A 72089-nucleotide genomic window follows, 5' to 3' on the forward strand; every position below is an offset into this window, starting at 1 on the left:
TCCACATGAGTTTCATCTTTCCTGGCCCTGTGGTTCTTGAGAAGAAGATTTTTAAAAGATGCTATAATTTTTCACCAATTCTTTATTATCTCCCCTTGAAAGAGGGTGTGGCCCTTCATTTCAACAAACTTGAATCCCCCTTCACCCAAGGATACTTTGTGGCAAGTTTGGTGGAAATTGGCCCCGTGGTTCGTGAGAAGAAGTCGTAAATGTCAAAAGTTTACAGACAGACAGATGGACAGACAGACGGACGCCGGACAAAAAGTGATCAGAAAAGCTCACTTGAGCCTCTGGCTCAGGTGAGCTAAAAAAGATGATAAACGTTTTCTAGAGATTCTGGTCAGAAATGTAAAAATGTAAATGTAAAATGTGTTATTTTATTTATTCATTTATTTACATATGTATTTATTTATTTATTTAGATAATTTGAATAATACTGAATCTAAACTACGAAGGGATGCTTACCAATTAAACAAGACTAATCGTGGCTTTGCTTTTCTTAAGAGGGAATTCTAAAGTTTTATTCTTCATTATATAAAGATCTTTTCTGGCCCAGTGGTTCTCGAGATTTTAACTGACACTAACAGAGAATGGAGGCGCACAGGACGAGGACAACCCCCCGCTCTGAGAAAAAGCCATTTCTCAATCTCTGAAAGTTCATGAAAAGTTATATTTTTCAAAAAATGTATTGTCAATTCATCTTTTACACGTTTGCTTCCTTTATCTTTGGTGAATGACTTACTGATAAATGATTTATTTTTCACTAACGTTTTTAAGGTATGTGAAAAGGAATAAAAGAGCTCACACGATTCGAACTCTCCCCTAGATCAAGACTGCACGCATTAACCACTACGCAACGGTCTTCTTGTTATTTATGTGTTACATAAACGATTGTTTGTTCAAATTTTACTTATTTATTCATTGATTTTTTTTTGGTATCTTTCCATCCATATTTGTCTCTTGCACTTTTTTATTTACTTTTTGTTGAAGATGACATTACTGATAACTTAAATTGTAATTTTAGAAAAACGCAACTTTTCCGTAAACTTTGAAAATTGAGAAATATATTGTCGCAGGGCGGGGGATTGTCCTCGCCTTGTACGCCCTCATCCTTTTCACCATTCTTAATTACCTCCCCTTTCAAGAGGCCACGGCTTTTCATTTGAACATTCTTAAATCCTCTCACCCAGGGATAATTTATGGCAAGTTTGGTCGAAATAAGTCTAGTGCTTCTTGAGAGGTTGAGAATGTGAAGTTTACATGTGACAGATGACACACCACAGACAGTGGACATCAGGCACTCTTAGCTCAGAAAAGCTCAATTTAGCCTTTGACTCCGGCTAAAATGATACAATTACATCAACAATGGATTTCATATCACTGCTGGTTACTAAACAGCCTTTTGAGCAAGCTGCAAAATATAATAAAACAAAATTTCCAACTACATGTATTTTTATTTTTTCAATAAGCTAATTGTAAGCTGACAAAATGAAGTGAATAATTAAAATACAGCAAAACACTGCTAGAACACAAGTTTTTATGTGCTTTCGGAACTCTTCTGATAGAATGCAATACATATTAAATGTATACCAGTATATATGTGAAATGACTTTAAAATACTAAATTTGAATGAAAAAGCAAATTGATATAAACCACCCAATTACTCCATATGCATTCACATTAAGTTAAATAAGGCATTAATGTCATGATCTTTAAATTTAAATACTTTTCTGCATGGAATACTGTACTAGGACATTCTAACTATATACCATGCCTTCTTATAGTCCTTTCTACATGTGAGACACATTATCAACCATAAAAATCCAGTACTCTCATCATTTTTTTGCTATATCTATTGAAACATCTAGATCAAAATAAATTTTATCTCTCTGTAGCATACTACATATGTTACTATAATAGCATTTCTTTGAAATTCTCTTCATGCATGATTTTTAACAAAAAAATATTTTGGGAGTTCAAAATGTAGAAAAACAACATATATACAACATGTATGCTGGCATTAAAATACACAAAGAAAAAGATCCGTAAATGTAAATGCAAAATTAAATCATACAAATAAAAAAAATTCAAGACTCGACATTACTAAATCCATGTGAAATGTGTATACATAATTTATTCACCTTCCTTTTGTAGGTTAAATAAGATGTGTAAAGATAATAAAGCTCTTCTGATTAATTTGCAGCGATAAAAATTTGAAACATTTACATATGACTTTCTAATGTACATTTCAATTTCAACTCCTCAACAAGATTCTCATAAAATTTTAAGAGTTACATAAAAATAATTTACAACATATGCTTATCTACAACATGCACTGTTCTAATTTAAAGTATATACACATGCAATTACAGAAAATGTTAGCTACCTAACATAATTCAAATTTTAAATTTCACTTTCCATACTTAAACACAGTGGCTATGTGCAGAATTCCAATCATAAGCATTTCACAAATCCCTTCATTCCTCATACATTGAAATATACTGTGCAATTCGTAGCAATTATTCATGTTAAATATTTTCATTATCATAGATTTGGACTTTTTCACCTTTTTATTTTGTTTTGACTGATAAATTGAGCAATATATAAATATTAAATATATATATATATATATATATATATATATATATATATATATATATATATATATATATATATATATATATATATATATATATATATATTGGAATTCTTCTGAACATTTTACATTTTAATGTACTTTCTCAATAAACTTTCCTGTGACAAAAGTAGAGAAAAAAGATTCAGTTGCTAAATACAATATGAATGTTTAAAATACTTGAAAGCAAATACAAAACCTTTTTAAAAACATATAGCTAAGTCAATCCTGGATATAAAATGTAAAACACACCCATTACCTAAATGTATTTTTTTCACCAAACACCCATCCTTTATATCATTAGTTTACATGTAATTGCATACCAAATGCTCACATTTTGCAAAGTGAAAATTCTACATATATATTTAACTCTTAATCAAAATGCAACTTCTGTTTTCAAACAACATTTTCTCAAATAACATTTTCAAAGAGCCCAGGATTTTACTTCCAGTTTTTGCTCCCTTTCAAAAAAAAAAAAACTTCCCAATTCAGTTAAAATATGATGGATACAAATCAAAATTTATCTTTTGAAACTGTTCAATCATTCCTTAAAAAACCTAGCAAACAAGAGAGTTCATTTAGTCCAACTGCACTCAAACTTAATAAATAATACATGGCATATTTTCAACAAAGCATAATAACTTCTTTTTTTATGTGTGAATATAATTTTCTTTCAAATCATGTGAATAAAATTTCAAAATGAGTTCAAACAAAAGTAGAATCAAATACAATCAATTTCTCCTGTGATAAACATCTTTAGTTTCAGATTCAACAAATGCAGTCTACAGATGGCTTGAATCCTCTGCACAAAATATCCAATTTCCTGTTTTTTAGAATAGCAGGTCTCTCCATGGTAATGCTATTACATGTATTTCATTGTTATGACTTTTATTGAATTTGTTTAAGCTTCTTCAAGTCTATGCACAAATGTTACAGCATCTGAGTTTAGAGTGCACAAAAAGATGTTGATCAAAAATAGGATGACAACATCCAAGATAAAAAATAATCCATATTCATCTGCCTATCTTTGCCAATTGCAACAAACTTTTACAGTGTTTAGTCCTCGTCTTCATCGCTTTCTTCTTCAGCTTGCTCTAACCATGTCAGCCACTGGTTCACCTAAAAATACATCACTTTACTCAGTAGCTACATATCATAAAAGGAAAATTTATAAAGCAAGCGCTCTTTAAGATGACATACAAATAAATTCCCTGTAGTCAATATTCATTGTTTATGATGCTGAAAGTCACAGAGAGTGTCTTTACCTGGAACAAAACCTTCCCCTTTCCTGGATACAGATCATTAACTTCCTTACCTGGAACAAAGCCTTCCCCTTTCCTGGATACTGGTCATTAACTTCCTTACCTGGAACAAAGCCTTCCCCTTTCCTGGATATTGGTCATTAACTTCCTTACCTGGAACAAAGCCTTCCCCTTTCCTGGATATTGGTCATTAACTTCCTTACCTGGAACAAAGCTTTCCCTTTTCCTGGATATTGGTCATTAACTTCCTTACCTGGAACAAAGCCTTCCCCTTTCCTGGATATTGGTCATTAACTTCCTTACCTGGAACAAAGCTTTCCCCTTTCCTGGATATTGGTCATTAATTTCCTTACCTGGAACAAAGCCTTCCCCTTTCCTGGATATTGGTCATTAACTTCCTTACCTGGAACAAAGCCTTCCCCTTTCCTGGATACTGTTCATTAACTTCCTTACCTGGAACAAAGCCTTCCCCTTTCCTGGATATTGGTCATTAACTTCCTTACCTGGAACAAAGCTTTCCCTTTTCCTGGATATTGGTCATTAACTTCCTTACCTGGAACAAAGCCTTCCCCTTTCCTGGATATTGGTCATTAACTTCCTTACCTGGAACAAAGCTTTCCCCTTTCCTGGATATTGGTCATTAATTTCCTTACCTGGAACAAAGCCTTCCCCTTTCCTGGATATTGGTCATTAACTTCCTTACCTGGAACAAAGCCTTCCCCTTTCCTGGATACTGTTCATTAACTTCCTTACCTGGAACAAAGCCTTCCCCTTTCCTGGATACTGGTCATTAACTTCCTTACCTGGAACAAAGCCTTCCCCTTTCCTGGATACTGGTCATTAATTTCCTTACCTGGAACAAAGCCTTCCCCTTTCCTGGATACTGGTCATTAACTTCCTCTTTCCATTTCAGAAAAGCTTCCTCTTCAACAACTTCCATGTCATATAAATTCATGAAGAAACGTAACAGCATACCTGTTTCATAACCAAATAAAAGTTGACATAAACACTGAACAAGGTTTATTTAATATCAATACGAATGGTCAACATTGACTTTGGATAGCCTTAGTTCAATATCTGTAATTACATTTTTACTAAATTTTCCAAACTTCTTGGGTAGAAAATGTGTAAGTAGTTCATTCTTTAAGAAATATATAAAACTATTTGATTTACAGTATGTATATACATGTTTATTCTTCATTTCATTGCATTTCATAATTATTTGGGTTACCTTTTGGAAATTCATGAGAGTAACAAAAGACTTGAGCTGCATAAAGAGCAGCAATTTGCAGATCAACATGTTCATGTAGAAACATCTGCAAAACTCCCTAAAATAGATAAAATATTTGACATGTATTCATTTTTCAGATGACAAAAACTTTTAAACAGGAAGAACAAATTTTCGACATTTCTTGAAATTGGGATTTTCCATTACCTTCATTTTCTCCAAATTCTGTTTTTCTTTGTCTATCAGTGTCTTTTCTGGGGCTACTGTGATATCTACATCATCCCCAAGAGTTGAATCTTGAGTTACATATTTCATCAAACTACAATATTAAAAAAAATATTACATGTACCTGTCGTATGCTTCTTTATTTTTGTTGTTTTTTAATTTTTTAGTTTTGAATATTCAGAATACATTGTGTCCATAAATTCAGTGCCTGCACAGAAGTTTACATAGACCATCTTGCATGATATACTGTTTATTAATTAAGTTATACCTTGTAGTAAGAATATTCAGAAATCCTGACGTGTACTGGAGATCAGTGTTGACATGCTCCTTGATCCACTTGAACAAAGCCGTGGCACTAGGTTCTGTCTGCATTTCCTTCCACAGCTCTGACTGAACTCGCAGAAGGGGGAACAAGAAACTCAGCCCCCTGTCTTCCAAGATTTCCATCATGCGCTCTTTTCTCTGATCAATTTCTAAACAAATGCATGGCATTCTTGTATTTTGTATATGAATTCAAGAGTTTATACTGTATAACATTAAAAATTTCTACACATGTATTGTGAATTATATAAAATTTTGTAGTAAATAACAAACATTATTCCTTCGATTAAAAAAGCTAGATGTTCAGATTCCAATATAAAGATTTTCAAATAACTGTTGATTTCTTGCATGTCATATTACCTGGCAACATTTTCAGTAAGTCCAGTTTACTCTCATTAAATAGGTTAGCGAGCCAGTCTTTGCCCTTGATTTTGTGCATCTGTTGGAGTGAGATCAGGAATAAAGGATAGTAAGCTCCATTCTCCAGGGGTTCCGCCAGCTCATTCAAGGTCACTACCTGACCTGTGATACTCATGGCAGCAAATGTAGAGACATATGACCTTATCAAGGGGAATTCAGCCTCCATATCACCCATCTGTTCAAAAACTGACTGAAGTGCCTGTTAAAAGATGATAGTGACCATGAAAATCTTATCTTTGACTTTTATATTTAGAATGACCTTGACTTTTTAAGAGTTCTTCACATTTTCCAGAATTCTCTGCCTAACATATGAAAACATGTTCAAGAAATAATATACATTTAAATCTCCTTAACCAATATTTTTCGAAATAGAACATCTTTCACTAACCTCCATGGTTTGGTCTGAAGTGATGAGATTGTCAGCTTTCATTGCTGAGATCAATGTCATCATCTTCTCCCTGTCATCATCTGTCTTCTCCACTGTCATCTTCATCATCTTCATCAACAACTCTGGTATGTATCTACAATTACAAAAATATTTCAGCTCTATGTAAAAAAAAAAAAAAAATTGACAATATTGCACAGTGTATGTAATTTTGGTTACTCTGTTTCGTTACACAGTAAGTTGCTCCCTTAATTCTGACTTACTTTTTGGGAGCATACATGTCCTTGAAAGCTGTCAATGCTTCATTGGTTTCACCATTCGCCAAGTAATCAGTCAGTAAATTCTCCTGCAATGGAAAGCAAGTACATTTACTGTATTTTAACCAAACCTCCTAGCTAAACATCTTTTAAACCAAAGTATAATTTATACAATGTATTTACATGTATGTAATTCTATAGCCAAAAGACACTGATACAAGTTGAAATATACCACAATCTTCTGTGCTTCATCCTTGCTAGGCGTAAATTTTTTGTTGGATTTGGGCTTCTCTTTACTTTCCACCTGTTTAATAGTTATCTGTGGCTGAAAGACACAAAATTTTAACCATGACAATTTTGTGTTTAAACAGCACTTTGAACAAATCTACAAAAATTCTTTGCGAAACACAATCTTCCTGGTAGTGGAAATTTTTAAGGTAGCATTTTTCAGTTTTTTTTTTTTTTTGGGGGGGTGGGGGGGGGGGGTGTCTCATTTTCAAATGTCAGCATTTATAATTTCTATGCATCTGATTCACAATTATCTTCCTCATAAGATGGTAATGAATCATTATATATTATTTAAGCTTATGGTGATCTGGAATTGATTGCCAAATCAATCCACATTTAATTCCCAACCAGAACAACACATATTGTGCTCAGGATCAGACAGAAAGCCTCGACTAAAGGGGAAAATTGTCTCTTGTTTTACAATCTTTCATAGTAAGTTTTGGAAGAAAAACTACATAAATCCTGATTGTTGATCTCAAGAACACTAAATAACATGCACAGTATAGATGCAGAAATTAAGATTACCTGTTTGTTGAGTAGAGGCTTTGGTGGATCCGGAGCTGCAGTCATTCTCATAGAACCTACTGGTGGTGCTGTGGGATGTGTTGACCTTGGCAAATTACTTGGCGAGTTAGGCTTAAAAACATTAAAGTTTTTGGCTGGTCTCAGGCTGATTTCTTCATTAGGAGGTACTATGACAACAGCTGTTCCATTCATTGCACCCGGAGGAGCAGTCTGTGACTGCTGCTGTTGTGCTAATTTGACAAACCTTGGTGGCAGATCTCTAGGTGCATTATCTGAAAGAGCAACTTTAATTAAACAAAGAAACAATCAGTATCTTACTTCACATAACCCCCTTTTTGTGATAAAAAAAAAAGTCGGACAAGTGTGCAAGAATCAAATGTATAGAGTACAAAAATTGTGCATATTTCTACTTTCCTATTCTTTTTTAAAACACTATTTTATCTTTGTGTTACCAACACAAGTGCTTGGATCAAGTTTATTTCACACTTACTATCTTTTTTCAAAGTTCCTGAATCAGAAGACTTACTGTGTGGTGGCTGAAACTGTTGCTGATTTTGTGGGGAGTGTCGCCCCATGGTGGGGCTTCCCCCATTCTGTCTCCTCTGCATCCCCGGGTCCCTTTGTTGATTATTGAATTTATTGAATCCCTGTCCCTGCTGCTGCATCATTCTCTGTTTACCTCCCAGGTAACCTGGCATGTCATTAATCACACCGGGTCCTGTCCCTATTGAACCTAAAATCAAATTAACAGGAATTCAAATCCATTCACAAGTCAAAATATAATAACATTAATAACAAATAAAAACAAAAATTTGAACATTGGGATAATACTTTATATTTGAATTATTCCAGCCTTTTTTCCTCCAACTTTTGCTCAATATATTTTCTAGTCAACTATGCTAATCATGTGCTTACACTTGAAAAGTCATTCATTAATAGTCAAATACAGATTTAATTTCCTGACTCCTACCCATCATCATGCCTGGACCTGACATTCCAAATAAATCCCCCATGTTTCCCTGCTGTCCAGACATCCAGCCCTGCATATTCCCATTCATCTGCCTCCCTCCATACATCCGATTCTGTTGTGGCATCGGATAATATTCACCCTCCTCCTTTTTATATAAAAAAATGACCTTCATTGACAAGTTCACAATATTTTTCTCAAAATGACTGCATACATGTACTTATTCATGTGTACTGCATCATAAAATTGATATTAAAATACATGTAATAAGTAAGTTTCACACATAAATTATATTATATCTGCAATAATTGTAATGTTATATATCAAACTGTGCTTACATCAGCGGCTTCTTTTCGTATTTCTGTAATTGTCCTAGGTCCATTTTCTCTGTTGATATGGCGCGGTTTCCACTGAAATGATCAGAGAGTTGGATTTATATTTTTTATTTACTTTACTTTCACATTCTTTACAAATATATTACTATAAGCAAATGGCTGTCAACAATTTATAGAGAAGAATTTCTCACATTATTGTTTCTGAGTTCTTGTACATCCTGAAGCATGAATCGAATTCTGGAAGGCAGTTCTTCTCTGTTAGCGAATGACCTCATTCGTGCAAAATATTGATCCATCCAGGACTAAAAACAAGAATCAAAGTCCAATGTCTGATTGTATGAAATCAAAATACTTTCAACATTTGCTATAAATTCTTAGCATTTTATTTATTTTGACGACAGAAGTATGAATTTGTGCTATTCAAATATCTTAATTACTGTAAAACAGAAAAAAAAATTGCACATGTATTCTTTGAAAATTTAAAAAGAAAACAGCTCTGAAGAGGTAATTCTCAGGTTGCTTATTGTTGTTTTAGATTTCTTTTTTACCTTAGCCTTGTTGGTGTCAAGACGTCGTCCGACGGTGCGCATTAGGTAACACAGACACTCGAGGTCTTCAGCCATGTCTTCCATAGCGATGTTCTTCTTCTTCTCCAGAAGCTGTTTAATGCATTTATGTAGAATACCTTCATGAAGCATTTCCAGTTTCCCAAGTTCTCCTGTAACATATTAACATTAAAACAATGAATTTTTTCTGTCTTAAGGGGTCTTTTAAAATTGACAGTAAAATTTGGATTCATTTAAAGACACATTAAACAAGGAATTCATGTCTTACCAATGAATTTGATATTGCCAAGCATTTTCTGCTTGGCAATATGATACTGTTCTGCTTCATCTGGTGTAAGGGGGCTGTCTCGGCGATCAAAAACTGTAAAAATATAACAAATAAAAAAATTACTTTATGCTAATTAACAACTTCCAAAGCCTTAATAATGGTAGAACATTATCATTTTTTTATAATATACTTTAAAATAACTTTTAATGCTCCTTATCATTAGTATACTGTACATAAAAATAAGTTCTTAAATTCTTTAAATATCTAAAAAAAAAAAAAAAAAAAAAAGTCATCATTTCTAGTCTTATTAATTTAAACACTGCAAAATTCTTTTGAAAAAACTCTTAAATTATCTTGTGTTTATACAAGTAGATAAAAATGTACCATCAGTGGCCTTGGATCTGTTCTCAAATTCATCCTGGCACTTGTTTAAAAGAAGTCGTCTGAAGGTCTAGAAAATAGAAAAAAAAAATCAATAAATGAAATTTAATGCAACCACAGATGTTATGTTGCTAATTTAGTACAACACAAAGTAAAGAAATGTTCAAAAGTTCAACTTACTGTGATGTTAGATGAGGGTTGTTCAAAATTTGGAGCGTCTTCACATAGTTGATGGCATAACTGTGCGTACATAGAACTATACTTGGGTTCATCAAGAGCTTTTTCAAAAATCTTAAAACAAAAACAGCATTCAAGAATAAGCTACCGGTAAATCGTGTTGTCATAATAAGAGAAAAAGTATCATCATATAAATAGCTCTTTTTTATGTTCTAATGACTTTTGCAACTTACCAATAAAATAATTCCTCTAAGGATAACTTGGGACTCAATTCCTACATTGAGAAGTTCTAAACTGAGTTTGTCAAATTTTTCCGGTGTAAGTTTATTAAGTATTCTGAAAATAGAAAATAGATTGTTATAATTTTAAGTATAAAAACCTGTGTATGGAATAGTTACTATGGTTATAATAAATTAAGCTGTAGTAAAATATCAAAATCCTCCACTCACAAAACTTAGAAGCCTTTTAAAACCTTATATGTATACAAACCCCCTGACTCGTCGAAAGGTAAAATCTGTGCGTTCATCATGGCTAGGACCATCTCTCCTAAGTGTGCTGGGAGGAACCCATCGAGAAGCTGAAAGTGCCTGAGCACTTGAGCCAGAAAATTGGGGTGGTTTTTCGTCCCTGAATAGAGGAATTTACAATAAATAACTGTCATTAGTTGATTTACTTCTACTTTTTTACCCGTGTCTCATACTGTAACATGAAATACAGTTTCATCAGATAATGTGTTGTGAAATCCATCAATACATGTCAACATTTAAGTAGAAACAGTCTTGCAATATCTTGTAATCCTGTATTCTGAAAACATTTTTGATGGCAATTAATTTTCATGACTGTGGAATCATTATGATCATGGTTCATGATGAGAAATATTTGCAACTAAGGGAAGGTCACAGAATTCATGAATTGGAAATAAAAGTTGGCTTTTAGTACATGTATTACACATTTTTGTTGCCAAAATCATTCAGAGGTTTCATTATCATACCAAGTATGAATGAAAATGAATTCTTGTTTTTAGACACCACTATCATAGGCTTTTTAAAAAAAATATGTTCAGGAATATAAATTCTTGTCAACAATTTTTTTTTTGTGGCAACCCCAAACTGATACATACCTTCCTCCGGTGTGTGGAGAAGCACCACCCACTTTTGTCTGTCCGTCCAGAATGTTGCTGGTTTTCTAACAGTACTCGGTCCGACACAAATAGGACAAAATAAATAGAAAAAAGAGGGGATGCCTCTTTTCACCACTCTATCTACAATCCAATCAAATCATACAGTAAATATACATGTACATAAATACAACATGTACATAGCAATGTGTGCCTTTGGAACAAGAATGGAAAAGACTTTCAGTTCAAAGTATCTGTCACTGCCATCAATGTATAGCCACTTAGGGCAAATTACAACAGCATTACTTGACAACAAAGCCACCAACCCCTTTTCATTGTTCCAGGTTTCAAAATTCTTTTCTGACAAAGTAACACAGAGATACAAAATACATTCAAAACTTGTAACCAGTATCTCATAGTGGATTGGACCAATAAAAATTTCAAGTAAAGAAAATGTGAATGTAATTCCAGCAGATTTCAACATATCAATGGTATTGCAGATCTATATTGATGCTCAACATACCAACTGTATACACAAATATATTAAAAAAGAAAAAAATCTTGCTTCAGCAGAGGAATAACGTTTAACACAATAAAAAGAAGCTCTATTTGAGGTCATATGACTTAATTACGAGAGTTCTATTTGAAAGTCACTTGGGTGTCTTATTAGGGACAAACCCTTTTTAACATGTTTGAAGTCATGAATCTTAAAACTGACATAATTTTCTAAATTAACCTACTTATTTATTGTCTTATTATATCTAATCTTAGATTTCCAAAAAAAAAAGCTGTCTATTTGCTTATGGTTAACAAGAAAAAAATGGATTCTATGAAGTAATATATTCATTGCCAGATTAACCATTGTAAGTCCCATAATGTATTCACCTACATTTTATTTTATCAACCCCAATGTTTCTACCAAAAAAAAAAAAAAAAAAAAAAAAAAAAAAAAAAAGGAAAGGATGACTCAGACTACACATTCTAAATATTTGTAATGTTTCAAGTTCTTTGAGTATGATATTCAATGTGGAGTTTCAATACTTCAGAAAATTGATTACAGTAACCCCTTTTTTGTAAGGATAAAAATGATAAACCTCTACAGAATTATCATTTTAATATAAAACCTACCCAGCTGCTATTGTTTTCTCTTAGTGCAAGCACATCCCCTGTTTAAATAAACAAGTTTACATCCGGAATATAAGGCATTGCACTGTGATGTCATGTATTATGTAAATCGACTTTTTTTCTTTGTTTGTGGATTCCTTTGTTTCGATAATCAACTACTCTGGACTTCCAATGTGTTCCACTGTTTACCCACTTTACATTTGAGACGTATTCAATAAAAAGTCATATAATTGTATAGAAATTCGTTGTTTTCAAAAAGTATGTTTTCTACAAACAAGTACGACATTAGGCACCAAGGATCTCGTGCGTCTCCCCACGTTTTTCACGCTTGGAACTCGTGCTCTTTGTTGTACGAGGATAAAAATTGACAAATTCAAAAAATAATTCAAATGGAGAAAGTTCAAATAATTATACTTACACTCTTTTGTCACTTTCTTCCTGTAATGGTGTGTTTACTTGTTAACTGCCTAACTTCTTAAAATATTCAAGTCGAATGAAAAACATGCGGGGGAATTGTGGGTAATGTATGAGTAATGCATATATTTTTTTTTCCCTGAACCCTGAAACATTTTTAAAAAAAATATCTACGGTATTACAGTAAATAAAATCGACAAATTAAAGACGATGTCATTGTTTTAATAAATATTTGACATTAAAACAAATAAATGATTTTTTTCATTCGATTACGTATGCCAAGGTAGAGAACCTCATACATGCTTCAAAGATAGACAACTCGTTCAATGAGTTGGCTCTCCCAACATCTCTGGTAACGATAAAAAATAAAAATAAATAAATAATAATAATAACAATAAATATGTAAAATAAAAAAAGTGTCAAATTATCTCAAGTATTATGGAATAAAAAGATATGTCTTCTTGGTAACATAACACTTTATTTCCAGTACATGTATACATGGTATAAAACATATATAAAAAATCTATTTCAAAATATTATCAATGACAAATTCTTTAAAGCATATTTTGATAGAAATTAAATCATTTTGTCTAAAGTAAACCCTTTATCCTCTTTAATCAGTTTTCAATTTTTATCTCGAAGCTTTAGGATTAATGGCCTCGGTAAATCAAAGTACTGAAAGTACTGAAAGCCGGACTTTAATATGCTCGAGTATATTGTCTAATCCTAAATTAGTACATATTTGAAAATCTTTCTGACCATTGATATTTAACAGGTAGAGTTTGTATGATTATGATTTAACAATAACCCATCTAACAATAATTAAAATTAACGGTCCAGAACCCAACGTTAAGACCCCAGGATAGGACTTGGTGATATTACCTTTCTAAACATTAAGCTCACAATGGTTATGCATGGTGACAGTGCACTTTGAGTGGTTTTGCTGATTCATACAGGCACATATATAGTATCGGAGGAGCTAGGGGTGTCACCATTTTTCAAACATAAACTTTTACAATGGACAATGTACATTGGAAGGTTGATTGACTCTTCGCAATCAAATTTAAATTGGAACCTTCAACTCACTCTTCGTAATATATACCAGGTATTTGTCACGAACGACGAACAGATTTACTAAAAGCAAAATGGGTGGTCTAAATTTAATTAGATTGTACCCATCATTTTATTGTAGCATATTAAAATTACGGTAATTTGGTAAATTCGAAATGTGAAAGTAAGTTATAGCCCACCCCTACTCCTCTTAAAGAAATTGAAGTTCAAAATGGGTAGAAAAAACTTATCAAAATTGTATATTTCGTTTATCAGACCTATGCTTGAATATGCTTCAGTTGTTTGGGATGGCTGCTCTAAACGAGATTCTGAAAAGCTTGAAAAAGTACAATTAACCGCCGCTAGATTTGTAACAGGACTTCCGATTTTTGTGTCTAGAGAAGCACTATATTCTGAAACTGGTTGGGAAACTTTAAAAAGCAGGCGATATATTGCAAAAATGACAACTATGTTCAAAATTCACACGGGAAGAGTACCTGAGTATTTGCATGATATTGTCCCCAATAAGCGTGAGCATGTATCTCTATACAATACCCGTAATAAACAAGATTATATTGTTCCAAGGTGTAGATTAGAATTATTTAGAAACTCTTTCGTACCTGATGCTGCAAAACAATGGAATTTACTAAAAACAGAGGTTAGAGAAGCCATCTCAATCAAAACATTCCGAAAAAACTTGATAACAAAAATTAAAAATCCACCATCATACTTCTCTTTTGGTAAGCGATACACCAATATCATTCATACTAAGCTAAGACATTCCTGTATTCTAAATTATGATCTTTATAAACGAAACATTATAAATAGTCCCTTATGTTTATGTGGAAAAAATGAAGATGTGTACCATTTCTTTTTTGCATGCAAAAATTATTCTAATGCAAGAAGTACTCTTTTTAATCGCTTGTTCACTCTTGAATTGGTTACTATTGATATAAATCTATTATTATGTGGTGATGTTAATTTGCCTTTACAGATAAATAACAGTATTTTTGCTGCTGTTCATAAATTTATTGACGAAACATGTAGATTTTCTAGTTGATATGCTATTTAATTGCTTTTTCACTTGTATTAATTGTATTATTTTCTTCTATTTTGCATGACAAATTGTTATATATAAGGAGAGGAACTTTGTAAGTTGTAAAGAACTTGTTTCCAATCCTTTTGATGTACTCAATAAAATATGTTCAAAACAAAACAACTCACTCTTCGTAATATATACCAGGTATTTGTCACGAACGACGAACAGATTTACTAAAAGCAAAATGGGTGGTCTAAATTTAATTAGATTGTACCCATCATTTTATTGTAGCATATTAAAATTACGGTAATTTGGTAAATTCGAAATGTGAAAGTAAGTTATAGCCCACCCCTACTCCTTCTCCAACGGAATAGGATTCTCGGGTTTGAACAATTTTCCTTTTTTTCTCCTTTAAAAACGATACTACATGCCTGTATTAATCAGAAAAAAATATTCTTTTTTTTTTTTTGATCCTCTAGAAAACCAGCTGCACGAAAATTATAATTATCTAATTTTTAAGACATGAATATGAGTCTAGTTCTAGTTCCAAGTTCGGCTAAAATGATCATTGCCTGAGAAAATCATGATATATTCAGGTCTTTATGGCTCGTACATAGATGGCTCTTCATTCTGAACAGGAAGTTTTGAAGCAAAGACTAACCAACTTTTTCTGAAAAATTATGTGTTGTACTTAGATAAAGAGTAATGAACATTTTTATATGTTGTATTTTTTAAATTATATATTAACATAAACGATTTTTATTTCCCAGCACCCTTGAGAGTTTGTATGTGTTTTTAGACAATTTTTTTTTGGAATGCGCGCACACGCTCAATATACTGTAAAGCGCTTTGGGAGCACATACGAGATGAATCCAAGGTGAGAAGTCTTGAACAAAATTTTCACATTTAAAACATACCATTGACTTTTCACTAAAAATTTAATCTGAATTTGTAAGCATAAAAATTTTCGACGCTAAATTGATTGTTCAATGGGTATAAATAATTAATATATTATACATAAACATATTCACATGAAATTTCTATCTTAAAGTTTAAATTTTTATTTATTTATATTCCATGCTTCACAGAATATAAATCTTTAACCCAGTCATCTAAATTAAAACTTTTAAATTAAAATATTAACCAAATGGAATTGCTTTGTTTATTTCATATTATGAAAGAAAAAAAATAGTTTTGAACTTCATTTAAATCACCTTTATACAAAATCTTAGTCGCCCGCGTGGCGCAGTGGTTAGAGCGTCTGCTCTAGAGTCGCGAAGTAAGGAGTTGATCCTTACGTCGCGGGTTCGAATCCCACTGTGGGACGTGGAGACCGGTCCTTCGCATGAGACCGTATAAACCGAGGTCCCGCAGTAGATGCTGGCATAAAAAAGATCCCTCACTGCTCAATGGTCGTAAGTGCCGAGTATGGGACAAAATTTGCAGCTCTCCTCCGGCAAGTGGTGGCGTCTCCATATGAGTGAAAAATTCTGGAGAGGGACGTTAAACAACATACAAACAAACAAACACAAGATCTTAACCACCATAAGGAATTTTGTTCGAAATTATTTATTAGAAAGGAGAAAGTTATTTTAATTGCATTCAGGGTTATCGAAGTAATACCGTATTTTCAAACCCTTTTCTTTAAACGCATTCAAATTTTAACTTTTTTTATTTGAGTAGTAATATATTGAAAACATTTCAGCATTACCAGTTTTACGGCGTAGAATTTGTCCGTCAAATTCTAATTCTGGGCCAACCGTGAGTTTTCCTCTTATTGTTGAACCCAGATTCATAAAACCTCCAATAAGCCAACACGCGTTATAGTTTTAGTACTTTTATATAGAATCAGCATGGAATATACTTTTACATGAGTTTGGGATGTATCAGCACCGAAGGTCTGATTCCAACTGACTATAAATTTTCACAACAAAACATACATACTGAACAAAGAAAGAGTAAAATAAAGGATTAACAAAAAGTATTAAGAAATCAAGTATTAAACAATTATTGAGCGAATGATGACATTTTAGCGGCATGTATATAATAGAATTAAAGTAGATGAAAGATTAAGTGTCAATAAATATAAACAGAAGTCAATTAAGGGATTAGGTGTCCATCTCTGATTGTATCTCGGGTGGGATTACGGCTGTGCGGAATTTATAGAATTTAACAATTTTAATTCTACTAATAACATATGGCTAGTTAAGGGAATACATAAGTCATTTGTTTTATTTAATGTCACTAATTTAAACATTTAAGGTCATTAATTTAAACATTTAAGAAAACAATTAATTTTTTACAAAAAACATTTGTCTGTCAATTGCCAAACTTTTTTAAAAAGAATGTTGGTTTGCTGATTTTTCTTTGGATAGATTTGAATTAGAATTTAATTTAAAAAAAATTAAATTCATATTGGTTTAATAATTTATGCAATTCATAGTTAAAGTAATGCACATATTTTTAGAGATATTCTTTAAGTTTCAAACAAACAGTACTTTTATTGCCGACTAGATACACCATGTACAATTGTTAGACGACTTAATTCAGGCATAACGCACATTAATTCGTCAAACTCCAATTTACTTATCTATTTATTTGCTGAAAGACAAGCCTGAGAATATAACCACTCAGACACATAACATCGACGAAAACGATATGAAATTCTTAATTCAATATAGGCAACCTGTCGAAAAGCCCGCTCTAATTGAAAATAGTTCGCATACAATATGCAATTCAGTAGCGTATGTGCACAAATTGTTATATCACGAACACCCTAATAAAGTAAATATCTAATTCCTCTTTCAATTTAATTCTCAAACAAAAATATTGATCAATTTCCGTAGATTGAGATGATAAAAATATTTGTGTAAGTATCGTCTTTCAATGTGACTATTTTGTTTATCGGAAGCGTCTGTTTTGACGCTGTTAGGCTTTTTGTTTACTTTTCTGAACCTGTGCTATTTATAGTAAGGCAGTCGGTCACGATGCCTACAGCCAGGACTTTGCTTTCAGCAAAGCCCGGCTAAAAATGTACCTTGACCTTACACTGAAATAAAAAGGTGAAGGGTGTGGTCATTGCATTTTTATCCAAGCACTCTGTAATAAAAGCCAATTGTGGGGGGAAAAATAGCCTGTATTTCAGGAAAGGAAATTTGCAGAGAATTTTAAAACCTTGACCTTTTATTTATTTACAATTTTTATAACCATGTATAACATCACTGTAAATTCTTACCTGAAAAGTACTATAGCCTTGCTCATATGGTATAATCAAACAGAGATTCAAAACCGAGACTAAATATCTGAAATATCATTGACCTTTGAACAAAAGTATTTTGTCTATGACAATGCTAATAGAGGGTATAACTGACAGATACAGCATTGTAACAATTGATTAAAGGGGCAAAATATGAAAACTCTTGCAAAACAATTTTGGACAACATGAAAAAACACAGATACAACACTAACAAACAAATGGTTCACTGTTTAAGATGTGTAGATCAGATCCCATTTTGGGGGGGGGGGAGGGGGGAGGGGATATTTTTTTTTCTATTTCTCACTCTGACAGTAAGTAAACATGGGTCTGGTAAGGAAGCCGAATACACAGTCATTTGTTGTGTATCTATAATCTCTTAATATGTCCTGTAATCATTTCAACAGACGACATTTTTACATCTACTGCAGCCATGGATATCATCAACATCTGTAATCACAATAGATTGAATCCTCTACAGCATGTAGTGCTATTTCTGACAACAATCTTTTAAGGATAGTTATAATGGAAAGATAACTCAGAATTTAAAAAGTTTTGCTGATTTATTTCTTGCAACAAAACTGCATATATATATATTTAAAAAAATGCATTTTTAAATACATGTACATGCATCAGTTTTAAAGCATTTTATGTGTCATTGTTTGTACATAATACTGTGAACAGTTGTAGCAAAAGAATGATTGTACAAACTATTTAGACTAAGTGTAAAATAGCAACAAGATAATAAATCTTATTTACCAAATACATGTAATCATTTTAAGGGAGTCTTATTTAATGATATTCTTATTGTCTTTGATTTAATTGTTCTTTATCATTAATTTTCTTTAACATTAGATGCCTCACATCAGGTATTCCGAGGGCCTTTTGCACCTTTAGGTTATTGAGTAATAACAGTTGTACAAGACTGCAAATAGCTGATGTTGACCAATAAAATGTAATACACTGAAAATAAAACAAAAAAGGAAATAGATAGTTTATCATAGTGACATTTGTTATATACAGTCATTTTCTATATGTAAATACATGTACACACAAAAAAATTATGCCAAGTGGACCTATAGATGTTACTTTTGAACTACACTGTAAACATAAATAAAAATTTAGTGCAATCTTACTTATTAACTTATTTATAGCACAATCATGAATTAGTTCATTTGGAGAGAAGCTTCTATATGCATTTTTTAATTGTATATTAGCAAGCTGCAGTGTTTTCCCTTTATTTCAAAGTAAAGGGTTAGAGATCAATTGTAACAGGCTTTGGGTTGAAGTTTAATGACAAATCCCTGTGGGCTTTATGACAATTAAATTTTGATTTTTTAAATTTCAAAGCAGTATTTTTATCAATTGAAGTTGTCAATTTGGCCAGTAGCTGGTTCTCATAGGAAGTTGCACGAAAGGCACTAAAATATGATTACCTCTAAACTAAATACATTTTAAGTAAATAATACATAACCTCAAGCATTGCAAAGTTTATGTAACATATAGCTCAATTACCTAATGATTTAACAAGAGGTCCATGGGTCACAAAACTCACCTGAGTCAATATGACCTTGTTCTTCATCAGTAGATTTTCCCCCCAATATAATCCTATGTACCATTTTGATCACATATTGTGGTCCAACCCTACTCTTGAAGTCATGATTTGAATAAACTTGAATCTACAATACTTGGGGATGCTTCTTTATAAATATAACTATTCATGGCTGTGCTAAGAAGATGTTTAAAGATTGCCATTAAATTTTCACTCATACTTAATTATCTCCCCTTGAAAGAGAGTATGGTCCTTCATTTGAATAAACCTGAATTCCCTTCACCTTAGAATGCTTTTGGCAAGTTTGGTTGAAACTGACTCAGTGGTTCTGAAGAAGATGAAAATGTGAAAAGTTTACAGCAATGATGCCAACAGACAATAGACAAATTTTGATCAGAATAGCTCACTTGAGCCTTGGCTCAGTTGACCTAAAAAAAAAATCAAAAAGTTGTGAGGAAAACAAAACAATATATAACTCTGATGCAAAAATTTTGTGAGGTGACATCCAGTACCTATCAATTTCATCTTCTACAGCATTTACCCCACAAAGACTGCATAATCTGTCTGAAAAAAATGTCACCTTTATATCTTCCAGTTCCTACTCTGATAGACCAAATGCCACACCTAGTTTGAGATAAAGATGGGTAGAAATGTTTTCTGACTCAGATAATCTAAAGAAATAGGTTCTACCTATGATCCTGTTACTGTTTTCTCTCCTTAAAAAGGATCAATCCTTCTTTTAAACAAATTTGATATCTCTTCTACATGTATCAGAAGGCATTTTTGCAAACTTGTAAATGCCCAGTGAGGTTTCAAGAGGAAGGCAAGAAAAGAAAATTATAATAGATAAACTACACTCTAGGCTGGACAAACTTTGACCAGAAAAGCGAACAAAAATCTCAATATTATCAGTGATTATCAGTGACATAGACCTTAGATCAAATCAGTAAAATATATCTGTATGATAAAATACTGAAAATCTAGGAAATAAACATGATATGCACTTACTGAGGGCATTAGGATGCTAATTGAGAATATCGCTACTGAATAAAACATCATCATTCCTGTCAGTATTTTGGCTAAGTTTCCTCTCTTCATTTTCCTAAGTTCATAAAGGTTTATCTGCAATTGTATAAGATAAATAAAATTCAAACTTGGAAATAAATGTGAAAGGCAGTGTTTCTGAAAACACAAAAGATTTTTTAAACAATTTTTTACACAAAAGGTGTAAAATTTGATAGAATTACACATAGAAGGAGACCTATAATCTTTGCTATCAAGGGTAAAAAACCACTCCACTCAAGTGAAAATGGTGACTTGGCTAAAGTGAAGATAGAAACCTATAGGAACAGGCAAAAAATGCCTTCTTGAATTGATTCAATCGACTACAAGGAAATTCAATTCTTTTTGTTAAAAAATATTTAATATGTACTTACTACACCAATGGCTAGATTTGTTGACAGAAGAATGACTGGTAAAATGTAGAATGGGTCTGGCTGAAAAAGACTGGTGAACCACAGCACTCCTTCATTCTGCATATCTATGGCTACATATTTAGATGCTGAAATTTGAAATGAAATTGAAGGAATTACAGGGTGAGTGCAGGTAATATTTAATGAGTTGGCATTTATGAATAATATCAAATAAATAATTTATCATACACAGTGTAAATCATATTATAATTAATAAAGATTGAGACTTAAACACTTTAAATATACAGTTGAACTTTGGTATCTTGAACACTGATATCTTGAATACCATGGATATGTCGAAGTGATTTTGAAGTCACAACCCCTTATTCTTTAAGTATTTTACACTGGATATCTCAAATCCTCAGATATCTGGAAGTTTTTTCTCAGTCCCATCGAGTTCGAGATAACAATATTTGACTGTATATTCTCCCACTTTCTTGCAAGTTGGATTCCTCATCTTAACTCCCCCCCCTTTTCCACTTCTGGTATTTGGGTTAAAATAGCTTCATCTTTTTAATTCAAAAAATCTAATTAGTATTAATACATGTATTGTATATTATAATTAAAATAAAGTTTACTTACCTTCAGTTTTACTTGCCCAATAAAATGAGCCAGATAAATGCCTCAAAGCAAAGGAAACAGACAACCAAAGAGGAAGCTGGGTTAACAAAGAAGCAAATCCTTTCATTGGGTGACAGTTCTCTTTTATGTAATGTTCTCTTACAATCTTCTTTTTCTACCATAAAAAGTGAAGAAAAAAACTAACATTAAGAAAAATGTGCTAATTTCCTGTCATACAAAATAAATTACAACTTCATTAATGTACTAGTATCTGAAAGCTATCAATATTTGAAGGAGTCATTTCTCTCTTCTTTAAGCTAGACAAGTATGTAAATAAAATTTCATCAGCTATGAATATTTATTAAGTCTCCAGTTCTTTTAAAAGACTCTCACTAGTATTTGCTGAAAAATCTCTCAATTTAACTGTGTAATATTTTTTTATTCACTTACATTGACATGAAATACCATTTTCGCCTCCTCTTGGGTCCATCCTTTTCTTACAGCTTCAATGTGCACCTCTCTCTCTAACTCTGGAAGTATCTTTAGCATTTTCTCATTCATTAAAACAAGTTTAGCATTAACTTTCCTGCCATGTACCGAGAGTGGAAATACTAGAAGTGTCTTTAAACCAACAGTAACCACACAAATTGTAGTCCACCATGGCAATCCAGTTAAATCATGACAGTACATTAATGACTTCATTGCTGAGTTCACAAACAGTGTTTCTGGCCCAAAATATTCTTTTACCAGGTTTGACATGGAATCTCGAATAGACTGTGAAGATATTGATCGATTAATATTTGTTTCATAATTCTGGGACCATGGAAGTTTTCTTCTGCAGTCCTGAGGAATGACACAAAGCTTTACTGGATATGTAATATTGGAGGATGCAGCATGGAATGATCTGAGACATGGTGATCTGACCAATCCCTTCACTCTTGTACACACACTTAACGGACTCAAGAGAGGATGCATTCTTCTCCCACCTAAAATACATGCAAGTACGAATATCAGACAATGACAGACATATCGGCCCAACAAAACATTGGCCCACAGACATTTAGGCCCAATAACACTCCAGCCAAGATGACTTGGCCCAAGATTTATGACCTCGGCCCAAGATTAAAAACTGATTGGCAAATCAGAACATATTAGGAAATACATTTACAATGTGCAACGTTGATAAAACTTTGAATTAAAAAATTAAATGAATTAATGATTAAGCCAGTAAGGTATTCATCAACCATATGAATACATTTTCCTTAAGTGAATTGAAGAGAACAAAGGAAGGAGAATTAAAGTGCTGACTGGTAAACAAACATGACTGAGTGGTGCATCATTTGGTTTTTCAAGCATCCTTGGTGACATTGAGGGGTTCTTACAAGTAGGCTTATGAGACACTCTCAACCCATTTCAGATGTTAACATTATATTTGTTTGTGATGGTCAGAAAGTTTGAATGCTGATGGCCAGATAGCTCAGTTGGTTAAGAGCACCTAACTGGTGATTCAGGGGGCCTAATTTGAATCTTGGTCTGGTCCATTGCATTTTCCTTCATTCCTGTTACATTTGGTGTTGTACCATGCCCTGGAAGTGACAAGTGAAAGACCTGCCAGGAAAGAGCCTTGCTTAATGTGTCTTATGGGGAGAAGACCTTTAAGGAGGTAGGAATGAGGCAGTAAGACGGGTTCAGTCGCTGGTGGCCAGATAACTCAGTTGGTAGAGCACCTGTCTGGAAATTCAGGGGGCCCGGGTTAGAATCCCGGTCTGGTAAGTCACATTTTTCTCCTCTCCTGTCATATGTTTATTACTCTCAGACCATACAATGGTACATGTACACATGAGATACATGAACAATAACATACATATTTACTATGAATTTTCACCTGCCTATGGTGTTTATGTCTCCCAAAATTATTCGATACTCAAGAGCATGCTCTGAGTACGATCAATTTTTAAACCAAGGCAGGCTACTGACCGATAAGTTGATGTTACAGGGATTTAAACCTCTTTTAAAGTAAGCATTTTGTAAATTCTACGGTCGTTATAATGACCTTGTTAGCAAAAATAACCCATCACTGGATCTTATTTTGGCTGACATTTTCGTACCAATTGTTAGTCTAACTTTGACTACAGAACATCTGTCTGATCTGTCTTAAATCTTGGACCGAGGTGTCAGGTGATGGGCCGAGACGTCCATGCAGGGCTAGTTTACACACGTCAAATGTGTTAATAAAGAAGTGTTACACTAGAACACGACTTTGTACAAATTATAACGATGTTGACTTTAAAACTATTAAAGTTTTACCCTCAGACACAATTATTTTTCAACTTGTTTCTTTTCATACATCATGTACACTGAGAGTGTCCAAACATCAACTTCTCCCACATGGCAAGAGGTAAACATGGACCGATGGCACTAATATCAGGAAAATTTCAAAAATCTTACTTTCTGATAATGAGAGAAGTGAATTTACATTTTAGTAAATTTCAAACTTATTTATTCCAAAATTATATATACATGATATTATACAACTTAAAAATGTAATTAATGAAGAGTACATAGATATAAAATGATGAGTGGATTTTATTTTAATTTAAAAAAAATGACATAGATCTATTTTCTAAAATTAGATATTTTCCTTGAATCACAATTTAAAAAATAATATTACCATCATTAAAAATTAAACTGATATGGAGAAAATCGTAAACTAATTTAAAGGAAAGAGGGCTGACTAATTATCAAACATGTTGTTGGGAGAGGCGTTGATCGTTTATTAGTATGAGCATTGACACCACGAACAATGGCGGAGTAAGACCAAACTGACCAGGAGAAGAGGACTTTTATAACTGACCTTTGATTCAAGAAGGGTACATTATTTATCTGAATCTGCGGTTTTTAGTTTTTTAAAGTTGTAAAATCAAGGCTAAATCACTTTTTTAAATATCCGAAGAGTGAAACCTGTATTTCGGTGACATTTCCGGCCCACATAATAGGCATATTCTGAACGATTCGACTTCGTCCTGAGACTGTTCTCCCCTCAAACATTGGCCCGATTGTGAGCAGAGTTTCCTCAATGTGTAGTATAATTTTGACACATATAAATTCAGTATATTCACCTGGTTTTATTTTGCAATGAAACTTTTAACGAAGAACAATATTTTTAAAAGTTAATTTCTTAATCCTTGTCCTTTGTGAATGTGTGTTTCTTCAAACATGCAAGTAATATTTCAGTTATGCAGTGATTTTCCTTTCCTTCATAAGGGAAGAATTCCAGGGTCTAAAATTAGCTGCAGATCTGTAGCTCACTGGTCTGAAAAAATTGGGATGGACGACCGGAGAGCTACAGTGCCACCCATTGAGAAAATTGTTACTTAATGCACACAAAAAAGTGAGCTGTTTCACAATTTATTTCTTCTTATATTTCCGCAGCTAGGTAGAATGTTCTATCATTAAAATGATATTGTCCTATGGACCTGGTTTAACGATAGAATTCATTCCATGTTATTGTATTGGCAATGTAGCAAAATAAACACTGGCGATAACTTGAACTCTGTGCATTTTCTACGAACAATCCAGAGAGTTCCGAATGTCTACATGCCCTTTAAATTTGAAGCGAGGAAAAATATTGAGAAAATGAGTTGAATTTTATATAATATATAATATGGATTATTTTTTAGGTTAAAAGGCATATGCAATCTCAAGAAAGGTTTGTTATGATTAATTTGTAGTTATTTTCAGTGGAACTCCATTTATATTCTTCAAAATCAATTCGGAGCGGATCCGCTCTGATTTGCTACATTGCAGGTATATGGGACGTATTCTAACTGTGGTGAGGGTTTGTCTCAAGACACAGTTAGACTATTCTAACTATTTCAATGCCATCTCAAAATATTACTGTGTGTTTCTAACGCATTCTTAAAATATTTCCACTACAAAACATTCCCCAAAACTGTTATTAATAGCCCTCCTGGTCCTGAAATTGAGACCATCGAAAATTTCGCCGATTTATCGCCAAACCCCCTAACTCCATCACTACCCTTACTCCGCTTTAGGGAAACTCCGCTCTGTTTGTAAACAAATGCGTTTCTGATGTCATTTTTTTTATGTGCTGAAAATCTACAATCAAATGCCAAGAAATTTTTAGTCATCTTCAAGAATGCGTCAAAAATAAATAATATTTATACATAATGTATTGTATCTATCATATTTTAAGTGAAATCAGTAAGTACTTTTTCCTTTATGAGCTATTCCATCGATACCTCCGACATGTGCGTCAATATGCTCATTTTTACATGTCAGTCATATTCATGAAGGTTTTTGCCAAAGGATTAATATGACATACCATATTGAATACGGCTAAAAATATTTTATTTTTCATTTCAACTTGCACGTTGGAGATAATGTAGCCTGACGTTATTACTTGTAATTTACGTTACCATTATTTTTTCTGTTGTTGATACTTTTCCTTAAATACAATTAAATACTATTTTAAATCTTCTAAACTAGTTTTCTATGTTTACAAGTTTAAGATGAAGGGAGAAAAAAGTAAACTGGAAAAAAATTTCTAATTAATACGTTGACATACTGTAGATGGCCCTGGTGACGGAGTTAGGGTTCTTTGGTCGTAATGTACATGGATGTGATACACATTTTATTTATAGTAGTTTTGTATAAGCCCAATAACTTAATTTTTTAAAATAGTTCTGGAAACAATGTTTAAGTTCATTACTAAGTGTAGCAAACAAGAAACAAATCAAAAAATAATTTAGTGAGTAACCTGGTGTGTTTTCCGCTTATGGTGACAGAGTTTTGGTAGTAGGAGATATACTGCCATTTTGGATGGCAAGATAATTCGGTCCAATGCACTTTGTACATGACTTATCATACAGTTTTGTCATGGAAGAAGTAAAAGAATGTGATAGGAACACACAGTAATATTTTTAGATATACGGAGAAATAAATTGAGAAACTGTGCACTTTTTTATGCACTATAAATAAAATTATACACTTTTTTTCAATGGGTGGCACTATAGCTCTCTGGTCTTCCTTTCCATTTTTTTTATTCAGACCATTGAGCTACAGATCTGCAGCTAGGTCTAAATTTAGCTTACTGTGTTCTCCCAATGAGTGCCCACACCCCACTGATTTTCAGACTGAAAGAAGGTACCACCCTTCTCAAACTGGTTGACTCACTACGGAGTATAATAAGTTGATGGTGTGTCAGTTGGGTGAGCGCAGGTGTGTATTCAGGGTTCTCCACAAGGGGTTTTACATGGTTACATTATCTAACAAAGAATGATTTATCTACATTATCTATTAAACAAATGTTAAATTAAAGTGAGTTTATTTTTTGTGAACTTCTATTGTTACCGCAAGAACATTGTTTGTGGCTAGATGCAATTCTCAAATGATTGTGGGTCCAGAGGCAGTCTATGCAGAAGACATCGGACTGTTGGACCTGACCGCTGTATAGTGCCTCAGGTCCGATGCTTCATTTTTTACAACGGACCAGAATGTCTGATGTCTCAGTGTCCAGTTTTGAGTTTTACTATTTTGACATGGAGTCATAAAAATGTTTGCTTTAAGAATATTGCACAAATCCAAGTGTGTAAATGAGTGTGATTAAAACCTCATGGACTGTAAGATTTTCTTGGTTCTGCATTTTCACGTGTTTCACTTTCTTAGGTCTTTTGGTCTGACAAAATTAAGTTTGGTCCTGTGTGTTCCTCAAGTATGCAGGAGGAATGTCCTGTGTGACCCAAAAAAATTTGCACAGACTGCAGTGATTTGATACTGAGGAAAAAACTTCAGTTGGATCAATATGCAAAGTCCAAATTTTCCCATCACCCAGGCGTTCCTTGAAGAGCTCGCAAATAAGTTGATTTATATCTTAAAGCAGTATAGATGGTGCCAAAAATATCTAAACATAATTATATTATTTCTAATCGGAATCTTCACATTAATATTGTGTGAATAATAATAAAGCCAAAAGGGGTTCAAATTTTGTCAAGCCCAATGCCATACTAACTTATTCCAGATTTGAAGTTGACAACTAAAAATGCCTGAAGTTTGAAGCACTTTCATAATAGTAATATTGTTCATACACAAATATAATGTCACCAGTTTTAGAATTGAACACTAATTTTAATGATTTAGTTATATCCTAGGCATTTTCCATTTTATTGAACTTGAATATTTACATTAGATAACTAACATGACTATTAAAAGATGCTAATTTGGAGACTTAAAAATGTTTCCAATTAGAGATTGATGGTGATGACTCTAGTTTCTAGACAATTTACATGGAGGCTTGATAGCCATGGTCTGCAGGGTTTGAAATTAATAGTCACCCACTCGCAATTTGCGACTAATGTTCCATGTGGGCGACTTAAAATTACGTTCAAGTTGCCCACATGGCGATTAGAAAATTTATGATAATAAATATTTGTTTTTCAATTCTGTCCGAATGTTTTGTATTTTTCTCTTGAAAAATTTCGTAATCAGTAATCAGTATAATTGCCCGTAAGAAGTACTTATACATAAAGTGTCTAAGTGATTGTGTCGGGCACAATGTGGCATCGATGGGTCAGTGAGCCCAAGAAACGAAAAAGTACTGTTGTTATTTGTGAATGAAAACATGCTATGTGCTCTATATATGATATTGAATGATCATATCAATCTTCATAAACAGAAGAGTTCCACTTCAAATTTAGATAAGTCGTGCATAGTGTTACAATGGAAAGAAACACGAAGCACATGATTAAAAAAAAAAAAAAAACAAGAGGCCCAGGGGCCACATCGCTCACCTGAGCACTATGGCTAGGAAAAAGCAGAAATCAGTTCAGTGTTGAAAGGTTGAAAAGTTTAGATATAAAAGTGGTGGGGGGGGGGGGGGGGGGGGGGCATGAATTGAACAAATCTGAATCTACATTACCTGAGGATGCTTCCATTTAAATATGACCAATCATGGCTTTGCTGTTGTTGAGTAGAAGATTTTTAAAGATTTTTCCTATGTATTTCTATGTGAAACTTTGATCACCCATTGTGGCCCCACCCTACCCCCAAGGGTCATGTTTGAACAAACTTGAATCTACACTATCTAAGAATGCTTCCATATAAATATGACCAATCATGGCTTTGCTGTTCTTAAGAAATAGTTTTTTAAAAAGATTTTTACTATGTATTCCTTTGTAAAACTTTGATCGCCCATTGTGACCCCACCCGACCTCCGGGGGTCATGATTTCAACAAACTTGAATCTACACTACCTGAGGATGCTACAATATAAATATGACCAAGCATGGCTTTGCTGTTCTTGAGAAGAAGATTTTTCCTATATATACCTATGTAAAACTTTGATCGCCCATCGTGACCCCACCCTACCCCCAAGGGTCATGTTTGAACAAACTTGAATCTACACTATCTAAGAATGCTTCCATATAAATATGACCAATCATGGCTTTGCTGTTCTTAAGAAATAGTTTTTTAAAAAGATTTTTACTATGTATTCCTTTGTAAAACTTTGATCGCCCATTGTGACCCCACCCGACCTCCGGGGGTCATGATTTCAACAAACTTGAATCTACACTACCTGAGGATGCTACAATATAAATATGACCAAGCATGGCTTTGCTGTTCTTGAGAAGAAGATTTTTCCTATATATACCTATGTAAAACTTTGATCGCCCATCGTGACCCCACCCGACCCCCGGGGGTCATGATTTCAACAAACTCAAATTTACACTACCTGAGGATGCTTCCGTGTAAATATGACCAATCATGGCTTTGCTGTTCTTGAGAAGAAGACTTTTAAAGATTTTTCCTATATATTCCTATTTTAAACTTTGATCGCCCATTGTGGTGCCACCCGACCCCCGGGGGTCATGATTTGAACAAACTTGAATCTACACTACCCGAGGATGCTTCCACATAAGTTTCATATTTTCAAGCACAGTGGTTCTTGAGAAGAAGATTTTTTAATGATGCCATTAATTTTTCACGAATTCATAATTATCTCCCCTTGGAAGAAGGTGTGGCCCTTCATTTGAACAAACTTGAATCCCCTTTACCCAAGGAAACTTTGTGGCAAGTTTGGTTGAAATTGGCCCAGTGGTTCTAGAGAAGAAGTCGAAAATGTGAAAAGTTTACAGACTGACAGACAACTAGACATACGGACTACAGACAAAATATGATCAGAAAAGCTCACTTGAGCCTTCGGCTCAGGTGAGCTAAAAACGAAAAATGGGGTTGTTGTTTTTATATTCAATAGAAGGTGTGATAATCTGTGGGCGAATAAATTTTGATGTGGGCCCCAGAATTGCAAGGTTCAGTAGCCCAAATGGCTATCAAGGATTACAAGTTAGTTTAAAACCCGGGTCTGATGCCAAAACATCATGTCCGATCTGCACAAACTTTCTTTATTCAGAATTTTAAAGTCTTCTAAATTATATCCAAATTCTGTTTGAACATAGAACAAAATATTAGTGATACATGTATAGTACTTGTCTGTTATCTTCACTGGGAAGAAAGTCATATGATGACACTACTTTAATAGATAACCTAGGCATTTCGAGTTTCATTGTTCTTTTTCATTTTGTAGTATTTTCTTTTTTTTTTTACAGGTTCATGTTCAATTAAATTCTGGACATAGTCATCACTCCATTTGATTTTGTAAATTTTACACAACTTACATCATGTTGTCCAACTGTTACCAGAAGTTCTACACTAACCAGATCCACTCCAGCTCACTGCTCTATCAGCTGTCTACCATGTGGAAAAGCCAAGTCCTTTGTGATGCTGTCATCAGATCAGGCTCCACTGTTATCAAAGTAAATGATCTCCTATCACAGTTTCGTTAATGTTTGACATAACTTTGGTCATACATTCAGAGGGTAACGGTAAATACTATGAAGGATCAGGGAAAAAAGGGTGGTTGAGCTACTTGAAATAAATTTTCTACTTTTTAATAAGTCCTGTCATAGGTGGAATTCAGTGATGACTAATGAATAGCAAAGATTTACAAATCTTGAACTTATATATTCATATACATGTATATATACTTTGGTGGTAATAAGATGAATTTCTTTTAGAATTTATACATGTATCTCTTGACAATAATGTTGAAGGGAATATCCTGTTCCAATGTTGATATGTTATTATTCATGCTTAATGATACAGTGTAGTCTCTCTGTGCCTACCATATGGATTAACATGAACTATTCTTTCTTACAGGCCCATCGTGTAATTTTAGTAGCTGCTTGCCCTATGTTACAGTCCATGGAAAAGTCTTCAATAGGTTCCCATCTGGAGGTCCGTCTGGCATCAGACATCGCAGCAGATTCCATAAACACATTCCTACAATATCTGTATGAAGGCTTTATGATGTTAACTGAGGAGAATTGTAAAGAAGTGGAGAAAATCGCCAGATTGCTACAGGTTGATAGTGTGATCAAGTGTTGTGCAGACTTCAGTAAGTGTGTTAGCTTAAAAACAGGGACTGGAAACTTTAGTAATGAACAGTATCGCTATACATTCCATGACATGATAGAGTTCCGCCATGTTAGATCTTCAGACTTACAGAAAACAGTGCAGGACAAACTAAAGAGGCCATCCACAGATTTCCTCAGAGCCGGGAGCCCAAGCACAAAGAGACCCAAGCATTTCAGGATGGGAAGCCCCTCAGATATATCAGTGATTGCAGATAGGTTATCGATGGCTCAGAGTTACGCACAGCAAGAAAAACAAGTGAATCACTCTGGTGCTGTGAACTCTAGTCAAAGATCTAATGGTAGTTCCCAGAAACAACCTGTGTTCCCTGTAGAGATAGTGGAGGACAGTATAGAACTTGTTCAGACAGAGGTCAACCCTGACACAAATACTATTAGTGTGGATGAAGCAGTGTCTGTAGGAATTGCCAGTCAGATAGACAATTCTTCTGATTTACAGGTCATTGACATATCAAAAGATAAATCAAACCACCCAAGTGCTAGCAACAATAGTGCAGCCCATTCCCACCATCCACATGATTCCATAACTGTAAATCCTCTGGAAAACTTTGCCAACACAGATGGTGCTTTGTCGAATCTGAGAGATTCTTCATTTCCTCCACCTCTGACTTCTCATCGAACATTATCTACATCCTCATCTAGACAAACTGAAGACGTACCCACTCTGCGTAGGTCAAAAGCAACTGAAAGACCTCCTGATTCCTTGCCTTTACAAGCCATGCAGCATTTGACCAGGTCTTCAAATTCTTCCCTAGTTCCTAGCAGTCCTGTACAGTCAAGTCAAGATATTCAGGGGGGCAGATCAATGTTTACAACTTCTGTTACTTCAGAGAGGGGCAGTAAGTCAGGCAGGGCTGGTGCTTCCCAGACAAATGATGGAAGGAAAGAAAAAAGGTACATAGTTGTTTAACATTGCAAACCAAGGGTTCAAAATTTTCTGAATACTGTCTTCCTTAAGAAATACAGTAGAAAATGCAAAGCTAGGAAAAATTTTTTAAAATGCTTTATGATTTAATTAAAAAATTAATAAGAACCAAAATTTTTTGCCATCCAATTCATAAGGGCTGGGACGATACAACTTTTTCTATATCAATATGTATCACGATATTTGAGTCACGATACGATATGTATCCCGATATGTCGAATTGATTACAAAATGTTTTCTTTTTTTATTAAAATGAACGAAACATTTCTTCACAAATAAGAAATAATTTATTCTAAGAAGCTGTATATCTGTTGTAAAACAAAATCATTTTACACAAGTGGTATTAATTATTATGTATTTCATAATTAATATTTATATTTAGCATATTTATTTTATATAATTAACCCAAAATGTTAAGTACATATATATATATAAATAAATATATATATATATATATATATATATATATATATATATATATATATATATATATATATATATATCTATCTAACAAAGAAAAACATGTTAGAAATCTTTTGACGATATATCGATATTTCCTCATATGTATCGATATGCGTATCACCCTCACATTGTATCGATATTATCGATATCTCGATATATATCGTCCCAGCCCTACAATTCGTAAAAACTGAAATTAAAGTTCTCTCTATGTATGTATTACATTTATATCTAATGTGTAGGATCTGAAAATTTTAATGAATTACATGTATTGTAATTTTTTATTAATGATTTCATTAATTTCCAGCTCTCTGCAAGGTGAACCTGATCTCAGTATTGTAAAGAGTGAGACTATGGACAATGACAGCACACCTGGAGGACTTGAGATGTATGTGGACTCACTAGATGAACCTCATGACACGGGTCAGCGAGATTCGGAGGCGGACGACACAGAAGGTGATGTCACGGGTGACTGGAACAAAGAGGATTTATCAATGGAGGGAAACATTACTGGTGACCAAACAATGTGGGTGGATCCAAATTTCAAAGGTTAGTATTGTTTCAGGTTAGAAGAAAAACAGCTTGAATTGTTGCCACAAAGTAGCAGTTACCAGTATATGTAATGTGCTTAATGCATTGGATCTAAAAAGATTTTAACCATTGACATTTTGTTTTATTTTTAAAAGGGAGGGGGGACTAAATTTTTGGTAGCAAGACCATGCTGTTTTAGAATTATTCACACATGTATATTAACATTTCTCTGCACTTTACACATTCTATTATTAGTCAACTTTTCCTCATTAGTCAACCTTTCTCATTCGATCTCAGTAGAATTTGTTCAAATTTATTCATTGCTCATTGTATATAACATATAGAGTTGCTGTTGAATGCATAAAGTTAAAAATGTCTGTTATTATCAGATTGACAGAGTATGATTTTATGTATAAACAGTTGTACTGATGCTGTCCTATAGTTAAACTAGAGTTTATTATATGTAATATTCATCTTTTTAGTGCTGTCTTTCAACTCTTAGTGATATTTCTCAATCATGCACTTTTCACTCTGTGAAACCTTTAGGAGTAGTTATGGAGTAACAAACACTTTTTGTGCTATTGCATGGGTGAAATTGTTTGCATACTGGACACAAGTTGAGAAAGATGTAACTGGATTTTGAATTCTGTACATGTACTTGATTTAGCCGATTCAAACTGCAGCACATGTGTTGGCCATGGATTAATTACCGGGGTAATACAGTCATAAAGTATTCTTGTCTGTATTTAAAATTCATGACAGTTGTGGGAATTCAAACTTAGGAGATGATCATGAACTTGCTCTACAGGAGCCAACATATGAATTAAATAAATACCAAGGAACCGCAGGTGGGGGATGAGGGTGGGGATTGTGTCCCCCCACTAATATTGCCAATTTATAGTATACTATGGAAAACACTGGTACTTTATGCTTGTGTCCCCTCAATAATAATGTCTGATGACTTTTTTAAAATTTTTTGATTGTCATGGAATATATGCTTGGTAGGTCCCAGGGTTGGCAAAAAAGCGGGAAATACTCATATTTCCCAGTACAGTGGGAAATACTGGTAATTCCCGGGAATTACTGGTATTTCCCGGGAAATACTGGGAAATAAGAAATAGCTACATATTTTTAACTTTATTCATATTTGCTTAGGTATAGACATGTAGTACCACTTATTGGCTGAGATACCAACCTTTATGATTTTCCCAGATTTGAAAATTTCTGGTTTCCTAGTCTTTCAATTTAAATAATCATAACACAGTATACTCTTATACTAGTCATGAATGCCATTGTTTCTTGCTTAAGTCAGATGTAGTCTATATAGGTCCATGAAATGAACTTAAAGATTCCATTTGTTTTTATTTATATAACTAAAGAAGGATCTAAGAAAATTGTCAAGTGTAGAATACTGTGTAAATATCAAACCTAAGAAGAAGCCTTTCAGTAATCTACTCAGGCAATTATCTCTCAAATCAGGATCTCAAAACTGTCCAGAGTCAATTAGTTCAAACAACATGATTGATTGTAATAACTACAGTGTTTATAGAAGGATTAAAACAAGTTTATTATCAGGTGACTAGTATGTTCTTGGAGTTGTAATTAATAAAATTAATAATTTTACTAAACTGAAAAGAAACTTCAGTTTTGTTCATAAAATACAATTAGGGAAACATGTTTTGCTACAAATGCATATGGGTAGGGGACCTTGCTGGAATAGTGATATATACTAAGTATGTTAAATTGCAGTTTGAGACATATTCAATTTCATTCATCTTCTGTTTTTATGTTCATTTTATTTCTGAATTTTGTATAAGATGAAATGAATTAAAGAAATAAAATCTTAAATTGACAGTACGGCGCATCTCATCAAAAAACTGAATAGACAAAATTTTCCGACAAGATTTGGAATTTTTTTACTACTCATAAATGTATAAACTTTCAGAAAATTACAACTTTTACAATTAAATAATTTGGATTATTTCATTAAAATTAATAGTTATTTATGGGACGTAAATATATACATCGCAACGTGTTCGGGGTTCCACATTCCATGCTATGCACGCATGCGTAGTTTTCATAAACAAAACAGCATGGTTAGAGAGGGAATCCCGGTAGGCCTGCTACATTGACAAAGTCGACCAAAAAGAAAAAGAAACTGAAAATAGAACTTGAAAAAGCAACTTTCCTGACTAAAATTTAGTTTGGGGATTAATAAAATCGCTGGATAAGGAAGAAACGGGAACTCGGCGACACTCACGCAGGGCTCTCGAAGGTTCTATTCGACAGGTTTGTTGATACTAGTTATCATTTCTCATTTTTCCATTGCTTTCAAAGAAAAAAATAGTGTAAACTCAACATAAAAAATACATTTTTGACTTATAAACATTGTTGCCATTTGAAATGCTAATTTTTTTTAACTGTGCAGAAAAATATTTAGTATGACATTTGCCGCGATAACGTATGATTAGTTGGCTTTTCCTTTCTCGGACCCCAATACAGAAAACGTAAACATTTGTACTTTTAATTCTGTTAAATTCGCCTGAATGCAGACTAAAATCTTTACGATCATTATTTTAGATTATTTTATCAGAAAGTTATGATAATTTGTGTTTTTGAAAATTGCTTTCACCTAATATTCATTACAACTGTAAACTCTACAGTGTAGGCACGTGCCGTTTTAGAATTCACGTGGTACAAATAAACAGATCTAAGATTGCTCCAGTTCGTACGACCCTTGATTTTCCGGCAGATTCTAATTACGTTAATTTTGTTTGAGTAGAGAATATTTCTGTTTCTCAAACTGCTTACATCAACTTTATACCTTATTTCTTAATGACATATTGGGTAAATTTGGATGATAAAGCACACATTTTGGAGCCGTACTGTCGCTTTAAATTTTGTATTTCCCAGTATTTCCCAGCTTAGAGAAAATTTGTAGTATTTACCAGGATGGGAAATACCGGTATTTACCACTGGTAATTCCCACCACTGGTATTTCCCGGCCAACCCTACTAGGTCCCCTCAACTGAAAATGTTTGGTAAAGGACCCCCCCCCCCCCCCCAAAAAAAAAAAAAACAACACACACACACAAAACTGAAATTGCTTCCTGTGGGCCTGAAACACACAGTAAATGTATTTGATCTGTTATCAACAGGTAGAGCCCCCCCCCCCCCCCCCCCTCAAATACATTAATGCTCAAAGTACTTTATAATGTGTGTTCTTATTACACTCCAGATATCTACATTATCATAGCATGTGTTTAAATCATTCTTAAATACTTTCAGTTTCAATGTGCATTCAGACTATAAGCAATTAATGAACCATACAGCATGCTGTTTTGCAAACAACTGGATTCACTTTCCTCTCTTAATTATTATTTAATAGCATAAACTAAAAATACTCATTAACATTTTATCTTCAAATACAAATGTTCAAAAGTGATCTTGATTGAAAATTTGCAATTTTCGAAATTTATTTCAAATCAAAATCAGCTTAAATTTTTTAAAGTTATCAAAATAAAAATACAATTTTTTGCATGATTTTTTTTTTTTAATTCTCTGCTAAATCCAAAAGTTTGGTCTAAAACGTAGAGCTATTTCTGCTTCCAGGTAAGAATGAAAACGATTGGGGAGAAGCAGGGATAGAAAGTGAATCCAGTGATAGCTTCCCTGGACATTATTTGAAAAGGTTGCCAGGCTCCAAGAAACGTGCTTGTGTTTACTGCAGCATGCGCAATACTAAACACAAACTAGGCTGGCCTGTGAAATCGCATTATGTCTGTTCCGAGTGCGATGTTGCATTGTGCAGAGCGGGTCAAGCATGCTTTCAGGGCTACCATAAACTGAGATCATGCAACCCAGAATTATCTCATGAAGATTTGAAAAGAAAATATAAATATGGGAACTTCACATTCTAAGATAATTTAACAAAAGTATGCTATTCAAAAAAAAATTGATATACCTGTCAATGTATTTACCATTTACGTCATACTGACTTTACTGAAAATTTTCGCAAGGCATATGTAACTTAAAAGGAATGTACATGAATGATAATTACATGTTTGTCAAAAGTAATTTGTGCAGGTAGCATTTGTTGATGCCATATCAAAAAGTATTAAAATGTTGAACAATGTACCATACATTTTAATAAACATTCTATTTGAATCTCACAACATTGGTTGAAACATTTTTCTTTGGTATTGAGAGTAATGTCTCAAAGCACAAGAGTGTATAGCTGCTGGTCGTATATGTAAGAGCACCGTTTGTGAGCCTTTTCACATATCATGACTGAAATAAATTAATAAATAATCAGCCATTAAAATCCACACATGAAATATACACAATTCAAGGGTTATGGTACATCTTCTTTTATACAAAGCAATCACACTAAACAATAGCATAAATAAAAAGAAATTTCATCATTATACTTTTCCATTATTGTATTCCCTGGAAGTGAGGTTCATCACTGACAATAACTAGGGGGGAAAAAAAACAAACATGAAATTGTGCAGTGTTGTATGCCAATGTCATTACTGGGTATGTGTGAAAGAATTGGTCTGAAAATGAAAATATCAAAGATTTGATTATTTGCTTAAAAAAAAAAAAAAAAAAAAAAAAAAAAAAATTGCAGAAAGCAAGAAGAGGAAATGTATTCTGCTAATTGAACATTTTTGTCTCTTTTGAAAAAATAAAATTTGTAAACAACTAAATATATTCTATGCAGCTTGCAGTTTATTACCTTTAAAGTTTTCAATGAAAGCTTCAAGCAAAAATTGACAAGAAACCATGCTAAGCTTTTGTGTATGGAAGCTTTCCATGTTGTGTGTGTGTCTTCTGAGCCATGCTCTGTAATGAAACTCTTTCTCTTGTCTCTTGCAGAGCATGGTTGGATAAGCACACCACATCGGGCAACAGAGGTTCTCACCCAACTGGCAATGTATGCAGCTCCACCTAGTGGTGGACTGACCCCCATAGAACCCCCACCTCTTTCTGTGTATGTCACGCCACCAAACGGAGGCAGTAGCAGACGCAAAAAGAAAAAGCATTATGAACCTGTAATTGATTTCAAAGAGAGTGTAATTGGTAAGGAGGATGACAAATCCTTGGATGATTCAGTATCTGCTGATGGTGAATTGATGTCGGCCAGCAGTCTTGTGTCCACAATGACTGAAAACGAGTTTGCTCAACTGTCAAGTATGATCCCTTCGTTCAGTGATGTAAGTGTCCATTGCACTGAGAGTTTGCAAGGCAAGCAAAAGAACTGTGTCCTCTGCAAGTATTTGGGCAGAAAGACCAACGAGGGGCTCCTAAAGGTTAGAACCAGAGCCAAGTGTAACGCCTGTGATACCCCTTTATGCAAAGGACCACCAAGGAACTGTTTCCGTGACTTCCACGAATTGTACAAGAAATTCAAATTTCCTGACTTAAAGTGGAGTCATGCTTCAGTGTATCAGTACCCAGGAAGAGGAGCAAATGCTCGATTTATCATCACTCCAGATGTAAACGACAGTCTTCCTCCACAGTGACAAAACTATCATAGGTTACAAGATGAAAGTTGTTTTTATTCAAGAGAAATTTTATCAATGAAACTAAGGTTGTACTGAGAGTAGGTAATTGATCAGTGTGCACCAGAAACTTTTTACAGCATTAGACCATCTTGGCTAGAAGTAGGCTTTAGTGATAATCTGGCATCATTTTGTACTTTACAGCAGTACATGTATGTGTAACTTGTAAAATTCTATAGGTAAAAGGTATAGAAAACAAAACAGAAAAGAACTGTGAAGTGTTTGTTCATATTGATGATAATTCAAAGAAAATCACTTGTCAGCATCATAAAAACTACTGCTGACCTCCTTTTTGGATCAAAATTTGATTAGAAGTTTTGGTGCAGACTGACTGATTATGACTTAAGACGAGGCTGCTCATTATATATGCATGTACTTGTTTTTTGTTTTTATCATGTTATTCCTTGGTGTTGGTTATATTGGTTATATTTTAAAATATTTATCATTATTTGAAATGCCTGACTTGCTCTGCATGATGAGGAATAAATTCAGGTGTCTTTTTTTTGCTGATCATTATACATTTTTCCTTGATCTTCTTTGTGAAATATGACATGACTTGAAAAAAAATATTGTACTTTGTTAAATTTAAGGTTCACAAGTTCTGCAGTGCAATATTACTTATCAGTGTTCACAACAAATTAACTTTGGTATGTTCCTGTATGAATGTGAGAAAATTAAACCTGAAGTATCATTTATACAAACTATACTGATGGAGTATAGATGTATGCAAGTTATTTATTTTAACAGTGTATTTCTTTTTATTTTTGAAATGCATCATTTAGAACAGACTTATGAACTAAAAATGTACACTTATAATTATAATTGTAAGTACTTCTAACTTTATACAAATGTTATGTAGATTTTTACAACAAAACTTTGGTGATGAAGGACAGAGATAATTTACCTTAATTAATGGCAGTGGACAAGTAATCTGTTCGTTCATTGAACATTCACCAACTACCCACCTAGAACTCTGTTCTAAAATTTTGATTACATACTTTTTAGCTCACCTGAGCCGAAGGCTCAAGTGAGCTTTTCTGATCAAAATTTGTCCGTTGTCTGTCGTTGTCGTCGGTGTCGTCGTCGTCGTTGTAAACTTTTCACAATTTCATCTTCTTCTCCAGAACTACTGTGCCAATTACAACCAAACTTGCCACAAAGTATCCTTGGGTGAAGGGAATTCAAGTTTGTTCAAATGAAGGGCCACACCCTCTTTCAAGGGGAGATAATAAAGAATTAGTGAAAAATTAATAGCATCTTTTAAAAATCTTCTTCTCAAGAACCAGAGGGCCAGGAAAGATGAAACTCATGTGTAAGCATCCTTAGGTAGTGTAGATTCAAGTTTGTTCAAATCATGACCCCTGGGGGTAGGGCGGGGCCACAATGGAGGATCAAAGTTTTACATAGATATATATAGGAAAAACCTTAAAAAAAATCTTCTCAGGAACAGCAGAGCCATGATGAGTCATATTTATATGGAAGCATCCTCAGGTAGTGTAGATTCAAGTTTGTTTAAATAATTACCCCCAGGGGTAGGGCGGGGCCACAATGGAGGATCAAAGTTTTACATAGAAATATATAGGAAAAATCTTAAAAAATCTTCTTCTCAAGAACAGCAAAGCCATGATGAGTCATTTATATGGAAGCATCCTCAGGTAGTGTAGATTCAAGTTTGTTCAAATCATGACCCCTGGGGGTAGGGCAGGGCCACAATGGACTATCAAAGTTTTGCGTAGAAATATATAGGAAAAATCTTTAAAAATCCTCTTCTCAGAAACAGCAAAGCCCTGAATGATCATATTTATATGGAAGCATCCTCAGGTAATGTAGATTCTATTTTGATCAAATCATGACCCCGGGGGTAGGGTGGGGCCACAATGGAGGATCAAAGTCTTAAATAGAAATATATAGGAAAATTTCTTCTTCTGAAGAACTGCAAAGCCATGATTAGTCATTTTGATATGGAAGCATCCTCAGGTAGTGTAGATTCAAGTTTGTTAAAATGATGACCCCCTGGGATAAGGTCGGGCCACAATGCAGGATCAAAAATTTTACATAAGAACATATAGGAAAAATATTTCTTCTCAAAAACAGAAAAGCTATGTTTAGTCATATTGATATGGAAGCATCCTCAGGTAGTGCAGATTCAAGTCTGTTCAAATGATGACCCCTGGGATAGGGAGGAGCCACAATGGGGGATCAAATTTTTACAAAGGAATATATGGGAATTTTTTTTTAAAATCTTCTCAAGTACAACAAAGCCATTTGTTATATTGACATGGAAGCATCATCAGGTAGTTTAAAATTCAAGCCCCCCCCCCCCCCCTCCCCAGTAATCTTTTCAATACTGAACTGTTTTGTGCTTTTGCCAAGGCAATGTACTCAGGTGAGCGATGTGGCCCATGGGCCTCTTGTTTGGTGGTTGTTTCGTTATCAAGATATGTAATGTGAATGACTGTTCCCCTTTTGTTAGAAGCATGTTTATTTAGTTTTAATCCACAATTTGTACTTTCCATTTGAAACATAACACTGTGTATACAGTGTACAAATGAAATAGAAGACTAAATTTGTTACCAAGGTGAAACATAAAATTGCTTCAAATGGTGTCCTAATTTAGAAGTAAGTTAACATTGAAATTAATTTCCTCACCCAATAATCACTTATATCCTTGGAAAAATGGAAATAATTTTTTAAGGGTCACCAAAGTAATTTGAAAGTGGTGTCTTAACATTTTATTTAAAAAACAACAATAAAAAAACCCTGGTATTTATTTTAAATTCATGATTTGGTACATTGAAAGAGAAATAAAAATTGACAAATTCCTCTTCATATTGTAGGATATTTACATACCAGTAACTTCAATTTCTTGCAGAATTAGCTTTTGCTAGTATTATAAGTCTCAGATTTAGAAAAAACAATCTTATTTTTTTATGAAATTTGATAAACTGTTAAACGTAGTAATATAGAGGATGGTAACAATATGTTTATTATTATGTAAGACTGAAATGGCGAAGTTTTAGTATGTGTGATACCAGAAGCTGAAATCATAATCTAGTCAAGAGAGCAACAGGTGTGCTCATATTGTAAATCAAGCAATATTTACCAAAAAAAATCTTGCATGTAAAAGAACTTTCAGTTTATTATATTATATTAAAGTATAAGCATTAGTAATAACTTAGTGTTGTCTAATAGTGTAAGATAATTCCATTGTTACTCAGGGGTTAAGGAGTATTTTGATAAATATTGCAGTAATGTTACAAGCTTTGCTATTTTTACCCTCTCCTCATTGGCAAATTAAAGGCTGGATTATTTCATTTTCATTTCAAAAAGAGAATATATTGGTAAGAAAATGATGTCCATGAATGAGTGACAGCCTAAAACAGATAATAATTACACAAGTTTTTATGGTGATAGAAATTAATTTTATACCATATTTGCTGTAGAATAGTCTTATGTTGATTATATGTTAAGCATTCCATATACAGAACATTGTCTGCCATTTGTGAAAAAGAAATTTGAAAATGAAGTATACTGCATGTTATAGTCAGATTTGTATATGTATTCATAATGATATATATAATGTAGAGAATTTATCAGCTATATTTGACAAAATGCTGTATTTGTTGATTTTAAATAAATTTTATCTATTTTTCTCTCATATTTTTTTTATTCAGGAATGAAATGCATGCATTGTCAAAGCAAGATTATCAGAATATGCAAATAGTTATCCTACATGAAAAACAGATTCCAAAAAAAACCCCACCCCTTTTGCATTTAAAAAAAAAATACTTCATATTGTTGCATGGATTGGGTTTCATTTAATCATTGAAGATACATGTAGTTTAAAGATAATGTGTGTGTTATTGGTTCAGTGGATTAATATTCGAAACCCAATTAGAGTAATAAACATTGCTGTCCTTCGAATACCATACTGCCAAAGTTAACGACATAAGTCACAGATAGCTTGATATCTGTATTAAGTGTAATAATTGTATGCCATGCCCTTGCAATATTTATTTGTTTCTGTTTTGCAGGGCATGGCGTGCTGCACTCTCAACACCACTCTGATCACTCATCCAACATCAGGTTTCCCCCTAGACATATACCAGCTTCATACTTGTCAAAAGAAAATATATCGAACGCGACAACGTCTGTTGATCACACCTTGGGTCAGATGTTTGTCAGTGGGGACTATATTAAAGGCGACACCGATATTGGGGATCATCGCCAGAGTACTGGACAAGTCCAAGTTGTGGAAATGGAGAATCAATTATCTCCCGACGACTTCTTGAAAATGCAGTCCGAATTACCTCACATGGATCAAAATCGAATTCATGTTTCGGAGAGTTTGCAAGGAAAACAAAAGTATTGCCTTGTTTGTAAGCACTTGGGTCGCAGAACTAATGATGGAACATTGGCTGTACGCACGCGCGCCAAATGTTCTGTTTGCGACATTCCGTTGTGCAAGGGCCCGCCCCGAAATTGTTTCCGAGATTTTCACGAACTGTGTCGTTTATGTAAATATCCCAGTTTGCAATGGACCCTTCTATGAAGTACTTTTTGTTCAAATTGGTGGTGGAGTTACTCGAGAATATCGTACAGTTCTTCTGTTTTTATAATTATGAGTTGATTTATATTCAAGATCAACTGTTTTGTTTCTTAGCAAAATAGCTTGACATAAAAAAAAATCCACAAAAGCTGTCATTAACAATTTAATAATTGATATTGTAATAAAACAGTAAAAATATTGAGTATGTTTAGTGTTTAAATGAAAAAAATACGGATAACAAAATGTGGTCAATCTCGTAAACTCTGTAAAAAAAATACGAAACGTGTACAGGACAAAAACACGGACCTCTGGAAACACCAGAGGTGGGATCAGGTGCCTTAAGTTAATAAGAAAGTTGTATGGCTACAGCTGGACCCTGATTTTACGCTTTTTTCATTTATCCAGACTCGGATTAAGTTTGTGTATATTTATTACCACTTTCATTTTTAGCTTAAAAAATAAAAATCTAGGAATATGTTGAAGTACATTTTGGTGCTAAATTCTATATGTATTTTAAAAGAGAGATGATGTTTCATATATACACATTTAGGTACTATCAGATTGGCAAATGCAACTTACACTCATTCAAAAACAGACTTGAATTGGAACAGGGAGGAGTAAGATTAATTCGTAGATGTGAGATAAAAAAAAGTTTTTGAATATAAAAGAAAATACATGTATATTTTATTTACTGCGTCGAAGGACTTGGTTTGATCATACGATTCCAACGAAGATGCTAAGATGAAGGACGCTTTTCTTTTCGTCTTGCAAGAAATCTGTTTTCAATCTATAGTGAATGATGGTTTTGGCATGCTTACGCAATGCATATATTGACTAGCATTTTATTTTGCTATAAGATAAAAGTGTACTTTTCCTTTTCCCATTAGGTTTGAAAAACTTTTTAGCTTACCTGAGCCGAAGGGGGCACAATATGCGATCAAGTTAGAGGAAAATTCTTCATCTAATGAACAACAAAGTCATTATTAGTCATATTGATATGTAATATCAAATACTCAGGTATTTGGATTCAAATTTATTCAGATCAGGGTCCTTGGAATAGGGTGAGGCAACAATAGGGATCGGAGTTTTACAAGGGATTATTTTAGGAATGACTCCAATTCTTGGCCAAATTATTCGAGTATAACCTGGTTTGGGTCAGTTTACGCTTTATAATCCGCGAAGCGTAAACTGACCCAAACCAGGTTATACTCAAATAATTTGGCCAAGAATTAGAGTCATTCCTTATAATTTAATTTTAAAATCATTAAATAACTATGGGTGTAAAATTTCGTTGCTTTTTATTAGTTCAAATTTGCCGCTCAATAATACAACCGTAGTAGCGGAAGTGATGGGAAGCGAGGGGAGGTAAAAACTGATACATAGGCCCACCAGCCTTGTTGTTTGTATACATGTGGTAAGATCGAATTATTGCTTGAAGTTAAAGGTTCATTTATTAAATCTGGAATTTTTCATGAATCCCGGGGACTGGAAATGAGAGGATTGTATGGATACAGATGATTCAGCTGGTTGTTAGGGGTGTGTGTCCCCATACCAAACCAGGTTATACAGAAATAATTTGTGTTCCTTTTTGGATATTAACCAATCAGAGGCTAGAATACAAACACAATTAAATTATATAGAAAGAAATCATTTCGTTGTTGTGTGGAATCGTTTTTTTTTTTAAATTATGGGCCCTTGGGTTAGGGTTTGGGCGAAATTAAAGATCCAAATTTTACTTAATGCATTTGTACAAGAAAAAATCTTCTCCAGAACGACAGGGCTATATTGATTGTATTGATATGGAAGCATCCCAAAGTTGTGTGGTTTCAACTTTGATTAAATCACAGCTCTAGCAGGGCCAGATTTGGTCCACATTATGGGGTCAATTTTTTAAAAATGAAATTAAAGAGGGAAATTTAAAAAAAAAATATCGGCAGATGAAGAGCAGCAGGGGCCAAAGTGACTCAGGTGGGCGTTGTGGCCAAAGGACCTCTTGTTAAAATTTTCAGTACCGCTGTACAATAGCTTTCGTTGATAAAAAAAATGTTTCTCAAGTATTTTCTTTCATAGCACAATATCTACAAAGTTTCAGACTGTATCCATATATTACTTCCAAAAGTATAAATACCATGCACTGAGTGTTTAACAATGTTTGCACATTAATTTGTTATTAATTTCAACATGCTTCATGTTTTGAACAGTTTCTTTATTTTTCTAAAATACTTATGTGTACTAATTTTAACGTCTTAGCAGGTCATTGACTAATTAGAGCAATCACGATTTAGCTTTCCGTGTTTGCATTCTTCATGTATTTGTGAAATAATATTTTGGCTATGATCGTGAATTCCACGTAATATACTAGTAGGCAGCTCGTACGTGTGACAAGTATGAAACTTGCTGAAATAAGTACATTTACAGAATTTTCTCTATAACTTTAAAATGTTTCAAGTATTTTGCAACACATATTTGTTTTCACTTAAAGTGTATGCATTTGAAAAGTGTTGCTTTTGTAGAAATGCCATTTTTAGAAAATTAAGAATGAAAAGAAAGATCTCTAACTCATGCAATGTATCTCATTTAAAGAAAAAGGAGGAAATGAATATTGAGATTTCATTACATTTCCAGGTTGTTCGATGAAAAAGGCAAAGAAACAGAATACTGTGATAGGTCTTGGAATTCCGAATGAAAGTCTGCATTTTCTTTCAGTTATCCACGGTTGCAAGAAATTGTGTGCGTATTGTTTATCCAACAAAATTAGGACAAAAGCGGGTTGGTTCATATACACCAAATTTAAGTGTAACTATTGTAATGTCCCTTTGTGTCAAGGACGATCTGGACGATTGTGTCATCTGTTGTATCACAAACATATGGCCGAAAATTTTGAGGATACAATAGAAGAAAAGGAAGAAATGAAACCACTTCCGGATCATCTGTTGTATCAAAAGACAGAAAACTTCGTGGATCCAGAAGGGGGACTTCCGGATCAGGAACAACTCGCTACAAGGCGAAAACACCCGAGAAAAGGACGAGTTCCCCCAATCCAGTTTACGCCTGATTCCAACAATGAACAAATTGACCTTGAGTCGGGTAATGAAGAAGATGACGACTTACTGGGTCCATTTTTGTATGACGAGACTGGTATAGAACCCGAGGGTTCCGGCAAGCCAATATAAATAATCCACAACTATGCATAGATGTTTTATATGCAGCATCGTACCAAATATAGTTAAAGAAATTTATATATATATATATAATTTAATTTTTTAAAAGACTTTATTTGTGGATTTGTTTGGTTTTTAGCTCATCTGAGCCGAAGGCTGAAGTGAGCTTTACTGATCACTTTTTGTCCTGGGTCCATCTGTCTAGCTGTCTGTCTGTCTATAAACTTTTAACATTTTCGACTTCTTCTCAAGAACCACTGAGCTAATTTCAACCAAACTTGCCAAAAAGTATCCTTGAGTGAAGGGGATTCAAGTTTGTTCAAATGAAGGGCCACGTCCTCTTTCAAGGGGAGATAAAGAATCAGTGAAAAATTAATAGCATCTTTTAAAAATCTTCTCAAGAACCACAGAGCCAGGAAAGATGATACTCATGTGGAAGCATCCTCAGGTGATGTAGATTCAAGTTTGTTCAAATCATGACCCCTGGGGGAAGGGCAGGGGCCATAATGGAGGATCAAAGTTTTACATAGAAATATAAAGGAAAAATCTTTAAAAAATCTTCTCAGGAACAGCAAAGCCCTGATTGATCATATTTATGTGGAAGCATCCTCAGGTAGACAGTGTAGATTCTATTTTGTTCAAATCATGCCCCCCGGGGGTAGGGTGGGGCCACAATGGAGGATCAAAGTCTTAAATAGAAATATATAGGAAAATATCTTCTGATGAAGAACTGTAAAGCCATGATTTGTCATTTTGATATGGAAGCATCCTCAGGTAGTGTAGATTCAAGTTTGTTAAAATGATGACCCCCGGGGATAGGGTCGGGCCACAATGGGGGATCGAAAATTCAACATAGGAACATATAGGAAAATATCTTCTCAAGAACTGAAAATCATGTTTAATCATTTTGATATGGAAGCATCCTCAGGTAGTGTAAATTCAATTTTGTTCAAATGATGACCCTCAGGGGTAGGGTGGGGCCCAATGGGGGATCGAAAGTTTTACATAAGAACATATTTCTTCTAAAGAACAGAAAAGCTATATTTAGTCATATTGATATGGAAGCATCCTCAGGTAGTGTAGATTCAAGTTTGTTTAAATGATGACCCCTGGGGTAGGGAGGAACCACAATGGGGGATCAAATTTTTACAAAGGAATATATGGGGATTTTTAAAAAAATCTTCTCAAGTACAACAAAGCCATTTGTTATATTGACATGGAAGCATCATCAGGTAGTTTAAAATTCAAGCCCCCCCCCCCCCGGGTAATCTTTTCAATACTAAACTGATTTGTGCTTTTGCCTAGCCAATGTGCTCAGGTGAGCGATGTGGCCCATGGGCCTCTTGTTGAATATGCTGTAGAAATGATTCTACCAAAGGTTTACAGGAAACTAGAACGTTGTTGCGGGTCGGTAGGCTTTGAAGATTTGTTACTTGTAAAATAATAGAGTTGTTCTGCTGGTGTATATACAACTGTAGTAATTAAATATAAAGGAGGACTGATTCTTTATTTATCCTTTAAAATTCATCGTTATTAGGTCTAAACCAGGTATTAAAAAATCTTTTGTTTTGCATGTTCCTCCCTGAATATTTTTTACATTTATTTCAAATAAAATATATTGTAATTTAAAAATTGCCAGTGAACTGAGTGTTTTTTTTTTTAAATCCCTCATGGAAATGTTTTAGGATGCTGTGTCATATACATGTATAATAAACTTATATGTTTGCTTAGTTATCAATGTAACATATACTTTCACTTTGTTTAAATATATCCACAGTTGACGTTGGACTTTGTTTGAGTGTTCTGACTGTATTAGATTAGTATGTTAGAAATACAAAGGAATACTAGTATATTGAATATAAGAAACGTCTTGTTTGAAACATGAAATTCATTTAATAATATCAGGGTGAATTATTTTGTACATGTGATTTGAAAGGGCATTATCAGTTATTTTTGTTCATGAAAAAGTTGAATTCCGTATTTTTTATCTTTTACCTGTTACTTTATTTATTAGCAAATATTATTATATTATTATTAATTATTAATTTTTTTTTTACTCCAAGGGTTGTATTAGACTAGAAAGCTAATTGTTAACGAACTTGAAATATACAAAAAGTGAACACTTACAACAAACACAATATGAATATCAGGGATAAACGTTCCTAACAGATTATATGTAGAAACTTTTTAAAGTCAGTGAGTGTGCATGTTTAAAATATGGAAAAATGTTTATCGAAAATTCCAACTGAACACTGTGAACTATAATATTCGTATATTTTAATTAAGAGAATTAGCAGCGGAAACCATACAGGTAGGGGTAAATTTAGTGCTGGCTGCTGAACAAAATACTTATTAAGACTTGGAAACGCAGGGTATACCAAAGCGAAAGATTTTGCCTAATTTTATATCAGTTTATGTAAATGTATGAACTTGAATGCAGAAACGTGTACTTTCCCCCTCCTCTCCCACCCCTTGTTTATTTTATCAGATTGGACGACTTTCTTTGATCAATCGAAAACCCATATAGTCTTTGTACAGTGTACTGTCGTGTTTCTACTTACGATACAAGAATCTCCATTCATATTCAAAAACGCATTGTTTTTCTTTTGTTTCTATTTTAATTGAGACGTATGCTAAAGGAGAAAGTCTGCTTATATACAATGACTTCAAACTTCTGTGTTATTTTTCATTTGTGGCATTATATATTTTTTTTTTACACAACGTATTTCTTTACACTGTATACCTGTAAATTAGCAATATTTTATAGTAGTTTACAGCTTTGATGAATAAAATGTTAAGAAAAAGTTTTTGATTGTATTTTTTTTTTTTGGATGTTTTTTATGGTTTGTGTATTTTAAAAGTATCACCTTTGACAGCAATTATCTAGCACGGTTCTGCGGATGCTATATTGTGCTATATTGTCGATAGGGAGATATTTTAAGTTGGGTTTAAATTGAATGCTGTTTAGAGTCTACGGAAATAACAAGTACAAGACTAGTGATGAAGCTTGGGTACACTACAGGGGATCTGAGATATAAAATCAAAATATAAGGTCATCATTAAAAATATCTTTGTTTCCCCTAACCCGACCCTAAAATCTCAAGTTGGGTAGGTAGGTAGGTAAATTATTTTTTTTTTCTGACAGCAGCTTTGAAAATACGTTATGAATGAAAATCTATTATATGTCTCTGTTAAACCTCAGTCTGTTATGGGCGCCATTTTGTTTCCAATAAACGCTTGAAAATCACAGAAGAACAAAATCGGCCGTTCTGATAAAAACGGATCTTGATGAAATTGTATTTTCATTGATAAATATTAAAAAAAAATATATATAGAAATAATCGTATTAAAAAATCTTTTCAGTCGGCGCAATTTAATTGGGTCGGTCGCGTTAGGGGAAACAAAGGTATTTTTTATTTTGGCCTAAATATACCTATGTTAATTATGGAACCCGGATATATAGAGCCAGAAGTTCGATTACGCGATGATGGTGCTGCGATAGTGCGACGACGATGATACTACGGCACGATAATGCAATGACGATGGTGCGATAGAGAACATCGCTTCATCGCCATCGTACCATCGCGCCATCGTTATTGCACCATTGCGTCATTGAGATCGTATCATCGCAACGTCTCGCTGTCGCTCCAACGTGTCATCCCACCTACCTAATCGCATTATCGCTTCATCATCATCGCACCATCGCATCATCGTACCTTCGTCCTCGTGTCATCGTGCCATCAACCCAAACCTCGATGGCGCGTTGGTGCGATAGTGAACTACGTGACTCTATCATGTTAATCAAATATACATTAAATGAAAATGGAAACAGGAATACAAATGTAGAAAGTGCATGAATATGAACAGAAATGGAGAGGATAATTTAGCTTTCTTTAACGCTGAAGGCTTTTAAAATAAACTTTTCGACAATTTCTTTTTATAAAGAAAGCACATTTACATTGGTTTACATTAAAACAAACTTACAGACTCGGCACGACATGTAGTTTGAATATAAAAGAGAGTGTTTTATATTCTTTTTAAGGAACAAAAAAGAGAAAACAGACTGGGATGATTTAAAATCCTCCCTACAACAGTGGGTGGGAAATACTAGTAACACTTTCTGTGAAAGTGCCCCAATGAAGTGGATTGAAATATTCATCTATAGCAGGATGGGACCACGGTAGAATTTAAATGGAATAAGAGCGAAATCTCTTAATATTTACTTCTTAAAAGCAAGTATTAGTATTTAATTGTATTTTTTGACAGCTCGATTGAATGCAAGAAACTGAAAAAATATCATCTTGTTTGTCGTTTGTTCTTCTGATTAAGGACATACTTAGAAAAATCTTGTTGTAGAAATCTGTAAAACAATTTGTACAGGCCTCATCATTGCTTTATCACATTTATCATGAAATTTCCCCATCAAACAAGACATTTTTTCATTCTCCCAAAATCTATACTTTTATATTCATATAGAAATTCAAAGCACATCAAAAAAAAAAAAATGAAATCACCCAAAATACAATTTTACTCTGATTTTACCATATAACAAATTTATTTGGACTTAATGTGATCAAATACCCATTTTTTCCGGATTTTTGGTATCCTATGACCTTAAATGCAAAGGAAAAATTGTTTGATGATGGAAGTAGACTGAATAATCCAAGGCTGATGAAATACGAAATAATTAATTATCCCAGTTTTAATAGGGCTTATAAAACACAAAGTATAACGACGGCTGATGAAATGCTTTGAAGTATATCGACGGCTGATGAAACACTACATCAACACATGTACGTAGTCCCCTACATGATGAAATTATGATGGTATGAACAGAATAAACGGATTGAAGGAATCAGAAATGATAAAGTCATCATTGTCACGTTCCTTCTCAGGTAATTACAGGTTTGTCATATTACAATATGTATATAGCTTGATTAAAATTTCATTTTATTGGCAAGAAAATTAAATCGTTATGAAATCGAAAAAGACCGAAATATGTACTTAAAAGAGGTATTGACCACAATTGTCTTTCAGTTGTATCTATTAAGTTCATGATCGAATTCATTTGTGTTATTTAAAACACTTATGTTTTCTCTCATCAGATTGTAATATAAACGAATAACGGTAATAAAAGCCGAATTTCTTTCCCTTAATAAGAGCACATTGGATAAAGAAAAAAAATCAGTGGGTCTCAAAAGAAAAGTCATCGTTGGTAACCCACAGGTGATTCACATCGATTCTCTGTTTGGGGGAGTTTGTGGATTTGCGATGATAAGGAAAAGCTGAGTGCATAAGAATCTTGGAAGCAATACTCTAAACATGTTACATGTACTAAACCTATAATCTTATTTGGCGCACTGCGTTCCATATCGTTAATATTTGGAACGTTGATCACTATAAAAAGTAGAGGAAAATTGCATATAAGGCTACCTTTGGAATCCTAGACGTTTTGCCATATGAATCAATTTTTCTCTTAATTAAAACAAATATTGAAAAAGATTCAGAATACATGTATTTATTAATTAACGATTCAGGGTATTCATTAATTAAACATTCCTAGGTCCTGGTAATAAAGTATATAATTATTCAGAGAAGATAGTGCGTATCTGATACAGGTTGTGTAAAAGGACAATTTATGAACATGCGACCAAATGATTTTGATAAATAAAATCAATGAAAAAAATCTGATATTGCTATGTCTGTTTAGGTCATGCCTGTAATTTTTTCATAAAAAAGTTTTGCTTTCATAACTTAAAAAAAATCATTTATTGAAGTATATTTTTATATACATTTAGTGAAAGATTGGGTGGTAGAACTGTATCCAATAATTCTCAAAGTATACGATCCATCATAATTAAAGAGTTATTCTTGGAATTGTGTTGAATACATGCGTAGGCCAATTCGATAATTACTGGATTTTTGCAAAAGTTCCTACTCTACCACTCGATAGCTGTATCTAGTATTAATTTTGAAATCATATTGTATAAGAGTAGTAATCATTGTATGATTATATCCATCGCATGTTGTCAAGTCAACAAAGCGTACTGTTTATGTGATGATATACTTCTTAGCTACAGTAAAAAGATCAAATCCAATACAATTGATGAAGGTCAACTGTACAGTTAAAATAAAAACGAATGAATGAATAAAATAGATTCTAATATAAGATCAAATATTAAAATTAATTTACAATATTTTCTCCAAGCGTGCAAGGTCTATTTTCACACTCCGTTTCACATTTTACATAAAAAGGTTGATGACATTTGTGTATATAGCAGAACTCTTCGCATTTTGATGAAAGAATAGGTTCAAAGGTCGTGGATTCATGGGGATCTAATTTCAGTCCTTTCTGATCACGATTTGCCTTAATACATCCAATGAAAGGTATGAAGGGGTTATTTTTACAAGCTCAAAATTATGTTTCTATCTGCCAAAACTTGAATAATTGTTTTTTTAAAAAAGTCAATGACACTACCGTTATTTGTTGTATCCCTAAAGTCGCCTCAAATTCTTGGGCAAAATCTAGAACTCTACTCTCTATATATTTATTACTTCGTAAAAAAACTGACATTTTTGTGTAGATCGTTTGTAATGATGGAGGCTGGCGATAGAAACATATCACAGAGATTCGTCGTGTTTGATGGCATGCATTTACCGCCATTTGTACCTCTAATGAAAGATGCAAAGAAAAGATTCGAAGAGATCAGGGACATGGAATGCAGAAAGGATGATGTCATTATTGCAGCATACTCTAAGTCAGGTACTTGTTTTATTTACAGAGAAGAACATTTCTCTAATATTAGAATAGGTTGTAGTGGACATCTGGGTGAAGTGTACTTCAAAAGAACGGGACTTCTCGGGTCTTTCATCTATGAAGGCTTTGCGTAGTCTTGAAACTTAAATCTCATTTTGTGTAAGCTTGGTTGCACCTCATTCTAAACAGTCGAAATATGCATGATTTTACATCTTTCCAAGAGAAAAAGTTCAACAAATTAAGATTAAAAATATTCTCATCTCATATACAGGGTAAGGCCAGCGCGGATCCTGATTTTTTTTTCCGAAAAAGGGGGGGGGGGGTCCACATCAACGCTAGCAAATGTCATACACGGAAATGTTTTGTCCAGCCAAAAGGAAGAAAAAACAAGATGTGTTTGTGAAACACTGATGCCCCCGTATGGCAGCTTATGGCAAAGGTTAAAGTTTTTTAAATAAAAGTCAAAATCCAGGCCAAAAGATAAAAAATGTTGATACCCAAAGAAAGGTCTTGTCTCGAGGAATACACCTGTGAAATTTGAAAGACCTAGATACAACTGTTCAAAAGTTATGGCGAAGGTTAAAGTTTTTTAAATAAAAGTCAAACGTCAAGGTCAAGGTCAAAGTGGTTGGTATCCAAAGGAAGATCTTGTCACAAGGATTACATATGTGAAGTATGAAAGCCCTAGCACCAGCCATTCAAAAGTTATGGCCAAAGTTAAAGTTTTTCAAAAGTAGGTCAAACTCTAGGTCAAGGTCAAAGGGTCAAAGTGGTTGGTATCCAAAGGAAGGTCTTGTCACAAGGATTACATATGTGAAGTATTAAAGCCCTAGCATCAACCATTCAAAAGTTATGGCCAAGGTTAAAGTTTTTCAAAAGTAGGTCAAACTCCTAGGTCAAAGTGGTGGTTGGTATCCAAAGGAAGGTCTTGTCGCAAGGATTACATATGTGAAGTATGAAAGCCCTAGCTCCAACCATTCAAAAGTTATGGCCAAGGTTAAAGTTTTTCAAAAGTAGGTCAAACTCCTAGGTCAAGGTCAAAGGGTCAAAGTGGTTGATATCCAGAGGAAGGTCTTGTCACAAGGAATACACATGTGAAGTTTGAAACCCTAAGCACCAACTGTTCAAAAGTTATGGCCAAGGTTAAAGTTTTTCAAAAGTAGGTCAAACTCCAAGGTCAAGGTCAAAAGGTCAAAGTTGTTGGTATCCAAAGGAAGGCCTTGTTACAAAGAATACACATGTGAAGTTTGAAACCCCAAGCACCAACTGTTCAGAAGTTATGGCCAAGGTTAAAGTCTCATAAAATTTTGCAAAAGTGGGTCAAACTCCAACGTCAAGGTCAAAAGGTCAAATATGATGGTACCCAAAGAAAGGTCTTGTCACAAGGAATACACATGTGAAATATGAAAGTCATAGCTCCAACCAATCAAAAGTTATGGGCAAGGTTAAAGTTGACAACAGACAGACAGACAAACAGACAAACGGACAAACGGACAAACAAACAGACAAACAGACAGACAGGACAAAAACAATATACCCCCGGGATCTTTCGATCCGGGGGCATAAAAACAACTTTCCCAATTCTGAAAACATCGTGGGGTGTAGGATAGGGGTTAGGAGAAGACGCTTTCCTAAGAGGGATCTATGTTTCCTTGGGGGCCCAAAGTCGTTATTTCGTATTTAATAATTCTGAAAATCTAGGGGGTGGGGGTTGGATCCCCCCCCTCTTGAGACGCGCATGGGTAAAACCTATCTTAATGCACTACAGAGTTTTCAATCATTGCCTTAAACGTCGTTATCGAAGTTCATACGATAAAAATCCGATAAATGACTGAGATAGAACAATAAGCAAGGGGCTTATTGGCCACAATTCTTTACTTAAAAAGAATAGTCTAAATGAAATTATAATCTATGGCCCTAACCAAGCCATTTTGAACAATTTAAGTTCGATCCTAAATAACCGGTTAATTATAGTATCATTTATAAGTGAAGCAGTGGTTATGAGAATTGTAGAAAGAATTGATCATCTTCCTGATTTATATTTCTAATTATGCCCGCGTAATCGAAGATTCGGGGGCATATAGTTTTTGCCCTGTCCGTCCGTCTGTCTGTTTGTCTGTTTATCCACAAAAACTTTAACATTGCCCATAACTTTTGATTGGTTGGAGCTATGGCTTTCATATTTCACATGTATATTTCTTGCGACAAGACCTTTCTTTGGGTACCACTATATTTGACCTTTTGACATTGACCTTGGAGTTGACCCAGTTTTGCAAAATTTTACCCTACATTAACATTGGCCATAACAATTGGTGCTAAGACTTTCATGCTTCATATGGTAATTCTTGTGACAAGATCTTCCATTTTGACCCTTTGACCTACTTTTGAAAAACTTTAACCTTGACCATTACTTTTTGGACAGTTAGAGGTAGGGCTTTCATACTTCACATATGTCATTCTTGTGACAAGACCTTTCTTTGGATACCAACAACTTTGACCCTTTGACCTTGGAGTTAGACCTACTTTTGGAAAACTTTTACCTTGGCCATAACTTTTGAACAGTTGGTGCTAGGGTTTTTTTTACTTCACATGTGTATTCCTTGTGACAAGACCTTCCTTTGGATACCAACAATTATAACTCATTGACCTTGACCTTGGAGTTTGACCTACTTTTGAAAAAAAACTTTAACCTTGGTCATTACTTTTGAATAGTTCGTGCTAGGCCTTTCATATTCACATTTGTATTCCTTGTGACAAGACCTTACTTTGGATACCAACATTTTGACCCTTTGACCTTGGCCTTGGAGTTTGACCTACTTTTGAAAAACTTTAACCTTGGCCCTAACTTTTGAATGGGTGGTGCTAGGGCTTTCATATCTCACATGTGTATTTCTTGTGAGAAGGTCTTTCCTTGGGCACCATTAATTTTGACCATTTGACATTGACCTTGATGTTTGACTTACTTTCGAACAACTTAAACCTTTTCCATATCTATTCAATGGTTGCTGCTAGGGTTCTCATGTTTAACAGGTACATGTATATTAATTTAAACTAATCTTACTCTGGGTAACATATTTGATTTGCATTTGAGAAAGTTTAACCTTTGCTATAAGTTGCCATACGGGGGCGTCAGTGTTTCACAAACACATCTTGTTAATTGAACTGTTATAATCTCATATTTAAGCATGTCTTTTAGATAAATGAAATTTGTTGTATTTCTTCTATAATAGGAACCCATTGGATTTGGGAAATAGTTTGCATGCTTCTAAAAGGCAGAGCTGAATATGCTAAAGAAACGAAAGAATTTCTGTTCTTGGAAGCTATTCCGGACATGAGTGTTGTTCATAACCTAGCCTCTCCAAGGCCGCTTAATACGCATTTTCCCTACCGTTGGTTACCGAAACAACATGTGCAAAATGGTGGGAAAATTGTACATATCATCCGGAATCCCAAAGATGTTGCGGTTTCACTGTATCATCAACTCTTACAGAGTGGCTTATTTAATGACTTCAACTTTAAAACGTTTCTGGATCAAATGTTCCTAGGTCCAGGTAAAGTTTTAGAATATCATAATGGGCAACTTTTTTGCACAGGCCCTCTGATTGTCCAATCATTATTTGTGATAAATTCTTCGAAATTCCAAAATTTGAATGATTTCAGGAAAACTTCAAAAGAGCAAATAAGTATGGGATCCAGAGAATTTTGTTGAAAAGCCCACATACATATGTACTAACTGATTTTTGTTTTTTTTATATTGTATTTTTAACGGATACCCTTTACATTTCTTTGGTCCAATATATTTTTCTAGTATATTTTCCTCCTGTTTTGAAGTTTTGATTATTATTTTTTCCAGCATGTCCCTTTGGCACTTGGTTCAAATACGAGAGAGAATTTGAAGAAGCCGAAAAGAACGACAAATTCGGCTCAATACACACAATTCACTATGAGAATATGAAAAAGGTATAACTGTATTTATATATTTAAGTTATAGACGCCTACTTTTTTTCTCGAAACAATCCTTGACAAATGATGTTTGTTTTCTTTTAATCATTTTGATAACTGACCAACACCAGTTGAATGAGACCAAGATCTAAATTTTTATTAAGAGATTAAGAATTATATTGATTTTTACGACTCATTTTTTGAAAGATTGTTACAGTTCTTTTCAATGCAATGCCTGAACAATGAAAATGTTACATTTCTTTTCAATGCATTGACTAAACAATGAAAGTATTTATTTTTGTTTAAATAATTTTGAATATTGATCAAACAAATTGAATAAGATTTAGAATTTTAGGTTTTAATAGGAGGATAAGAATCCAATCGATTTTAAGACTTATTTGCGATTCACCATAATTATTTATATACATGTAATGAAAAACCCTTGCAACTCCCCCCCCCCCCCCAAAAAAAAAATCAAATAAATTATTTTTTGATCGATATGCAGAACCCAGAAGAGGAAACAAGAAAATTAGCCCAATTCTTGGAAGTGAACACAACTGAGGAACTAATAGCAGAAATTGTAGATAAATGTAGCTTTGATAAGCTCAAACAGATTGACAGCTCATTTAAAGACCAATCACATTTAAAGAGGGTTATTGGAGCAGAAGGCATAAAAGTGCCAGATATATATCGCAAAGGTAAGTGACTGATCAATTTCTAAACATATTGAGATTGTTTTAAAATCATCATCAAATAATGGAACTAAGAAAAACTGCTGTTTAACTAGTCCTAATTCTTTTCCAGGAAAGATTGGAGATTGGAAGAACCATTTCACGGTGGCTTTAAATGAACAGTTCGATGATATTTTCAAAGAAGAAATGAAAGACTCCTCAATTCAAGTACAGTTTGAATAAAAATATTCTTTAACTGAAAAGAAGATGGTAATCATGATCTATAGTATGAGAATTCAACCTTGCATCTCAATTCCGAAACTGTTTGTACATTTGACCCCGCATCTCAAACCTGATTGTTTGTACATTTGTCCTCGCATCTCAAACCTGAATTCTTTGTACATTTGACCTTACTTCTCAAACCTAAATTCTTTATATACATTTGACGTCACATCTTAAACTTAATTGTACATTTGAAATGTAATTAGCTTAATCTTATTACGTAGATGATTAAAACACGAGAGATTTTGTATATTTTTTTTTAACCTAGAAAATTTATCGATTTTGAAACTTGATAAATTTAATTATCAGATTTAATTTTATAAAAATATAGTGTCTACAGAATGTCGATATACTGGCGAGTGCAAAATGTGTTCCAGTATACCTGGTTGAGAATTTATGAAAAGGAATTACGGTAAGATGAGAATTTCTAGACGAAATGGAAACTTGGCGTTTGTGATTTAATTAATCACAGTAATGTTGTTATTTTTAATTAATAAGCTATAATGCAAAATACAGAGTGTCTATATTCGTGTCCTTCTTAATTTTATTATAATATACTGGTGATCATGTAACGGCATGTTCAGGTAGTATGATGTAGATTTCCACTGGAATTGTGAAAAGATTTTTTTCGAAAATCAGGGACATATAAGATTTCCAGTAACTGAGGAAGGGCAGCAAAATAAAAACAAAATGTTTTGACAAGGTAATTGTGCCGTGGCCTCTCTCGGATCGGCTTTGTCAGACAACAAACAGGTAGAGTCCCCAGAGGCTAGTTTTTGGGAGACAGTGGTTATCCGCTAGGCTAATGATCCCTGCCTAAGACTTAAGCAGTGCTATAGGCAAAAATCTGCATACAAATCAAAGAAGCACACAAGGAAGCCAGAGATGTAGCAGAGAGAGAGAGAGAGAGAGAGAGAGAGTGATGCTACGATTATGGATGATAGGTTTTCAGTGTATTGAGTTGTTTGTTGGTACACCACTTCAGACCAGAAAGAATCTGCAAAATTATAACATCTATCACCATTGCACGATATACATGTATGCACAGAAAATAACAAGGTTAACGTCAGTCTAATTTGTTTTCCTGAATTGTATGATTGGCATTTGGCAATATTTACACATTTGAAGTTGCGTGTACCAAAAAAAAATATAGAATGTATACAAAAAGTATTGTAACACATTGTGCTAGAATCAAATACCATGCGAGATTTGTATGAGCGTATCTATAGTGGCTAGATTTGAGTGGACTGGGTTACGGAGTTGTAACCCACTCTTTAAATTTGCTAGCCTATAGGAAAAAAAAATCCCTTCTGGCCAAGTGCGTCTTTCCTATGAACACATTAAGCGTTCTTGCTGTCTGATACGAGGGTTAAAAATATAAAAAGGATTTGTAGGGAAAAAAAAGGGAAAAGAAATCTTTTTTCACTTTCACATGTGCATTGTAATGCAGATTATACATGTATCTATAATGATCAAGGGAGGGGAGTATATTGCCAGTATTTCTATCACAATCGTAGGGCACTATTAGAATTTTTGTATGTCCCCGAGATCGAAGGTCGGGGAAATATTGATTTAGTCTCGTTTCTCTTTCTGTCCTACAGTCACTCAGCCACAAAATTTAACTTAATTTCCTTGAATGTATTGAAGGAAAGAAGTTATTTTGGTGAATTTATAGATATGTATGACGGCTGAAATATTATTTACTCAGATCTTAACTTTTGCCCGTTTTAGGGCCATTATAATGTAAAACACTAAACCCCCTTTCCTTCGGAGCGGGGTTATTAATATTCATGTAATAAATAAGGGTGAATGAACCTAAAAGAGGGAAAAAAGATATAACATGATTTTAAATATGAAGTAGTAATACAGTAAATGATAGCATCTCCATTTTTATTTTCTTTTGTTAAAAAGTTTTACTGCAATACCTTTATGAATCAATGCATTGGTGTATCCAGAAACTGATAAAAGGTGGGGGTAGGTTGAAAGCGGACACGAATTTAAAGATAGAAGTATGGGGCCTAAAACATGCCCTTAAAATGATTTGTGATAACATTCCTACAGGTATATCCTTGTCAGTATGATTCTCCCTATTTTTGCTCCTGTCATATAAATAAACTCTGCGGGCATTAATTTTTTTTTTTTTTGGCTTCTTAAGGAATTTCGAATTTCTAACATATGTTCGCTCCCCCCCCCCCCCGGTTCTTTTCATAACTTAAATTCTTCATTCAGACTAAGAATTGAATACTTGTTTCAAATGTTTTTACGATTTACAAACTTTATCTCTGTAATGTTACATGGCTTGAGGAGGGCGCTATGCGTGAAAGAGGCAACCTTGTAACAAGTTTTAAGCACACATTTTGCATGACTATCTTTTTATTTAAATGGCTCTACTGCTTAATTGAATGATTGTAATTTTCCCTGAAGTATGGCTAAGGCCTGTTATAAGGTGAACATTTACTCAAATTACACTGATGGCCCAACGGTTAATCATTTAACACTATCCATTCAAAAAACGTTAAGTGGAAATCTATGGTTAGTAGAGTAGAACCATGCAACAAGCAAAGGTTACATATAGGTTTATTAACAGTACGCATTTGAATAAAGCACCAAACGAACATTTATATGCAATGAGAAAATATGACATACCAGGTAATGCGTAGAACAACGAGAGAGTTATGGTGTAAATGCATTTTGACTTACATTCAACACAATGACACGATGTCTGAACAGGACAAAGATTATAAAAATATAAGATTTAAGTAAAATGAATGCTTACAAGGAAAAGGGATAGTGGATGTCAAACCCAAATTACATACTTGGTCAAGTAAAGAATATTTTATAGACCTCCTCTCAGCATGTGGATAATTTAGGGCATCAGCCGCATATCTACTTTTCATAACTATCCAACAGGGATTTGAAGCCGACATATCATCTTCCTTGCATGTTAGTAAACATATAAGTATTGTTCTTCAGGCATATAAAATTCTTCATCATTAAATACGCAAACAAACAACACAATGATCTAATTGTGAACTGGGAAGCAATATTTTCTGTTGTGTGAAGTTATCGCCCCTATAATTTTAAATTGCATTCATTTTTTGCACAAATAAACAATTCTGCTAAATCCGTTTTAAGGTAAATAGATCAAGAATAAATATTTTATAATTTCTTTTAAAATCTCGATAAGAATTTTCTCTTTGTTATAGAATAAGTATTTTACCCATTATTTTTAATTGAAAATAAACTATGAAACATCTATGTGTTTTGCATATATATAGTTTATTTCACTGATCTATCAAAAAGTAACTGAGTCAGACGGACAAGAATTAAATAAAGAGAGAGAATGAGAGTGGGGAGAGAGAGGATGAGAGTGGGGAGAGAGAGAGAGGATGAGTGTGGGGGGAGAGAGAGGGTGGATCAGTGTGGGGGGAGACAGAGAGGGTGAGTGTGGAGAGAGAGGATGGGGAGAGAGAGAGTGGGTGGGGAGAGGGTGAGTGTGGGGAGAGAGAGGGTGGATGTGAGTGGGGAGAGAGAAAGGATGAGTGTGGGGAGAGAGTGAGGATGAGAGTGGGGAGGATGAGTGTGGGGAGAGAGGATGAGTGTGTGGAGAGTGAGTATGGGGAAAGAAAGAGAATGAGTGTTGGGGAGAGATTGAGAGTAGGGAGAGAGTGAGAGAGAGAAAAAGGAGTGGAATAGAAAGAGTGGGGGAAGACAGAATGTAGGTAAAGAGTGGTGGGAGAGAGAAAAAGTACCTGAAATCGATTCAGTTTTATATTTATTGTTTGTTTGTATGTTGTTTAACGTCCTTCTCGAGATTTTTTCACTCATATGGAGACGCCACCACTTGCCGGTGGAGAGCTGCAAATTTTGTCCTATACTCGGCACTTACGGCCATTGAGCATGAGGGATCTTTTTCGTGCCAGCACCTACTGCGACACGGGACCTCGGTTTATACGGTCTCATCCGAAGGACCGGTCTCCACGTCCCACAGTGGGATTCGAACCCGCGACGTAAGGATCAACTCCTTACGCCGCGACTCTAGAGCAGACGCTCTAACCACTGCGCCACGTGGGCGACCAGTTTTATATTTAAGATATGTAAATATTTTTGAACATACAACTGGGTTGACTTTTGAGTTTTTTTTTGTATTTTTGATATTGAAGACTTTGCTTCTCCGGTGTGGGTACTTCAAAATTTACTCTTATTTTGACCCTCTTGATATCATACTTGAATATTGCGTCTACTTGTATAAAACAAGATATTTAACTTGAATGTATTGCAAGTTAACAATCATGTTTTCCAGTATCTATATATACAGCCGCGCAATTCACAAGTCTACAAAAGTAAAGTCTACAAGTTTGTCGAATTTTGATAATGAGTTTAAATTTTCCAATATTTTATATCATTTTCTTAATGTCATTTTATTTGACGATATTTAACGATTAGCAGGTTCCAGTAAAAGTTCTAGCAAGCCTCTTTCTTTACTATTCACCAAAATATTAACAGCAGTGAAGGAGAAACTTCAGGAGTACTGAGCGACAATATATTCGAGAATACTTAAAAACTCCAAGGAACCTGTGGAAAATTTTAAATCACAAAATTTTACCAAAATCAATAACATAAAAAACTTTTCAACTCTATATATAACCATTCCCCACGATGAATTAAAGTCCAGGCTTTTTGACATCATTGACAGCTGCTTTTTCAATAGAAATGGAACTCGTAAATTTACTTACCTTGTAATTGGTCATTTGCAAAATTTTGTTTAAAAACATTCTGATATTGTAAACACAAGTACTCTGAAGTTAATATTGGAAAAAGATGCTAGAGTTTCTGATTGACAATATCTATGTGGTTTTTGAAGACCAGGTCTTCCAACAATCTGTTGGAATTCCCATGGGTATCAATTCCGCCCCGTTATTAACAGACTTATTTTTGTATTCATATGAAGCAGAATTTATTCAAAATCTTATACATGAGAAAAAGATATCTCTTGCTGTGGCCTTGCTGTGGTATTATCAATTAACAATAGTTATTTCCATTCATATGTCGACACGATATATCCCAACGAGCTTGAAATTAAAGATACCACAAATTCTGACACATCTGTTTCATACTTGGATATTTTACTAGAAAAAGACGTTAATGGTAACTTAACAACAAAGCTTCATGATAAACGTGATGACATTAACTTTTCAACTGACACCTCCCCTTCTTATGCAGCAATATATCCTTATCAACTGCATTCAGGGTTTATATCTCTTAATTGATTCGTTACGCAAGAGCATGCTCTACGTAAGAACAATTTCAAACGAGGTAAGTTATTGTCAAACAAGTTGATGACACAAGAATATCAACAGTCTCGTTTAAAGTCATCATTTCTTAATTATAAGTTCTATGCTCGATACAATGACCTTATCAGCAAAAACAATCTATCATTAAGTCAAATGCTGACTGACATTTTCATACCAATTTTTAGGTCATTATTTACAAACTGAATCGTCGATGGATTTTTCCGTTTTTTCCCGATCATGACAAGGAGCACACGGCGAGTGTGACGGGTAGGCAGGGTTGCCTACTCCTCCATGGCACCTGATCCCACCTCTGATGTTTTAGAGGTCCTTGTTTGCTCTGCCCCTATTGTTTGAATGGACTTTTGAACTTGAATACTGTTCGTTATCACCGTATTTCACGATATGAATTACATGTATTTCCCGCTTATGCATGGCATGCGTGGATCTAGATGGGCTTCGGTTTTTAAGGTCTCAAGTGAAAGACCGTTGACTTTAAATGCCGAAGGAATAGTCACTATCTACATGTATGTTAAACATCTAGGTTTGGCACGGCTCTAAAAAGTTTGGAGAATCGAACTCTGAGCTCCCATGGCGTACGAAGATATCGCCTATAGACACTAGGCTACTGTGATCAGTGCCCCAGTTCTTAAGAACTAATTTAATTGCAATGATATAATTTTTTTAAAAATAGCCACCCAGTAAATGCAGGTTCGTGACAACGTTTTTCAAGGGAAGGGGGCTTCCAAAACGTTTGACGAGCAAAAATAAATAATCAAATAAATAAAAATATTTGAATAAACTCCGAAAACTCGTCCTACTTAATGGGAGGGTGATAAGGATCTTCCTTTAAAATCCTTATCACTTATACGCAAAATATAATTTTAAAACTTTAAGATAGAATCAAAATAAGAAAGTAAGACAAATTGTCAAAATAAAATGAAATCTAGAGGAAAAACTAAAATTGGAATATTAAAAGAAGTGGCAATTAAAAAAAGAAATAATAATGAAATTATCCATATAAATTTGGAAAATCAAGAAGTTAAAATATAGCCAGAAAATAAAACATTAAAAAAATTGTGGTACTGATACTCTTTCATACTTTTTTCATTATCAAAATTGACAAACGTCTAGACTTTACCTTTGTAGACTTGTGAATTGTCTTTGTGTTTTCTTCAGAGCTCGGCAATATAAATAGCAGAAAACATGTAGAGGGATGATAGATTTACTTACAACACATGCTAGTTTAATGTCTTGTTTACTACAAGTAGACGAAATGTACAAGTATGATATCAAGCGGGCCAAAATTACAGTAAATTCAGAAGTTGTATGTTTGGAACTACATGCTAAAATGTCGGAATTACCAACTTACATGTCTAGACTATGAACCTGCTACGACTGCAAGTTTGGATTTACAAACTTACAAGTCTGGATATTTGAACACGATTACCCTCCATACTTCAGCACCTTTTCTCGTGACGGCTGTCTTTTACTTATTTTGTTCAGAAGAGGATCAAGTGTTGGAGGGGGATCTTATTTTGTTCAGAAGAAGAGGATCGAGGGTCGCCCGCATGGCGCAGTGGTAGAGCGTCTGCTCCAGAGTCGCGGAGTAAGGAGTTAATCCTTACGTCGCGGGTTCGAATCCCACTGGGGGACGTAGAGACCGGTCCTTTGGATGAGATAAACCGAGGTCCCGTGTCGCAGTAGATGCTGGCACGAAAAAGATCCCTCACTGCTCAATGGCCCTGAGTGCCGAGTATATGTCAAAATTTGCAGCTCTCCACCGGCAAGTGGCGGCGTCTCCATATGAGTGAAAAATTCTCGAGAGGGACATTAAACAACAAACAAACAAGAGGATCGAGTGTTGGAGGGGGATCTTATTTTGTTCAGAAGAGGATCGGATGTTGGAGGGGGGGGGGGTCTTATTTTGTTCAGAAGAGGATCGAGTGTTGGAGGGGGATCTTTTGTAAATGAAATGGTACCCTCCAAGGTAACACGGATTCCTTGTTAACTTTTAAGTTTATGCATATGAAGGTAATCAGCTGGTCCTTCAGAAGTTTCATTACCCCCAACTACCTTAATTTCCTTTATGTTTTTGTTTCTTTTTGTTGTTTTATTTTGTGTGTTTTTGATTGTTTTCTGTTTTGTCCTTTTTTTTCTTTGCAAACCTTTTCAGTAAAGAAACTAAATAATATGTCCTTGGCCACGTTGGAAATAGCATTCTATCCTAAGAAATAGTGCCAAACAATATATGTGCAAAATATCAAATCCATACCTCTTACAGTTTTCGAGATATAGGGTGTGACAGACTGACAGACAGACAGACGCCGGATAAAGTGATCTCAAAGTGCCGCTCTGCTCTGCAGGCGACACAAAAATGTCGTCAGAAAAATGCAAGAGAATGAAAAGTTGATACCCAACCTTGGCATCAGTCAACTCTTTTAAACTTTGTATTACTCTGCTGGGATGGGGGTAATTTTTCAACGGGGTTCAATTTCTTATAGTTAGCACATGTAGAAAACTGACCCCTAGGGTTCTTTCTCTAGAAAAGATGTCTTTTTTTACGGCTTGGGGGTCATTTTTCGACGTCGAAAATGACCCCGGTCATTTTTCTAAGGGGGTCATTATTCGTCTTTACACCGGTTTGTTTATTCTAGTTCAGTTGGTAGCATGAAAACATATAAAAACTGGGGTTTTCATTCGTTTTAATTTTAAGTGTATTGGGTTTACATATATATTTTGTTTTGAGAATGTTTTCTTTCAAGCTTCGTAGATCAGTCGGTATAGAGCGCTCGCTCCGTGATCGGAAGGTCGTGTGTTCGAATCACGGCCGCGACTGACCTAAGTCGATAAAAAATAGGTAGCAACTGTTCCTTCGTCAAGCACTCGGCACTTTGAAGTGAAAGTTGCGGGTCTTTCAGATGAGACCTTAAAAACCGAGGTCCCGTGTCACGGTAGGCGTTGGCACGATAAAGGACCCTCACTGATCAATTGCCTTAAATGCAAAGTAAAGGTCTACACCGGTATATGGTGACGTCTCTATATGAGTGAAAAATTGTCGAACGGGACGTAAAACAACAATCAATCTTTCAAGCTTCACAGCTCATTTTAACTTTATTGAAGCGATGTGAAAATGCACATGAACGCTATATTAGACGAATTCTCAAATAGTGTCAAAGAAGAATGTGCATATTAGATATGCATCATCCAAAGTTTTTTTCTAAGATATATATGTTGTAATGCATTTCGAATCAACAATTTACAAAGTACCAAAGGTAAAGAAAAATAGCCTTAATTTTGCTTGCATGGTCCCATTCATCGGGTCCAAGAGGGCACCATGAAATATGATTTTATTCATATACTTCCCGTACATTTCCTAGACAAGCGATACTGCCGTATATTTGTATGCAGATTCATTAAAGGGTATTAGAAGGGTCGTGATAAATCGATATATTGCAAGGCCATACCCTCAATGAATTATGACAAGCTTTTACATATATACTCAAGAGGTATGAAGATATTTGAAAAGTGCTGCCAACCTGATGAAATCTTGCAAATGAATTAATTATATCTATATTTAATGTACTTGACCAGAAAAATATTCAACATACGGTCTAACAAACGTAATTTTAGCAATTATATAGTAGAATCTATATAGGTTCGCAGCACTTTTCACAAACTACAAAGAATGTTGAAAATAATTATAAATTAAACTTAGATTTTTAACGTGGTTATGCCCTTGCAATATTGGAATTTATAGATGACCTCAATACTGCAGGTATATTTGCTAAAATCACGTGACTGCCACATTACGTCACAAATCTAGGTAAGAAATCTAATCGTCCCCAGCATGTAGTTTTCAACCACATTACATTTGTCCGATAATAGTAAAGTCCTAAAAAGAATCGCCCATCTTTGTAAAGAATGTATTTTCGATATAAAAATTCGCCAATATTTCCATTTGTCACCTTAACTGTACTGCGGACGACCGACGGGAACAAATAGCAATATGGGGTCACATGGTGACTCTGGGGGACCTACAACAAAAATATCACAGCGATACAAAATACATGGAATTCTTTTTTAACTTATGAATAAACCCTCGGACATTCAATTTCAAACACAGACAATCAATTTCACGTACTCATGTACTTAGCACTATCCCTTTGGTTTGAAAAAAAAAATGGTCATATCTTTAAAAGTAGGAATCAATTTCACGCAGAATTATAGAGGTGGATTATTTGAGTCATGTTTGGGTCGTCTACACTAGTGGCGTACAGGTAACTTCTAATCAGTGTACCCTATGTGTCCCACTTAATGTTAAATTATTCCGAATGATACACAGTTGTTCTTGTGTATGCGTTCAATACAAGGTAAATTTTAAGGAGAAACGTCTAAATACAGGAGTGAAGTTACAATTTTAGCGTATTGTATCTCTATAGCATCATCATCGATTCAATTTTCACTCGAAGATGAAGGAAAGTGACGAAAGAATCGTTTTTGACGGAATGACTGTACCACCATTTGCACCGTTGAAAAAAAATGCCAAGGAAAGGTTTGAAGAGATCAGAAATCTGGAATATAAAGAGGACGACGTAATTCTAACCACATTCCCTAAATCAGGTACCTATACATATTTTTAAAAAAAAACTATATATAACGAAAAAATTATGACATCTAACACTTGCATTATATACCCGATGACTTGCCACAAATTTATGTCATTCAACTATTATTTTTGAGACAAAACAGTTTGCAATATAGTTTTGACGTCAACTACGAGATATTCATGCATGTCCATCCATGCTAGTTCATCAGAAAATGAACAGTTTTCTTATTTATATTAAATCTTAAGGGAAAATATTTGGAAAGGTAAATATGAGTTTCTAAATGCTGTGCTAATCACAGATTACGTAATTTAACAGGAACAAACTGGTTTTGGGAAATCATCTGCATGTTACTCAAGGGCAAAGCGGAATACGAGAAAGAAAGAAAAGTTTCGGTATTCTTGGAAGCTATTCCAGATCTAAATATTGTTCATGACCTAGCCTCTCCTAGAAGACTTAACACGCATGTACCATATCGATGGTTACCAAAGAGGCATTTAGAAAACAATGGAAAAATTGTACATGTCATCCGGAATCCCAAAGATGTTGCTGTATCGTTGTATTACCACTATAAATCACAAGACAGAATTACTGAAGATTGCGATTTCAAAACATTTCTGGAACAAATATTCCTTGGTCCAGGTAGAATGTAACAACACACTCATAAACTAGTTTTGTGTTCATCCGATAATTTGCTAGATAGGATTATCGACTTGAGGATAAGTTAATTGTTTTTGAATGATGCGCAAAATGGTTTAATTTGGTTCAGTTGGATTTGGATTTTTATTTCTCAATTAACATGTCCATAGATTTACTGATCATCAAAATTTACTTCAAACCGAATGATGTAAATGGAAAAAAAAATCTCCATTTTTTATACCAATGTTTGGCTGGGTTTTTTTTTTCAGCGTGTCCGATGGGATCTTGGTTTGATTATGAGAAAGAATTTGAACAAGCAAAGATGGCGGACAAATGTCATAAAATATTTACAGTCCATTATGAAAGTATGAAAAAGGTACTTGGTAGACCACTACAAGATTATTTTTTGTGTCGCATGCTTAGCATGACAGACATTTAGGGATCACTTTGATTGTGTTTCTCTGAATGGGAAGGTTAACCTTTTGCAAAAAAGGCTAGAAAATGCTAACCACATCATTGTGAAACTTCGTAAAATGACACATCTTAATAGGATACACAGACCAGATTGATGATTTTTTTCATAAATGACCAGTTCAAGTACAAAATCATTTTCTTGACAAAAGACATGAAGATATTTACATTCCTATTCCGACGTATTTGCAAATAAGTAATCATTTTAGAATCAATAGATTAAATTAATGTTCATTAAAAATTTTAATTTAACTTGGTTTATGGGTAAATGTGTAAAGTAGAATAAATCAAATAAGAGTTCTACAATACTAGTATTAATGAATCTGAATCTCTTCGTCATCGGGATTATTCACCATCAAAAAGTTTGTTGTCTATCAATAGGCGGAGCTATGAAAATGCACAAAGACGTTCTAGTTTTCAAAGTTACAAAGATAAACATGAAGAATTTAATTTTGCTTGTAACACATCATTTAATTCGATAAAAAAATTAGAATAAATCGTATAACCTGGGTTGCCTACGTCACAATGACTTACGTCAAAAACGTATCAATCCGCTTGACGTTACACTTAAAATACGTGCAATTTGAAGGCATTTTTGAAGGAGAAATTGTCTTATTTTTTAAACTTAATGATGGAAAATTAAATTATAAGGAATGAATTTAATAGCTACCCAAGTTATACTGGTATAACCTGCGTTGGAACAGTTAACGCTTTTTTATAAACCGCTTGCGGTTTATAAAGCGTAAACTGCCCCAACCCAGGTTATACCAGTATAACTTGGGTGCTATTAAATTCATTCCTTAAATATGTATTTCTAAAATTCTTTCATAGTATATGCAAAAGCGTACGAACAATTTCTAAAACGAGGCAAGCTATTGACAAAAGTTGACACACGGATATGAACAGTCTCGTTTAAAGTGAACATTTCGCAAATGCTAAGGTCGATACAATGACCTTGTCAGCAAATAAAATCTATTATTAAGTCGAATGTTGACTGAAGTTTTCATAAAAATTGTTAGACCACTATTTTCACACTAAATTGTCTACGGATTTTTCCCGTTTTCCCCATCATGACAAGGAGCGCACAAGGGTCGACAGGGAATGCTTACTCTTTAATGGCACATGATTCCATCTCTGATGTTTTTAAAGGTTCCTTTGCTCCTAAATTGTATTGTTTCAATGGATTTTAGAGCTTGATTACACTCATATGAGGGCTTTGAAAAAAGATGGGTGAACAAGGCGGGCGAAGTGCCTATAGTGCGACAATTATGAAGTGAAATATAAAATCTCAATTATATCAAAAGTTTCTTTGATATTCCTTCTAACATTAAAGTATACTTTATGTAAAATCTCTACAATTTACAAAAATCTCACAAAGACTGAAATTATTTGCCTACAAAATAGCATACACACACTAAAGAGGACAAAATGGATCATTTTTTCATACTTAAACAAAATTTTTCGATATGAGTGGGTCTTCGCTCCATTTTTTTTTAAGTTAATCCTAAAAGTTTGCATAAAAATATACATTTTTGGTTTACAAAAACATGGATCAAAGACCCACTATACCTTAAAAGTACACTTTTATGACAATGCATTCGCACCTTTCCGAGAAATACTAAGTCCATTAAGTCAAGGGTCATATCACAAACATGATTTAAATGCCACTATTCATCAGGAGCTGTGTAGCGTAGTGGTTAGCGTGTTAGTCTCAAAGCAATATGTCACTCCGGATTTTTATTGTTAGGGGTTCGAATCCCACAAATACCATTTTAAGGATACATAACCCAAACAAAAATTTGATGCATGGATTGATATATATTTTTTTGACTGATTTTGAATGGAAATGACATAAATAACCAATCCCTAAAACATAAAGAAATCGTAAGTTTTCTTTGGTGCTTAGATATGCGACTTTGTATTGTTTTCTATGTAATTCTATACAAATTTTTGCACATATTTTTAAAGTTGTGACAAAATCTTACCAAATTCTCCCACTTTACCTGGAAAATATCATTCAGGTTACCTATTTGAATATTAATCTATGAGAAATATTGCTGATTTCTGAAAAAAAGTTTGTTTGTGTTATTTATCCTTAATTTTTTTTTATATAAGAATAATTTTTTCCGAGATCTTTTTTTTCTCAGAAAAGTTTTGTTGAATATAATTTCATATATTTCAATAATGAGAACTTTACTTTAAATACTTTATTTACAAATTGAATATGAGTTTTTTTAATATCTGAAGCTATAGGCATTCTGCACGCCTTGTTCACCCATCTTCTTTATACCTTTTCTAAGGGCCATTGAGCTGTGTATGATCCTTATTATGCCAACACCTGCCATAATACGGGGCCTCAGTTTTTAAAGCCCCATCCGAAAGACCCACTAATTTCACTTCAAAGTGCTTGGTTAAGGAATAGTTGCTACCTATTCTTTTTCGCATTAGGTTTGACGCGGCCGGTGAACAATCTTCCAATCACGGTGCAAGCACTCTACCGACTGAGCTACCATGTTGGTTGTTCAAACTGATTAAGTCCAACCTTAGACTTGAAATAGACAGAAACTTATTCGTCCCTTAATTATTAGCATTAGAAAGAGAAATGGTGGGCCTGCAGGATGCCACTTTAAAGGTTGAGGTCAATTAAATGCCCCAGTAGGTAGGGCATAGTAAATGTTTCTGGGTCCACTGAATCCATAACGATCCGTAGCATGTAGGTTTAAATTTAATATTTTAATATGAGTGAAACAATCTCGATAAGAAATTGATTGATTGTATGTTGTTTTACGTCCCATTCGAGAATTTTTCACTCATATAGAGACGTCACCATATACCGGTGAAGGGCTTCAAATTTTGACCTTTACTCGGCACTCAGGGCCATTGAGCAGTGAGGGATCTTTATCGTG

At 34.1% G+C, this 72089-nt stretch overlaps 4 protein-coding genes across 7 annotated transcripts in view; 3 read left to right on the plus strand and 1 right to left on the minus strand.

Moving 5' to 3' along the window:
• Positions 1–2708: 2708 nt before the first annotated feature.
• On the minus strand, positions 2709–24175 carry LOC133187559 (eukaryotic translation initiation factor 4 gamma 2-like). Its single transcript, XM_061322966.1, has 27 exons — positions 24131–24175; positions 22274–22809; positions 21845–21998; positions 21227–21351; positions 20799–20912; positions 19075–19201; positions 11361–11427; positions 10730–10867; positions 10474–10576; positions 10244–10354; positions 10067–10133; positions 9683–9775; positions 9397–9566; positions 9040–9150; positions 8852–8923; positions 8517–8661; positions 8073–8279; positions 7547–7818; positions 6966–7058; positions 6740–6822; positions 6480–6612; positions 6032–6290; positions 5619–5823; positions 5333–5444; positions 5129–5225; positions 4751–4872; positions 2709–3754 (listed from the first exon to the last, which is right to left on the minus strand). The coding sequence occupies exons 2-27, from the start codon at positions 22796–22798 to the stop codon at positions 3692–3694; spliced, it is 3768 nt and encodes a 1255-aa protein (XP_061178950.1). The 5' UTR covers positions 22799–22809; positions 24131–24175; the 3' UTR covers positions 2709–3691.
• A 459-nt stretch (positions 24176–24634) lies between these two features.
• LOC133187567 (zinc finger and BTB domain-containing protein 18-like) lies at positions 24635–46590 on the plus strand. 4 transcript variants are annotated; one of them, XM_061322988.1, is made up of 5 exons: positions 24635–24693; positions 30447–30653; positions 31057–32225; positions 33023–33264; positions 45988–46590. In XM_061322988.1, the coding sequence occupies exons 2-5, from the start codon at positions 30519–30521 to the stop codon at positions 46533–46535; spliced, it is 2094 nt and encodes a 697-aa protein (XP_061178972.1). In that variant the 5' UTR covers positions 24635–24693; positions 30447–30518; the 3' UTR covers positions 46536–46590. The 4 variants fall into 4 exon arrangements, with proteins under 4 accessions (XP_061178972.1, XP_061178963.1, XP_061178989.1 ...); XM_061322979.1 differs by lacking the exon at positions 45988–46590 and adding an exon at positions 38128–42465 and having other exon boundaries at positions 24637–24693; XM_061323005.1 differs by lacking the exon at positions 45988–46590 and adding an exon at positions 36859–37350 and having other exon boundaries at positions 24643–24693.
• Positions 46591–53113: 6523 nt separating this feature from the next.
• LOC133187608 (sulfotransferase 1E1-like) lies at positions 53114–58701 on the plus strand. The gene is made up of 5 exons (XM_061323031.1): positions 53114–53286; positions 56511–56831; positions 57134–57240; positions 57728–57920; positions 58027–58701. Exons 1-5 carry the CDS (start codon positions 53118–53120, stop codon positions 58134–58136), a joined length of 900 nt encoding a protein of 299 aa, XP_061179015.1. The 5' UTR covers positions 53114–53117; the 3' UTR covers positions 58137–58701.
• Positions 58702–67889: 9188 nt separating this feature from the next.
• Positions 67890–72089, plus strand: part of LOC133187589 (sulfotransferase 1E1-like) — an 11937-nt gene continuing 7737 nt past the window's right edge. Inside the window, exon 1 of the mRNA XM_061323020.1 lies at positions 67890–68089. Coding sequence (XP_061179004.1) covers positions 67939–68089 — 151 coding nt within the window. The 5' untranslated portion in view covers positions 67890–67938. The remainder of the gene's footprint in view (positions 68090–72089) is intronic.

Source organism: Saccostrea echinata, unplaced genomic scaffold (assembly GCF_033153115.1).
Source record: "Saccostrea echinata isolate AGI-Se365-2 ecotype Australia unplaced genomic scaffold, CSIRO_AGI_Sech_v1 ptg000001l, whole genome shotgun sequence".
Classification (NCBI taxonomy): domain Eukaryota; kingdom Metazoa; phylum Mollusca; class Bivalvia; order Ostreida; family Ostreidae; genus Saccostrea; species Saccostrea echinata.

What these genes read in the sequence shown, in the direction of transcription:
- LOC133187559 (XM_061322966.1), bottom strand. Translation starts at nt 22,798, where the DNA reads ATGCATCCTCTCTTGAGTCCGTTAAGTGTGTGTACAAGAGTGAAGGGA. An exon ending in TCTCCACACACCGGAGGAAG is followed by an intron (nt 10,868 to 11,360) that starts GTATGTATCAGT and finishes TCCTCTATTCAG; the next exon opens with GGACGAAAAACCACCCCAAT. An exon ending in AACCCTCATCTAACATCACA is followed by an intron (nt 10,134 to 10,243) that starts GTAAGTTGAACT and finishes TCTATTTTCTAG; the next exon opens with ACCTTCAGACGACTTCTTTT.
- LOC133187567 (XM_061322979.1), top strand. Translation starts at nt 30,519, where the DNA reads ATGTTGTCCAACTGTTACCAGAAGTTCTACACTAACCAGATCCACTCC. An exon ending in GATGGAAGGAAAGAAAAAAG is followed by an intron (nt 32,226 to 33,022) that starts GTACATAGTTGT and finishes ATTAATTTCCAG; the next exon opens with CTCTCTGCAAGGTGAACCTG. An exon ending in GGTGGATCCAAATTTCAAAG is followed by an intron (nt 33,265 to 38,127) that starts GTTAGTATTGTT and finishes TGTCTCTTGCAG; the next exon opens with AGCATGGTTGGATAAGCACA.
- LOC133187608 (XM_061323031.1), top strand. Translation starts at nt 53,118, where the DNA reads ATGATGGAGGCTGGCGATAGAAACATATCACAGAGATTCGTCGTGTTT. An exon ending in TCAAATGTTCCTAGGTCCAG is followed by an intron (nt 56,832 to 57,133) that starts GTAAAGTTTTAG and finishes TATTTTTTCCAG; the next exon opens with CATGTCCCTTTGGCACTTGG. An exon ending in GCCAGATATATATCGCAAAG is followed by an intron (nt 57,921 to 58,026) that starts GTAAGTGACTGA and finishes ATTCTTTTCCAG; the next exon opens with GAAAGATTGGAGATTGGAAG.